Below are 72,089 nucleotides of genomic sequence, written 5' to 3'. Positions count from 1 at the left end.
GTATAATAATAATAAATATAGCTGGAAGCAGCGATGCGGGTTCCTCCGCAAAATGTCAAAATATTTTTAAAATGTACATTATAGAAGGTCAAGAGTTGGACGACAAGAGAGCAAAACTACTTCATGTTGGGCCAACTACAACTTAACTTCAGCCAAAGTTTAAACTACTCAAATTAGTATTTTCATATTTTTGACAAACGATGATTTTGACAAACCAAGGTGAAATTGTTGATGGTACTTCGGAGTGATGTCATCTTGAACCCAATAAGGTTTGAAAACCATCAGTCAAAATGATATTTGATTTATTGACACAAAGATATTGAGGCAATGTAGCCTGACGTTGTCATACTCATAATTCTAGTCAGAATATGAGTCTGAAAACTCTCCGTTGGGCTGTGACTACGGGGCGTGTTTCAACCGAACTCGTAAAACAAATGCCTCTTCGCTCAATTGGATAGACCTACAACCAATCAGAGCAACGTAATATGTTGTTTGTTGAAAACGAATTCAACCCAAGCGCTCTTTCGTGACATTGTTGATTACGTTACTGTTGATCATCTGTCCATCATCGTATAAAGCCCGCCCTGGCAATTTCATTAGTACGCCCAGATTCTGGTTTTTTGTAGTTGTTCCCCAATGCGAGACCCTCCAGACCCAACTTCCCGACCAAATTTTTTGGTGGGCGGGGAGAAGTTGGGCTGGCAGCCGGGCTAGAGGCAATGTGGACATTTACATAAATACACCCCTTTCAGACATTTTGTATTACATTTCTCATTCCATTTCACCCTATATAAAAACACACCTGCCCGCACACTATGCCAATCCATGCCGTTTACCTCCCTCCCAGCGTAAGTCACGCCAAAGCAGAAATGCTGTAGCGGACACATGATGTTTAGATGTCGACAGGTCTACAGGCAGTCAGGGCAGGCCAGCTGGATGAAGCTGTCCTGGGGTCAGGGCTGAAGAAAAGCTGTCCAGCTAGAGCGGGGTAGTCCAGCAAGGCATTTGTTTTTCTCTCAGCATCCTCTGTTGAACTCCAGACCTATAAAAGTGAAGAAAGGATCCATGTCAGTTGTGAAAAATGAAGCTTTTTACATCTACACTTGACATAAACTACAGTTTTGACTGTGAAATGCAATGGCTCTATTCCAGGCTCTGGCAAGAGTATTTAGCTCTAAACTGGTCAATATACACAGCTGACCAAAGACCAACTCGACCTTTGCCTGTAAACAGTGATTCTGACTGTCAGAGACCTTTAAATGTGCTGACCGAGTGAAACTACCCTGGCTAACGTAGGTCGCTTACTCAGGAACATGACACATGAAATAGGCTTGTTTTGAAAGATCCTATAGACTGGCTATCTTCAGCAGACTCTTGTCCACAAAAAGCAGCCCTCCCTGACGTTTTAGGAGTAAAATGACGTTTTTTGACATGCCGCACTGCATGCTGGGTACCCAAGAGCGCTGACGCTAATTATCTAGCTGTGCTCCGACTGCGTGATATGACGAGATGCTAGTGACGCGCTAAGGTCCTGGAGTCTCCTGAAATGGAACGCGTCTTTCTGCCTTGAAGCTGCGTGCGCATCATCGTCAAGACCCCATGTATATGTCAAGATAACATCCAAGCTAACAATTTAACCAAATCTGACTGCAGCTTTGTATATCATATGTACTATGTGATGGTTGTTTGAGTTAAACAACTTGCTTAATGAATTAAATGGCTGTTAAATGTCCAATCCAACTATAAATTTATAAAAGAGAGAGTTCCAATCAAATCTGAATTCTTTTTAAACCTAGAGGTTTAAAAGACAACCTTTGCCTAAACTGACATGCACCAACTCAGAGAACTGAGTTTCAACATCTATTTACATCCACATTTAGTCTCAATTTTTTACTCTACTCTTAAGGCATACTGTAACTATGTTTAACTTAATGTCTGCACCTCTCTGTCACCAACTGTCTCTGGAGTGGGGGGTGGGGGCTTCACAGGGTGTCTACAGATGTAAACAAGTTAAATTTAAGAAATTTTAAGACCTTTAATACCACTTCCAATTGAAATTAAAGACCAAATTTACGATGGAAATACAAATCAAAAGAAATATAAAAAATAAAAATTACACAATGGTGGAGCAGAAACTAGCAATTCCATGAATCCCATGGAAAAAAGGCAAATGTGTGAGATGAACTGATGTGGAGCACAAATCATCCAAGAAGCAGTACTTCTCTTGAGTGGTTTTTATTCAGATGACTAATCATTGGATTCAGGTCAAAAGTCTATAACTTGAACTGGTTTCATTACTTAAGACACTAAAAGTCAGCAGCTTGGCATGCTGGGACATGGAAAGGCTTAAACATTTAGACTGTCATCAAAGTAAAAAATGCTAGTTTTTCCTTTTTAATCAATGTCCTCAAAAAAGCAGTCTGCAGAGCTACTGTGTCTGTGGGGTGACTGCCTGTTTCTGGAGGGCTGACAGGCAGGGGCAAGCAGGGCCTACAGGCAGTCAGGGCAGGCCAGCTGGATGAAGCTGTCCTGGGGTCAGGGCTGAAGAAAAGCTGTCCAGCTAGAGCGGGGTAGTCCAGCAAGGGATCTGTTTTTCTCTCAGCATCCTCTGTTGAACTCCAGACCTATAAATTGCCTCCATCAATCAAAACACATTGATCGTAACACTGCTTCCAACATTTCTCTAAGATGGCTTGAAGACCGTTTTCCAGAACCACAGTTGATTTACAATCAAGAATAGCCTCCTGGGCAAAGGTGTATGGCACAGCCCATGATCAACTCATTGCAAACATTAATGTACAATGGCCGACTCTCACTTCCCTTTAAACCACACAACATGCACTCTTAGGGTGACCAACATTATTTAACTAACAAACAACAATATTACAAACATCTAACTGAACGAACGCAACAACTGAAATCCCTTGCATAGCTGTTGTAACCAAACTATTTTCCTCAAGTCTTGGCGTTTTTTTGACATGCCGCACTGCATGCTGGGTACCCAAGAGCGCTGACGCTGATTATCTAGCTGTGCTCCGACTGCGTGATATGACGAGATGCTAGTGACGCGCTAAGGTCCTGGAGTCTCCTGAAATGGAACGCGTCTTTCTGCCTTGAAGCTGCGTGCGCATCATCGTCAAGACCCCATGTATATGTCAAGATAACATCCAAGCTAACAATTTAACCAAATCTGACTGCAGCTTTGTATATCATATGTACTATGTAATGGTTGTTTGAGTTAAACAACTTGCTTAATGAATTAAATGGCTGTTAAATGTCCAATCCAACTATAAATTAATAAAAGAGAGAGTTCCAATCAAATCTGAATTCTTTTTAAACCTAGAGGTTTAAAAGACAACCTTTGCCTAAACTGACATGCACCAACTCAGAGAACTGAGTTTCAACATCTATTTACATCCACATTTAGTCTCAATTTTTTACTCTACTCTTAAGGCATACTGTAACTATGTTTAACTTAATGTCTGCACCTCTCTGTCACCAACTGTCTCTGGAGTGGGGGGTGGGGCTTCACAGGGTGTCTACAGATGTAAACAAGTTAAATTTAAGAAATTTTAAGACCTTTTAATACCACTTCCAATTGAAATTAAAGACCAAATTTACGATGGAAATACAAATCAAAAGAAATATAAAAAATAAAAATAAAAATTACACAATGGTGGAGCAGAAACTAGCAATTCCATGAATCCCATGGAAAAAAAGGCAAATGTGTGAGATGAACTGATGTGGAGCACAAATCATCCAAGAAGCAGTACTTCTCTTGAGTGGTTTTTATTCAGATGACTAATCATTGGATTCAGGTCAAAAGTCTATAACTTGAACTGGTTTCATTACTTAAGACACTAAAAGTCAGCAGCTTGGCATGCTGGGACATGGAAAGGCTTAAACATTTAGACTGTCATCAAAGTAAAAAATGCTGGTTTTTCCTTTTTAATCAATGTCCTCAAAAAAGCAGTCTGCAGAGCTACTGTGTCTGTGGGGTGACTGTCTGTTTCTGGAGGGCTGACAGGCAGGGGCAAGCAGGGCCTACAGGCAGTCAGGGCAGGCCAGCTGGATGAAGCTGTCCTGGGGTCAGGGCTGAAGAAAAGCTGTCCAGCTAGAGCGGGGTAGTCCAGCAAGGCATCTGTTTTTCTCTCAGCATCCTCTGTTGAACTCCAGACCTATAAAAGTGAAGAAAGGATCCATGTCAGTTGTGAAAAATGAAGCTTTTTACATCTACACTTGACATAAACTACAGTTTTGACTGTGAAATGCAATGGCTCTATTCCAGGCTCTGGCAAGAGTATTTAGCTCTAAACTGGTCAATATACACAGCTGACCAAAGACCAACTCGACCTTTGCCTGTAAACAGTGATTCTGACTGTCAGAGACCTTTAAATGTGCTGACCGAGTGAAACTACCCTGGCTAACGTAGGTCGCTTACTCAGGAAAATGACACATGAAATAGGCTTGTTTTGAAAGATCCTATAGACTGGCTATCTTCAGCAGACTCTTGTCCACAAAAAGCAGCCCTCCCTGACGTTTTAGGAGTAAAATGGAGTGAACTACAAGATCGTTTACACACTGCCAGTGAATGAGCGAGCCGAGTCTGTCACTGAGGCTGAAGTTGAAACAATGTACCCCTGGGACGCAGTCTCACTCCACTTGCAAGTTTTCCACAAATCACAAAAATAATCGGAGCATCTGGCTAAAAGCACAATTCCCACATCTCCTAAAGGCTGCCCTCCTCGAGATTTTTGGTGTCGACCGAACTGTGAAATGGTGAACTTATGAACATGACGCGACCAAAAATGGCTGCCGCCTAAGCCTATGCGGTCTCCCTAGCGCATAGGCTTATTACAAAGACTTTCTCGACCCAAATCAAAATTATGAGCCGACAGGTCTGTGGGGAATTGCTTGTTCTCCTAAAAGCTGCCCTCCTCTACCTTTTTGATGAATTCGCCGAGATGCTACATGATTCAGTAATTACACAGAGGGAAAAAGCTAGCTACTTTACGAGTTTGGTTTTCCGTCACTTCAAATTCACGATCTAAAGGTCTCAAACTGCTCAAACCTTCACCATAAATCAAGAGTAGTGTACTTACATTTACATTACATTTAGTCATTTAGCAGACGCTCTTATCCAGAGCGACTTAAAGTACAGGGACATTCCCCCCGAGGCAAGTAGGGTGAAGTGCCTTGCCCAAGGACTGACTCCGTACTTTCACGAACCCAATCATTGATTCTAGCTTAAAATGTGTAAAAATAGGACTTACCGAACGTGGCTGCCTCCAGCACGGCTTTCAGGTGATTCCAGTTGAAAACAACAATGGCCGCAAATTTTTTTTTTATATTCGTAAGGAAAAGCTTTTTTTCGTGTCTCCTACAATCTTTGTCGAATCTTTTTCAAAATCGCCACAGATGATCTTCAGACCAAGCCTTACAAAAGTTATCGTATTGACATACCAAGGTGAAATTGTTTATGGTACTAGAGATTGATGTCGTCTTGAACCCTATTAGGTTTGAAAAACAATCAGTCAACATTTTATTTTATTTATTAACCAAAGAAATATTGAGGCAATTTGTACATTTACATAAATACACTTCTTTCAGCCATTTTGTATTGCATTTCTTATTCCATGTCACCCTATGTAAAGACATGTATTCTACACATCTGGAACTAATTTCAAGTCGATTGGGTCTATGGTTTATGAGTAGAAGGGTTTTGAAGGTTGTACCAAATATGGACAGTACAGCAAAATCTATCATGGCGGACCTTATGGGTTCTTGAGGCTTTTTTGTTCCCCGTGAGAAATAAGGCAAATATACCAATTTTCAGGCATTTTGGAGTAATGGGGCGCTGGGGAAATCACGTAGACTTTGGGCGTGGTTTATAGCACCACCTATGGGCGCACATGGGCCCCTAGCCGTCTGGGAGTAATGAGTGTTCCTCCGGTAGGAGGAAACCTATTGTTTTTGTTAGTATTCTTCTTCTTCTTATTATTATTATTATATTTCTCCGCTTAATGACCCAATAGCTCAAAAAGTCCTGGACCCGATTTTTTCCAATTTGGCCCAATGATTCAACAGGTCACTCATTACTCCCAGACGGCTAGTGGCCCATGTGCGCCCATAGGTGGCGCTATAAAACACGCCCAAAGTCTACATGATTTCCCCAGCGCCCCATTACTCCAAAATGCCTGAAAATTGGTATACATGCTTTATTTCTCATGGGGAACAAAAAAGCCCAAGGACCCATATTGTCAGACTTTTCTTGTACTGTCCAAATTTGGTACAACCTTCAAAACCCTTCTACTCATAAACCATAGACCCAATCAACTTGAAATTAGTTACAGATGTGTAAAATACATGTGTTTACATGGGGTGACATGGAATAAGAAATGCAATACAAAATGGCTGAAAGAAGTGTATTTATGTAAATGTACAAATTGCCTCAATATTTATTTTGTTAATAAATCAAATATAATTTTGACTGATTGTTTTTCAAACCTAATAGGGTTCAAGACGACATCAATCTCTAGTACCATAAACAATTTCACCTTGGTATGTCAATATATGATTCAATTTAATTGCTCCAAATTCTCACAGACTCATCCTGCCCCTTGACACTACGGTGACCACCTGTCCCGCTTTGCGTTGTGTCGCACAGCATTTTCACCCCACCCCAGCATTTTCCGCACGTCGCATTTGAAAATAGTGTGCTATACAGCGCAAAGAGGAACAGGTGGTCAACCTACTGACACACGCGCGAGCTTGGTGAGACGCACACACATCCTTTCTGGAAATGGTGTGCTGACCAAGCCCCACCCTCACCCTCATTTTGCTTCCAATCGCAGCTCGCCGTTACGAATATAATTTTTTTTTTGGCGGCAATTGTTGTTTTCAACTGGAATCACCTGAAAGCCGTGTTGGAGGCAGCCACGTTCGGTAAGTCCTATTTTTACAAATTTTAAGCTAGAATCAATTATTGGGTTCGTGAAAGTACACTACTCTTGAATGATGGTGAAAGTTTGAGCACTTTGAGACCTTTAGATTGTGAGTTTGAAGTGACGGAAAACCGAACTCGAAAAGTAGCTAGCTTTTCTCTGTAATAATTACTGAATCATGTAGCATCTCGAATTCATCAAAAAGGTAGAGGAGGGCAGCTTTTAGGAGAACAAACAATTCCCCACAGACCTGTCGGCTCAGAATGTTGATTTGGGTCGAGAAAGTCTTTGTAATAAGCCTATGAGCCAGGGAGACCGCATAGGCTTAGGCGGCAGCCATGTTTTGGTCGCGTCATGTTCATAAGTTCACCATTTCACAGTTCGGTCGACACCAAAAATCTCGAGGAGGGCAGCCTTTAGGAGATGTGGGAATTGTGCTTTTAGCCAGATGCTCCGATTATTTTTGTGATTTGTGGAAAACTTGCAAGTGGAGTGAGACTGCGTCCCAGGGGTACATCGTTTTGACTTAGCCTCAGTGACAGACTCGGCTCGCTCACTCACTGGCAGTGTGTAAACGATCTTGTAGTTCACTCAATTTTACTCCTAAAACGTCAGGGAGGGCTGCTGTTTGTTGACAAGAGTCTGCTGAAGATAGCCAGTATATAAGATCTTTCAAAACAAGCCTATTTCATTTGTCATTTTCCTGAGTAAGCGACCTACGTTAGCCAGGCTAGTTTCACTCAGTCAGCGTATTTAAAGGTCTCTGGCAGTCAGAATCACTGTTTACAGACAAAGGTCGAGTTGGTCTTTGGTCAAATGTGTATATTGACAAGTTTAGAGCTAAATACTCTTGCTAGAGCCTGTGTTTTGAGTGACTTTGCATGGGTTTCCAACACATTTGGATTCAAGTATTGCCGCTGCATTTCACAGTCAAAACTGAAGTCTGTGTCAAGTGTAGATGGGAAAAGCTTTATTTTCCACCACTGACCCTTTTTTCACTTTTACAGGTCATGCAGAGGCCTGCTCAACAGAGTGCAACAGAGCATAATGAGAGCAACAAAACAGGATGCTGAGTGTAACAGAGGATGCAATAGAGAATGCTGAGGGCAACACAGACCCCTTGATGGACTACCCCTCTCTACCTGGACAGCTTCTCTTTAGCCTGCCCCCAAGACAGCTTCATCCAGCTGGCCTGCCCTGCCTGCCTGCCCCTGCCTTGATATTGTTGGGCCTTTTTTGGGCCTATGTAGGGTGAGGTGGTACGTGCAGGGAGTAGCACAGGACAGAGGTCAGCTAAGGCTGAGAAACAGCCCCAGTAAGGAAATAGTTTAAAGTTGAGACATTGTTGTTGTCCCATATTCAGTCATGGGACAAAAACTACTTTGTGGTTCACTCACCCCTCCCGTCGTCCGAATGTTCTTACCAGCAGGAAGTCAGGTCAGGATGACCTGATAGCGTGTTCCCCTAGTTAGAACGACCCTGGTATCATAGGAACCCAACAAATAGAGTGGATACATCTGTTTATCTTGAACAAGCATGTGTTGTCTGAATGGTGCCAAGATAATTGTGTGACGTAGGTAGGACTGTATAAAAGTACTTGTCTATTGATTACATGGCACGACTTCTCTGGCTAGAGAAGTTCCGCGTGTGTTCCCAAAGAGCCTATGCAATAAAGACGAAAGCATTTATAATCAACTTCCTCGACTCCTAAGCCTGTTATTCTTACAACACTAAGAACCACTTTTGAGCCTCCAACAATATCTCAGAAGATCACAGAATTACAGCTGTTTAAACTTCAGCCAAATCTAATTAAGCTGGCCACAGAACAAATAGCTTACTTTTCTATACAGTAACTGACCACAAGGGTTCTCAATACTGAGAATAGCTCAGTAGGCTAAGACAGTGTACTGCAAGGAGCAAGGTCACAGGTTCAAATCCAGCTGCAGTCTTTTGGCCAGTCATAATTTTGATTATCTGTTTAGTTAAACAGGATGACATCATTCTGATATACCATGTTCAATTTCACCTTGAAATGTCAACCGTTTTTTAACCTTTGTCCCAAAGCTGACCAAAGCTAATACTCAAATCACAGTTGGAGCACAGCAAGATAAACAGCGTCAGCGCCCCTTGGGTACCCAGCATGCAGTGCGGTATGTCAAATAGGCAAAGACTTGTGGAAAATAGTGAGGTTACAACAGCCGTATGAGGGATTTCAATTGTTGTGTTTGTTCAGTTAGATGTTTGTAATATTATTGTTTATCAGTTAATATAATCTTGTTGGTCACCCTGATTGTGCATGTTGTGTATTTTAATCGCACCAGAGAGTTGGCTACTGCACTACCATAGGCTAATCTCACAAAGAGCTGAGCATGAGCTCGGATGTAGCCCGGACGCGTACATGGCTAATGTTAAATGTGCGATGATTGAGATTCTGGAAAGAAATAAACTCAAGAAGAGTTACAGTATCTGCTGTTTATCATTTATCTTGGGAAAAATGTGTCAATTGTGGGAGGCATCTCTCCCTTGGCATGACCTGTGCTGGGAGAGAGGGAAACAGCATGGATGGAAGTGGTGTGTGGGCAGATGTGTCTTTGTATAGGGTGAAATGGAATATGAAATGCAATACAAAATGGCTGAACGGGTTGTATTTAAGTAAATGTACACATTGCCTCATTATCTTTGTGTCAATAAATACAACATCATTTGACTGATGGTTTTCAAATCTTATTGGGTTCGAGATAACATGACTCTGAAGTACCATCAACAATTTCACCTTGGTATGTAAAAATATGATTGAATTTGAGTAGTTTAAACTTTGGCTGAATCTAACAACTCTTACCACAGAAGAAACAGCTTACTTTTTTATACAGTAACTGAACATGACAATATTCAACGCTTAAAATAACTCAATAGACTGAGACAGTGACCTGCAAGGTATAAGGTTGTAGGTTTGAATCCAGCTGCTGTCTTAAATTTGAATATCTGTTTTGACAAACAGGATGACATCATTATGAAAAAACATGCGCAATTTCACGCAATTCCACTTTGAAATGTCAACCGTTTATTAACCTTTGTCCCAAAGCTGACCAAAGCTAATACTCTGCCCTTTCTACTCATGCATTCTCAACAGTTGGTGTGTAGCAGAGAGGATAGAGAATCTGCCTTGTAACCTTATGCTCATGAGTTCAAATCCCCATTCAGCCTATTGTAGTTGGCCCAACATGAAGTAGTTTTGCTCTCTTGTTGTCCAACTCTTGACCTTCTACAATGTACATTTTTATAATATTTTGCCAATTTGCAGAGGAACCCGCATCGCTGCTTGCAGCTATATTTAAAAGTATTGTTTGAAGATGGTCACACAAAAGACAGTTGACCATTTGACTGGTCAACTCCTGTGGCTTTATTATCTACTGCCCTGGAGAGAGATGCCACATCAAAGAACTTTGGGACTCTTGGTATTGTTTCAAATTGTCACTAAGTTGAGTTAGCCAATCACAGCGTTTGCTGCATTGATTGATTGACCTTATAGAATGCCATTTGATCTAAAGTTTATATAAGGAAGTGCATGTGTGATAGCTCTCTATCACTCTTACGAACGATCTGTGTGGATGGCACCTCCTTCGTTAATGACTGATCAGTAAAGCTTTGTTTAATCATATGTAATTGTATAGTCTAAATAAATTGTATTGAAACCATATCCCTTGACTATTCAGATCTACACAGTGCCACTTGAATTCTTCCATATCATCTTACCAGTTCTTTGGTGTTTAAAAACCTTGGAAAGATCTGTAGTATATCAGCGGTCTGGTTTGGGTCATGGACAAGTCAATGTCTATGCTGAAAAGTTTCTTTCATTTTTTGGAAGATCTGTGCTTCATCTGAAGAATGGGTAAGACAGGCAATGGCCTCCTTTACAGCATCTTCATCAAGCTCTTCGGGATAGGTACATCTATTTAAGGAAGGTCCAAAGCCAGTTCTCTCCCCCTTAGGGATGCTGGCATCCAGGCTTGTTCGGGTACGATGGGATATACTTCTCTGCACAGTTTTAAGGCGCCATGCAATGTAGCCAGTTCTGCCATCAGGATCGTAGAAGTGCTCCTACAGAAATAAAAGCGAACATTTGCAAGACACAATCAATGAGGTATTAAATGTTTTGGTGTTGCACAAAAGCAGATATACTAAATAGAGCCATCAAGTGTTGTAAAAAGGACTACTGGCATGACACTGAACCCAGGCAAGATGGTAGTCAGTAGGAGACCTTATTGGTTGTTGGAGAAAACTGGAAATGTGTAAGATGCTCTTTGGTTATGGGAAGACTGTACTTTTTATAAATGCAGTGAAACATGTTAGTTAAGTACTTACATAGCCCTTCTTTAAAAAAAGATCTTTGAACGATGGGAACAGTGTTAAATTCCAAGAGCATATTGCTCTTTCTGCTTCTTTGTGGGGATTCTCCTTAAACGGGAACAAAGAAAACCCCACACACCCTTAGAAATTAGACATATCCAGTCATGTTTGCCACACATACTAGTACCTTAAAACAATTTGAAACATTCCTTAAGATTCGTGGTTTACCAAATTATGTCCAGCTCTGTTAATTTTTAAGATCATGTTTTACATTAATCCGTTTCTTAAATTGAGGAATTTTACTTGAGAGCCACATTGGTTCCTGTAAAAAAAAGAAAAAAAAAAAAAGTACCCATCGAATCAAATCAAATGTGTTTGTATAGGCCTTTTTACACGCAAGCATGTCACAGAGGGCTTCACATGCGCCCATAGAACTGCCCCTCAACCAACCTAAACCCTCAAGCAGGACAAGGAAAAACTCCCAGAAAAACTCCCAACGGGAGAAAAAATTGAAGAAACCTTGGGAGGAGCAATTCAGAGAGGGATCCCCTCCTCCAGAGACGGTTGGTAAGGAGAGAAGAGCAGAACACAAGCTAAACATAGTCATACAGTGTCAATGGGTTTTGAAACACCAAAATCCATTGTTCGGCTTTATAGATGTTGGATGGGACTGGGAAACTCATTCATCCCATGCATAAAAGGCTGTAATTTCAGCCCTCGCCCGCAGCAAATATCCATATCCTTACATTGCCACCAACCCCCTGACATCCCTGGCCCACCCCTATATGCACATAGAGTAAAATGACATTCTGAAGATCAAAATACACCAACACTTATTTGTAATATTCGATTTCATTTTTTTATTCCGATATATAAACTCTTATTAAACTATCTAGCACTTCTTCTGGTTTTACTCCTTCTTCCTCTTCTTCCTGATTTCTCTGCAAGGGAAGCTCGGCTTCCCCCTAAAATGTCTGGTCAAATATTTACTATTGTGTTAACTGTGTTGAATGTGTTAGAACACGTTCATCTCGAAGACAAGTTCGTTCAGAATCAGATACATTATAGTAGCAGGTCGACTGACTCGATTTCCTTCTCATACTTTCCCATAGCGTCACAGTGCATTTCTCTGTTGAAGCCCAGCGTCCAGGGACTTGAATGGCTTTGAACAGCTTTTTGTTGGGCTTCGAAACTATACGGTCATTGGATAAATGCTGCGATTATGTCCCCCCACGGACGCAAGGAAGATGATGCAAGACGCTCATATGATACAGACACAGAGACAGACAGGGAGGATCAGGAAAGATGTTGCCCTCTTTGGGCTAGTAGTAGCACGTAGGTTTTATTTAGTACCAGGGTAGGGGTTATCTATGTTATATTTATCTGTTATGTTTAAGATTAGAAGTGATGCCATGAAATAAATCCAAAGTTTGATGAGTTCCAACAGCTCTCCCAGCTGAACGTACTCGACTTTACCTGCAGTTAGATCATAGACTTCCTGTCTGACAGGAAGCAATACGCTAAGCTAGGAACACGTCTCTGACTCTTGGTTCATCAGCACCAGATCTCCTCAGAGCTGCGTCCTTTCCCCTCTGCTCTTATCCTTGAACACCAACAGCTGCACCTCCTGTCATCTGTCTGTCAAACTTCTGAAGTTTTCGGACGACACCACCCTTACAAAAAAGAAGTATACTTCAAGTTTATTTAAGTTTTTAAAGTATTTTTTTTTTTTTTTTTAAGTATTTTTTAAGTATACTTAGTATAAAAAGTATACTATTATCATGTTACTTAAAGTATACTAGCAGTGTACTTATTTATATACTATTTTTGTACTACGTAAACTAAATTGGCCCACTTTTTAGGTCATTTAGTGCACTTTAAAGTACACTTACAGTGTATTTTAAGGTTTACTTTTGAATACTGTAAAGTAACCTGTGTAGTGCACTTTCAGTTCATCAAGTTTACTTCCTAAAGTACTTCAAAGTACACTTTGGAATACTCTAAAGTAACCTGTGTAGTGCACTTTCAGTTCATAAAGTATACTTCCTAAAGTACTTAAAAGTATACCTTGGAATACTCTAAAGTAACCTGTGTAGTGCACTTTCAGTTCATGAAGTACACTTCCTAAAGAGCCTCAAAGTATACTTTGCAATACTTTCAAGTGCACTTTCAATTAATGTAAGTACCTCAAGAAGTAAACTTTATAAATATAATTTTACTATGACTTACTATTAAATAAAAATGTTTAGGGCCCCTTCAGACGCCTCAGATCTTTCATCACATGGCGAGAACGGGGGCCCTCACAAAATCAAACTGCAGATTCTGAAAGAAGCTACTTACTACACAGACATCGATCGCCGAATCCAGCTCTTCTCATGAAACGTAACAGTCATTTAACTCATGGTTACAATGGTAAACCAGCACAACAATGACAATTACCACACAACAAAACACGACATTCTAAGCAGACACATTTAAAAAACGAAATTCATGAATTTACATTTGTATTTCGAACAAACTGCAAACTTATCAGCAATTTTTTACACTATTTACTGCCTTGCATCATGGGAATTGACTAGCCAATGAGCCACACTATCTTCATTATTTCACGTTGTTATTTCGTTCTTTAGTCAGTTTGGCAGTATAACCTTCAAATTCTCAAGTAGCTTTTTCATTTTTTTCCCATTAATACTCCAATTGATAATTATTAGTATAAGAGTATGGGGCTTCAGAATGTTTTGGAAATAATTAAGGTTACAGCTTCAGTAACAAAAAAAGATTCAATGTGCAATGCATAATAGATTTTCATAGACATGAATAATTAGAATGAAATGGATCAAAAAAATTTAACCTGTAATGTACTTTAAAATTACTGGGGTGTGCTTGCCTCGGCAAGCACAAACCATTGTTATCTCACATATACATTTATTATTTTTATTTTTGCCCCCCTAAGGCTCAGTCAATATTTGGACTACATAGACAACGTCGATGTCAAAAGGTTCGTCTTGGTCTCGATTGCGTTGCTTGTATTTTGATTTATTGTCTAGTTTGTCTAACATTGTCTTTCAATTTAAATAAGGTTGCTCAACTTGTAATTTTGGCAATTCGCAGAATTTTATTGTTACATGTTAGTCTGTAACATGAAGGCAAAACTGATTCAACCATTAAAACCATATATCCTCTGAAAGCTTATACCCTGTAGGATGTTATCTAATGAGACAAGAGACACGTCCATCTCTCCATATTAGTATGCTGCCCATGCATAAATAAATTTAACCTGTAATGTACTTTAAAATTATTGGGGTGTGCTTGCCTCGGCAAGCACAAACCATTGTTATCTCAAATATACATTTATTATTTTTATTTTTATTTTTGCCCCCCTAAGGCTCAGTCAATATTTGGACTACATAGACAACGTCGATGTCAAAAGGTTCGTCTTGGTCTCGATTGCGTTGCTTGTATTTTGATTTATGTTCCGTTGCACAGTTTAGGAGGTTACAACGTTTTTGTGGCAACAAAGTGCCTTTAGTCATCAAAGGGTAATCTGTGCTAGCTACGTCACCACGTCAACAGACGTCAGCAACGACGCATGGCTACAACGTGATAGAGACGTTCTAGCACGCAAATTGGAGCTTGGATTACAAGTGAAAAATACCACCCCCAAAAAATCCCAACCATTTGGCTCTGTTGAGAAAGCAATTTCAAGTGGAACTGCCATCTCGGATTTTTGATTTAGGTCGTGAAAGTCTTTGTAATTTGAACGAGTGCGGGTTGCCCGTGAGACCGCCTAGTATTTTAGGTGGCAGCCTTGCTAGAAAGCGTCATAGTAGCTAGTATTTTCGTAATTTTATAGTTCAATTTTACACGAAAAAACTGAAAGAGGGACATTTTATGACGATATGACTATTGTGAAGACAGCCAGCTGGTGAGATTTTAATGTAGGTTGCTGTAAAAACGTTGATTTGTTTGCTACGTGAGAGCCTCCAGTCAGCCTCCATTGACGATTTCCGGCAGCAACAACAGTGTTGTCGACGAGTGTTCGACATCACTGTTGTCGATCTGCGTCTGATGAGTATTTTCTTAATTTTGTACCAGGGTCAATTCTACATCCAAATGGAGAGCAGTGTTTTAAAGATATGGCGATTGTGAAGACAGCCAGCGGCAGCATATTTTTGTTATTTGTGTAAAACTTGGAATTTGAGTGAGACTGTTCGAGTTTGAGTGCACGACTGGCCTACTAGTCCAGCGATTTTTCCATTGCTTCACAATCAAATCCGTTCCACTTTATCAGTAGGGAGAATACCCATATAGAATTCCACTCCACGTTTTCTAGAAAAACAGCATCACGCACGCAGATTAACTCCCATATTCTTTGATCGACGCATCGCGCTTGTAGCTAGCACTTCAGACATGACTGTTCCACAGACGAGATGGACATAAGGAGGGTTTTTTCGACGAAGAGGAAAGTAAGTAAAAGTTGCCCAGTTTTCCCTTCAGTGGCCAAAGCACCTAGCCTGACGTTGTCATACTCATAATTCTAGTCAGAATATGAGTCTGAGAACTCTCCGTTGGGCTTTGACTACAGGGCGTGTTTCAAACGAGCCTGGAAAACAAATGCCTCTTCGCTCAATTGGATAGATCTACAACCAATCAGAGCAACAGAGTATGTGACGTATGTTAAGCACCGCATAGTTGTTGTCAACAGAACTAAACTACAAGCAGACTTGAAGTATGCTTGAAGAATGAATACAAACGATTTTTGCCGGTGTTGTAAAATTAATTTAAGGGTAGGGAGAGTACTTGTTCACACGGTCAACCTTTTTGAGCGAAACAATAAAGGGCAATGCATATACGAAGTTCTCCGTTTAGGATTACAACTCCATCGGGGCCAGCTGATAAATTAAACTTTTACCGAATCCCGTAGGAAGGACGGCAAAAACATATTTTCCATCGACAAATGCCTTGATTGCGTCTCTCTGTTCCTCTTTCAAAATTAATGCGCTGTCGATGTCTTCTAAAACAGACTCGATGGCAGAATCACAACATCCCAGATCTCCAGCGGTAGCCATGTTTGTTCAAAACGAATTCAACATAAGCGCTCTTTTGTGACGTGGGTGATTACGTTACTGTTGATCATCTGTCCATCATCGTATAAAGCCCGCCCTGGCAATTTCATTGGTTCGCCCAGATTCTGGTTTTCTGTAGTTGGTCCCCAATACGAGACCCTCCAGACCCAATTTCCCGAACAAATTTCTTTTGGGGCGGGGAGAAGTTGGGCTGGCAGCCAGGCTACAAAGCACCCTTATGAGACATTCTCTGACTATAATAGCGTAAGTTAAGTCACAAAGATCCTTCTGCAAACATTATGATTATTGCTAACTAGATAAGCAAGCTTTTTACCTACATCTAGCACTAGGCTATACCATACTTTATTTACCCATTACAAGTGGAACAGTATTTGTTGATTTCTTAATCTGGGTCTGAAATGTGTTGTGCTTTTGGCCGTGTTCAGATTTAGGCGTCTGTTTCAGGCAGAAAGAGATGACAAAGATGTTTTTTCCAAGTAGTTACAAAATAAATTGCTGGTGTTTTTTTTATTGCCACAACAACCGTGAGCTAATCTGGAGTTAACCTTAGCTAATATGCTAGTTTGTCCAGTTTGTCTAACATTGTCTTCCAATTTAAATAAGGTTGCTCAACTTGTAATTTTGGCAATTCGCAGAATTTTATTGTTACATGTTAGTTTGTAACATGAAGGCAAAACTGATTCAACCATTAAAACCATATATCCTCTGAAAGCTTATACCCTGTAAGATGTTATCTAATGAGACAAGAGACACGTCCATCTCTCCATATTAGTATGCTGCCCATGCATAATAAATTTGGTATTGGTAAATGGAGTAGGCTATATGGCTGATACTTTTTTGGGCTGTGCCATTTAGGGAAACTGATTCAACCACCTAAACCATGTATTTTCTGAAAGCTTACATCCTAAGGATGTGATCTGTGGAAAAAACTACAGGTTTGAACACAAATTTGATCATTTCTGAACTGTCCAGTCATGCTTTAGGGAGATGCTTTTTTTTATGTAGCCTACATAATTATTAGGCTACTAAACCTATACCAATTCTGAATTGTATATGCTGATAACATGATTTACATCTCAGAAATCTTCATATGAAAAATCTACATTAAGTTTATTATTATCAATATGAAAGAATGCTCAATGCATCTCCATGTCTCCTGATATAGGTGGTAGAGATTGAGAGTGAGTCAGAGGCAGGGGCAGCATGCAGGGGCAGTGGAGACAGCTCTGTTGCTGAGGTGAGTGCTGAAAGGTGACAGGTAGTTGAAGATGTCCCATTGCTTATTGGGAAGTTTAGTTTTCAAAATATTTTAATGTCCAGCCCCTCAGTATATGTATTACAACTATGGTAAATTGTTGTGGTAAATGCACCAGAATGCAGGAAATCGCATCTACATCTTTAAAACAATTATAGGTGACAAATCCCCAGACCCCCCGCATAATGTGTCCCCCCCACTCTCAAAATGCTGCTGATGCCCATGGCTACAGTACTGTCTTCAATGCCACACATTGCCACAGCTATGGCTTTATTATGTCTATGGCTGTTCTTTAATGCTGCAGAATGCTCCATTTACTTGAATGGGGCATCCCAACGTTCTGCGGTGAACAATTTTCTCATATTTAACCGTTGCTATGCACATTTGACCGCTGTCAAGGGAAGTGGCCTTTTTGCCTCGGATGGTGAACAATTTCTCTGCTGATCAACAATACGAATGGTAACAAATACATTGTAAAAAGACAAACTGTGTTAAGTTATTTTTATTGGCAAGTAGCCGTGTAATAAGCGGGATAATGCATAGAACGCCGGTCATTATTGGGAAAATAAGCCCCTTCAGGGCGAAACAAAACCCCTCCACTTCTCGTCGAGGTGCTGTTTGCTCTGTCGGGGCTTATTTTCCCGATAATGACCGGCGTTCTATACATTATCCCTTACAAAAGAAACTTTCTCATTTCCGGCGCTTTCAAACAATCAGTGAAGTGTGGATAGCAACAGCAGCTAGCTTGCCTCTAGCAAACTGCTTTTGAATTAGCCATGTCCCCCTAAATTAATATCGAACTCATTTACGTTTTGGGGGGCTTATTTTCAGTTAGCAGACGGTACTATTTGAATCGCAATTCCATCTGAAATACTGCCAGTGACAACGTTGTTACAGTAGCTTGTTTCAAAGGGGGTTCCTTGTTTCAAAGGGTGTTCTTAATGAATATGCAATATGAGTAGGCTAAATGCTTGAAAATATCACTAGAAGGGAAAACGGACCCACCTGCAACCGGCGCAAGTAAGCACACCCTACAATTTCCCCAGAAATTGTACCCTCTCTAGTTTTGACTGCTTTTGCTGTATAATAATAAAAAACGTACATCTACTCCAGAAGAAATGTATACCATTTTCTGTTTCTAAGCATACTTCCTAAAAGTATATCAAAAGTGAACTATTTTCTAAGTATACTCCTTAAAAGTATATCAAAAGTGAACTATTTTCAGAGCATACTTAAAAGTATATCAAAAGTGAACTAAAAGTGTACTATCCATATTTTAGTATACTTATAGTATACTTTAATATACTTCTTTTTTGTAAGGGCACCCTCATTGGGCTCATCTCTGACGGGGACGAGTCTGATTATAGGTGGGAAGCTGACAACCTGGTGTAGCTAGAACAACTTAGAGCTCAATGTTCTTAAGACAGTGTCGATGATTGTGGACTTCAGGAAGAATACAGCCCCACTCACCCCCATCACCCTGTGCGACTCCCCAGTCAACACTGTGGAGTCCTTCCGTTTCCTGGGCACTATCCTCTCCCAGGACCTCAAGTGGGAACTGCACATTAGCTCCCTCACCAAGAAAGCACAACAGAGGATCTACTTCCTATGGTAGCTGAAGAAATTAAACCTGCCAAAGACAATGATGGTGCACTTGTATACAGTGTGGTATCATGAGAGGCTTTACCACTGAGCTGGGTGTAGGGCAGTGCGTAATCAACAGGACAGAGCAGGCAAAAGTGCTTTTAAACCAACACAAAGTATTTCAGAAAGCAAACAATAAAGTTCTTCAAAGGCAAAACATAGGCTTCATAAAGTTGCTTCCAACTTAAGTCCTACCAACTGTGGTTGCAATCTCAAAGCTTGTCCGTCCAGGTCCTTCCCGGCTTGGGGCTAGCCTTCCCCCTTCCGGATGGGCTTAAGCAAGCGCTTCAGCAAGCGCCTCAACAAAGGCTTCACCCGCACGTCAAGTGCTATCTGTTCTCCCTCCTGGCTCTCTCCGCTCTCATAGCTCACTCCTTCCCAACAGGCACCACCTGTCTTAAATGCTTCTTCCATCAGGTGCCTTAAGCACCTACACCTGGTTGGGTGCTGCTACATTCTGGGAGATGTAGTGCAACTGGCAACCATCTCGTGGCACTACACCCCTCTGCCAGCTGGCCCATCGTGATGCCACAACAGCCATCATGAAGTCCATCCTCACCTCCTCCATCACCATCTGGTATGCTGCTGCCACTGCCAAGGACAAGAGCAGACTGCAGCGTATTATCCGCACTGCTGAGAAGGAGATTGGCTGCAATCTGCCTACCCTTGAGGACCTGCACACCTCGAAAACCCTGAGGCAAGCGAGGAAAAGATTGTGCCGACTCCTCCCACCCTGGACAAAAGTATTTGTTTAGTTCCTTCATCCAAGCCTCTGCACAACCAGTATCTTAATTTTATTTTCGCTGGAAATGCGCCGACACAACTTCCCAAAGTTTTGTATGTCTGCGCCAAACATTTCAGCCACTTCTGTTTCCTCAACTTGAGCCAATACAAAGCTGGCCTTGCTGAAATTAAATTCTGGATCATTACTAACTGTCCTTGGTCAAGCTACAAACCTTGGACAAGTAAGTTAACTAGCGCTATATCATTTTGTTGCTTTACTGTATATTGTTACCTAGCTTGCTACCCATAGAATGTGGCTGTAACATTGGCTCTGAAGCTAACAGCTGAGTTACTGTTGCTAATGTAAAGGTAGATGGCATCAAGTGTGTGTGTGAATACAAACGCTGTAACGCCAGTACAGTACACTTCTTTGTTATTTGGATAACCGTTATGCTGTTGTTGTTATGGCACGCACGATATCCGCCTTTCCTGTCATTGAAATGACTATGAGTGTGCACCTCTGCAAACCAGGGTGATCAGATGAGAATGGCTGAATTCGAGGCATCTTACAGCAACGGGGGCTACGAGTCATTGCGATACATCCGTTGTAAACATTAGCGCATGTTGCCGCCCCTCTCCTCCTCATTAGCATTTAAAGCTACAGAAACAGCGTGTTTTGAGGAAAGCTCATTGTGGGACTGCTCATAGTGGCTGTAGTTATGCACCAAGGCTGAATTTCGGGAAAGATACTTCAGATACAGTAATAGGGAACCACTAAGGCTATATAAAAGCATCAAAAAACAGCATATCATGTGACCTGTAACGTAATTAAGATGGCGCTGCGCTGGTGTGTCTTTCTTTTCTGAACGTGCTGCAGAGAAGTGGCGAAAATTTTGCTCTCAGAGAAAACTAAAGACTAAACTAAATATCCTGAATAGTGTTTGATTTTGTATTTTCTTTTGATTTTGTGGTGTCACAAAACCTATAGTTTTGTATTGCTATAGTGTGCCTGTGCAGTGTTGGGGGGGGGGGGGGTTGTCAGACCGGGGGGGGGGGGGGAGTCGTAATAATTCCTTCGCTAATAATTCGTTACACAGTTAATTTGTTAATAATTTGTTACATTAAATATTAATCCTAAATGATTCACACCTTCACAAAATTAACAACAACTAACATATCATTTCTGCATTATGCATGTAGCCACGCTAGTGCTAAACAACTATTTAACTGGTTGGCTCCAGGACGCCGGGTAAGTAGCTAGCTCCTGAGACTTCTCACCAATAAAACGAAGGGGAATCTTCGAGTAAGGTACCTAGCGAAAAGTAGCCTCAACTTTCCTCGACTTTTAGCTACGGCACTAATGCTGAAAGCTCGCTGATAAAGCTGTCGGTCTTACTAGAACGGCGTATGTATGCATTGTTGCTAACGTGTGCTGACGTTGTGACTGTGTGCATATGTGAGAAAGACGCATGAGTGACAGAGAGACGGAGGCAGGGGAAAGGAAATGCAGCTGAACGAATGCGTGTTTTAACCTAAATAGCGATAAAAAAAAATGTTTCACGAAACGCAATGTGTGGCGGGCGGTGTTGATTCTGTGGCGCACCGCCACAAATTAGTCTATGTGTGGGAAACACTGGCCTGTGTGTTGGACTGTGAGAGAGATGGTGCGTGGATGCGACGGAGGTGTGTTCCAGTTGGCCAGCGGTGTGGGGAGAGAGAGCGTGGTGGACAGCGGACTGGATTCTGAACTTCAGGCCTGAGTTCAGATTTCCACTTCATTGTTTCACCAGTGAGGTCTTTCCTTTCTGTGGATTTGGTGGATCGTCGGATACATGTTTGTTATTTTTTGTATAGACTGAGCTCAAAACAGGTACTGGGTTGTGCACAACTAAATCAAATTGACTACTGCTGCAGCAAAACGTTAAACATTTTTCTGGACAGAATATATTTTATTTCTTTATGTGTTTTGAGAACTGAAATGTAACATGCCTTGTTAAACAATTTCAAAAATACAAATGTTCTCTTGAAGAGAGATACCATGTGTTTTATGTTTTCATTCTCTGTGTGAAGTCAATCATCTACAGCCAAAGACAAATTAGTTATTAAATATATTTGATGTCTATTTTATCTTTATCCATCGAACCAGGAAATTACTAAAGGTATTTAAGTAGTGATCCCAGACCTTGAGATATTTTTGCAAGTAATTTATGGAGGCTGATTAGAACCTAGTTACATAAGCACTATAAAAAGGCAACAGGTCAGTGTACCTGTCCTCATCAAAAATGGAAGGCAATGTTGCAGGAAGAGGAAAAGGGAGAGGTAGACCTGGAGGCTGTGGAAGAATAGGGCCAAATTTACAGTATCTAATGAAATTCTAGCAACATTGGACCATGTTGTGAACCATGGGGCAATATTGAGAGGCTGGACAGAGAGTTCAGCCCAACTTCAGCAGATATACTGTTACATTACATTTACATTTATTAATTTAGCAGACGCTTTTATCCAAAGCGACTTCCAAGAGAGAGTTTTACAAAAGTGCATAGGTCACTGATCGTAACAACAAGATAGCCCCCAAAATATAGCAGATATACTGTTACATCAGTAATTTTGTCATTTTGACAAGAGCACAGGTGAAAACTACTATTCTCTACAGTTTACAGGCAATTAGTTTCTGATGTAGTGCACATAGTAGGCTACATTTTACTGAACAGTAAACAGTAGAGAAAAGTAGTTGTCACCTGTGCTCTTGACGAAATGTCCAAATTACTGTTGCAACAGTTTATCTGCTGAAGTTGGGCAGAACTCTGTCCAGCCTCTCTCAATGTTGCCCCATGGTTCCGACATGGTCAACCAATGTTGTTCGATTTTCATTAGATACTGTAAATTTGGCCCTATTCTTCCACGGCCTCCAGGCCTTCCATTTTTGATTAGGACAGGTACTGAAGTGGAATAACATAACACTGTTGTAATTATGAAGAAGAAGAATGAGTATGGATTATATGATTGAAAAATGCCTCTTAATCACTTTTATACTTTTGCACCTTAATATGTTATACTACTGAAAAGCCTGATGCAAAGCTGTTGACTGTTTAGCATTACCACTAATATGTAGAAGAAATCAAGCCCAAAATGTTAATCTGGATGATTGGGGCTGGGTGTGAGAGAAGGCTATGTGAGCAGGCTCCTACCATAGAAAACTACAAAGCCCAGCAGTAATGAGGCAAATTTACGACCCGTATGTTTACAATTAAGCACTTTAGTGCTTGTACACCTGACGCCCGTGTTTGATCCATTCGTTCACATATGTAGCATTTTTGCAAGGCAGTGTCTTGAAAAGGCAATTAAGTGACATAATCTCATATTTCTGTGTCTAATGTAGAAAAGTGTGTTTAGTGTTTTACAAAACACTGTGGCCCTCATGACGTACATTTGTAAACATAGCGTTAAAAGCGCCATGGTGGCCACCTGCTTTTAAGAGGCGTTTTCACAGGCGTTTTTTGTACATACTGCAAAATACATAATTTGGCGCACTTTACACATCCCCTCCCATCTCTTTATGGGAAACTCCCACTTTCCTCTAGCCTGGTCCTAACCAGACTCTTGTGCATTTAATTTGTACACAGTCCGGGCTCGCTCCATTGATGTAAGGCAGATTTTCTGTGTACATGTACAGCCTAAGTATCTGTAAGGTCAAGAGGTCCTTGACCTGGAAGTACGTAGGAGGGCAAAGCCAGGCTAACTTTCCCCTTGACCCTCCCGTGAATGCATATGCTGACACGGAAAAGCGCAATTTGCCATTTTCAGTTCCCGCGACAGGCAGTCTGAGCTTTTACCTCAGTGCGACATGTTTGTACATACCTCGCCATGCTTTTACGCGCACGTTGCGAAACGAATAAGCCTGAAGTGGGCGCAAAAGAGTCAGTCGCAGAGCCAGAGGGGTGGCCGGGGCGGCACTGGACCCCGCTGATATCGGACTGGCCACCCCAAAATGTCATTCGCTATCCCTGGCAATTGGATGCTGATTGATATATTAAATTCATCTTGTTCAAAAAAGTTTATTTTGACATCTACTACGCCAGCGTCTGATACAGCGCCAGCGACGGAAGACAAGAGCATCATATTACAGTTATTATTTTAAGGTTTAGCAATGGGGTTGAGGCTTCCTGAACAACATTTTATGAAAGTTGAGTTGCTGGGCTGCAGAGCCATAGAAAGATGCATATTGGCAATTTGGTTTAGAACAGATTCAGATGAGAGAAATGTCTCTGTTTTTGTTTAGCACTTAGCACTACCATAGTAGCTAACAGCGCAGCTGTCGTACTATGTTGATTCAATTTCGTTCACTTTTAAAACAACAACAGTTTCATTTAGCAATTTGAAATCTATTGTAATGACTAGGTTAGAAAGGAACAATCGTCCAGGCATAAGATGAAGTTCCCAAATTGACGTTTATTAACCACACGGTACACAGGCTAGTAAGCCAAACGTCTGTTTGGCCCTTGCCCACGCCAAATAAAAGAAAGGTAGCTCACAAAACAATAGTGACCGTCTCTTGTAAAACCCAGACGTAACAGACGCTAAACCTGGTCTTACCAGAGAATGTCTAATATAGAAAGAACTGCCACTCTCGAGAAACCTCTGGGTTCTGAACTGGTTGCAGTTCCACTCAAGTTCCATATGAGGGCGCTAATGGTCGAGTGCAGAATGAATGGAGGTCTATGGAGCTATACCCCTCAAAATCCACTTTTCTCAGGATATAATTTTTTGTCTAGTAATTTGGATTCTGAATTCGAAAGGGGAGGCAAAACAAATACACACCGCTGGGTATTAAACATTTTTAAAGTCACCTTTCTGTTCTAAAAAGCCTTTGAAAATGTAATTGACGTCATACACATCGTACGACCAGAGCTATTGCTTGACGGCAAGCTCTGGTTACTTCCACTTTTCTCTCGAGGCATGGACAACACAGCTGACAGGTTAGGCTTTCCCTGTCAATACACATGCTAGAAAGAGTTTTGGCTTGCTAATGTTGTTGCTAATGTTGCTAATGCTCTGACATTCTGGTTCTGCTTTGGATGCCATCAAGCCGGATCTCTGGTCGTAGTCAGTCCTTCATTAACCAATTAGCATTCGTTAGCAGAAAGCTAGCGTGTTATGGGCAACAACGACTTACCCTGTAAGAAATCGAAAGGACATAAGTACTCATTCATTCAACTTTTGACCTGTAATCCATGTTGAACATGCAAAAACTACAATCAAATCTGAGATTTCTCAACGACAATCAGGCGAAAGAGACAGATTTAGCCGTTTAGCTCCATAGACTCCCATTCATTTTGCACTCGACCGCGATCACTCCCAGTGGAACTCTGGTTGAACTGCAACAAAATTCGGTACAATGGGGCTTAATAGGGAGTGGCAAGGCTCTCCTTAAAAAGGCTCTGGTCTTACTTTCGAAAGCTCCATCCCTATGGGGGGCGTAAAGGGACATTCCTAGGCTTACCAGTATGGGGGGTTTCAAGTGCCCTCACACACCCGAACAACATACAATGTACACTAGCTTTGCCCACAATGTGCGTGTCGTCTCAGCCTTTTTAACACTGGCTCCCAATGGGGGTAATGGCGGTGAAGTGGCAACGTAGTACGTGAGGGAACTTTTATAGCGGCGACGTTACCGTTGTAAACATTGCATTAGTGCATGTGTATGGGGTGCGGAAAGGGACATTCCTAGGCTTACCAGGAGAAGGATAAGGAGCAGCCTAACCATACGTCGCCGCGACTTGACGGCGACGCCATGTAAGGAACGTCTACCGGCGGCGACGCATGTTCGAAAGTATAAAAAGACCTTACGCCAACTAAGCACGTCTTAGCATTGAGTGAAATCAAGTCGTGCATGAGGCTGCATGTTTCATATGTTAAAATGTCTTTATTGACAACTATTGTAGACAACTGTGCACAGCCTGTAGCTTAGAGGATTTTACTGCAGGTGCATGGAGTGGTTTTGCACCCCCAACTTTTGATATGAAAACATTACATTTTCAAATGTATATAAAAAACGAAGAAATGTTTTTAGAACAGTTTAAAGTGATGTCAGAGTTGTATGTTCTATCATGGTTTGTTGTACTATAATTATTAATTATACATTTTAAGATCTAGTATTAGTGTACCGTTGAACAACTGCAAACAAAAAAACTTGTGCAATTTATTTGTCACTAAAAGAGCGGAAAAAAAGTGTAAAAACCATAAGCTGAGTATCTTATTTTTCGGACTTAGGCTAAGCAAAAATGTTCAGGTTGCTTAACAAAGAATGTTTAAACAACCTATAACGTTTAAATAACATCCCGACCCACAACATATTAGTTTTAATCACAAGCCACCCCGTAAATGGTTAGTTTTTCCCTTAACCAGAGAAATCATATTTTAGAGCGACACGCCTGTAAATCTCTGTGATTCTGTAGAACCGAAACTTACAACATAGAAAAATAGGCTGACATATTTCCATAACCTATAACGTTTAAATAACATCCCCGACCCGCAAAATATTAGTTTTAATCACAAACCGCCCCGTAAATAGAAATAGTTGTTCCCTTCACCCGAAGAAGTGTATTTTGGAGAGAAACACCTGTAAATCTCTGGAGTCAAGTCCGTTCGGCTTGAAAAAAGAACAGACCGCTACCCATTGGGGCACTCACGAGACAGAGTCGGGCTGTCGGGGAGAGAAGTCTGAAAGATCTGTAAAAAGACCCGCTTTCTCTGCCCCAGACAGAAAATCACAAGGTTATAGACAAAGTCAAGGAATAGTTTTGTGTGAGCTTACGGAAAGCTCAATTCCAATGTTTCATTCGTTTCGTGGGTCCCAAATTGTGAGGCATAGGCTATACAAGTCTAAAGCCTTTCGGTGGGTGATTGAACAAAACTCGGGCTGGGAGCAGAGACAGCTTGTGTGGGGAGGTTGTATGAGCTCAGTTTCTCTCTGCCAACTTTTCTCTATTCTCTCTCGGACCCCTCCCCACTCACTCTATCTCGCTCACTCACTCGCTGAGCCACGCCCAACTCACTCTCCCTAGCGAGTTGAGTCTTCCCCCTCCTCTTTCCCTTCTCTCTTTTCCCTTCACCCTGCTCCTCTCTCCTATCTCCAACTCCTTTCTCCTCACTCCTATACACGCACACACCTACACACACCTCACACACACACACACCCACCATATCCCTCCCATTCACACATTCACACACACCCCTCACACATCCACACACACCCATCACACACACAACGCACACACCCTCTCCCTCTCTCCCCACACACACACACACTCACACCATCTCTCTCTTATTTTAAACAAATCAAAGACCTGAGAGATCCAGTTTAAAGACAGTGTGACATTACAATAAATTTAAATACTAGATAATAGTGATAAAGTTCTACTTCTCCCTCCCTCACACATACACACACACCTCCCTCACACCACCTCTTCCACACACACTCACAACACACAAACACACACTCACAACACACAAACACGCACACACACACACTCACTACACACAAACACGCACATTCCCTCTCTGTGGCTCTCTAGCTCTCGTTTTCTAGTTTTTACTAAAGTTGTAGCTAATTTATTGGGCTGCAATAGATAAAAGAACAAGGACCTTTTATAACAAGCTGAGAAAAGAGACGCTAGAAACTGTGCTTGCATTTTTAAATGCTTATTAAATTGTTGTCTTATGAACTTAGAAGTGTGCTCAGGTTTAAACATTGTGTCTCACACAGGGTGTGGGAAACAGGCTGTATTTTGTGTCGTTATCTCTCCATTTGAGAAGCAACCTTGAAACCGGGCTGAGACAGCACCCAAGCAGGTGGGATGCGTGGGGAAGAACAAACTTCCTGATGCACGAGAGAACAAGCTCAACCCTTTTTTTAATATTTCTGTTTCAATTGCACTGTATAATATATGCTGGGGCAGGGACAGATAGCCAGTTGGACTTGGTGAACCAGCCCAAACTCTGTTGCGGGTAGGGAAACGTAGACAACCCCAGAGCTCTGTACTTGTTGATTTCCAACTGCTGCATTAAACCTGATATTATCGGACCTCTGCGACTCCAGACCACTCTTTCTAGAACACATATGTGTCATTGATTACCATCATTACATATTGGATTAGACACAAAGATGATTTTCAGTCCTTCAAATGGTGACCCCGACGCTGAAAAGAGGGAGTCCAGAGGGTTCCGGCCCGACTGACAGATCGGGAGAGAGACCCATACACCGGTACGAGGAGGCAGACGTAATTGTCAGGCGCGCCTCAACATAAAATAAGGTAAGCAGACACCTGTTTATTCAAAGTACTGCTATTCGGAACTCAGAACCAAATTTAGACGATTACTATGTTTCATCGTACCTAGTCAAACCAACAGTAGTGGGAAATCAACAGTTTTTATGATTCAAAATAGTTAGTGCTTGAGGTTAAGGGTCCTCAAAATAGTTAGTGCTTGAGGTTAAGTGTCCTCAAAATAGTTAGTGCTTGAGGTTAAGTGTCCTCAAAATAGTTAGTGCTTGAGGTTAAGTGTCCTCAAAATAGTTAGTGCTTGAGGTTAAGTGTCCTCAAAATAGTTAGTGCTTGAGGTTAAGTGTCCTCAAAATAGTTAGTGCTTGAGGTTGTGTCCTCAAAATAGTTAATGCTTGAGGTTAAGTGTCCTCAAAATAGTTAATGCTTGAGGTTAAGTGTCCTCAAAATAGTTAATGCTTGAGGTTAAGTGTCCTCAAAATAGTTAGTGCTTGAGGTTAAGTGTCCTCAAAATAGTTAATGCTTGAGGTTAAGTGTCCTCAAAATAGTTAGTGCTTGAGGTTAAGTGTCCTCAAAATAGTTAATGCTTGAGGTTAAGTGTCCTCAAAATAGTCAGTGCTTGAGGTTAAGTGTCCTCAAAATAGTTAGTGCTTGAGGTTAAGTGTCCTCAAAATAGTTAATGCTTGAGGTTAAGTGTCCTCAAAATAGTTAGTGCTTGAGGTTAAGTGTCCTCAAAATAGTCAGTGCTTGAGGTTAAGTGTCCTCAAAATAGTCAGTGCTTGAGGTTAAGTGTCATCAAAATAGTCAGTGCTTGAGGTTACGTGTCCTCAAAATAGTTAGTGCTTCAGGTTGTGTCCTCAAAATTGTTAGTCCCTAAACAATATTTGTGTGGAGTCTGATTGTGTTCAATAAAAATAGAGAGGAGTGTGGGGTGTATTTTCTTTTCTTTGTCCTCTCCGGTACAAGAGGGTTACAGTCCTTGAACGAGTCATATTTGAGTGGATTCAGATTGTGTCGAATAAAAATAGAGAGGAGTGTGGAGTGTTTTTTTCTTTGACCAAGAAGTTAAAGAAATCCTGGGGAGGGATGGAGAAAGGTGGGGGCTAAAAGAGTCTTACTTACTTACTTACTTACTTCAGATCTTACAAAGGTGATCCCAGAGGGTATAGTTATGCATGATTATGTGAGTATTAATGCTGAGAGATGTGTTTGTTTAGATGAATTCCAAGTTTGGTAGTTAACAAATGCTTGATCAACATTTGTTATAATTCCAAGCCAAACAGGGAGGTTTTTTGAAACCTTTCCGACCAGAACTTGTATTTATAATCGGAGAATCTGTGATGTGTAATGGTATTCAGTAAAAATGCAGAAATTAAACCCCCGGTTATTAAATTGGTTCCAATACAACTGGAAGAGTTGTATTAGAGCAAAATTAAGTGAATAGACGGTTTAAGCGTTTAAACGCTTAACAGCTGTGTTGTTGAAAGAAAAAGTTGTGCCAGCGCGCTTGGTTTGTTTGTTTCTAGTTTGAGACGCGCGCTGATAGATAGGCTATTGTCTATTTGAGAGTCATTGAGAAAGTGAGAAGAGTATTACATTCAATCATATACTAACAACAAAATATGAAAATGAAATATTTTCATTAGCGATCTACTGGTCCGCAAATGTCAATTTGAGATCCGCGCATTACGCATGCAGAGGGCGTAATACTGGCAAATAATAGTCATATATTCAAAGGAGTATTCTATATTACATGTTTTGATAAGACTTTTGAGAAGTTAAAGAGTACGGGTTTGTGTCTTACGGGTTACATTGTTAAATTGCGGGTTTGAAAAAAAAAGGGGAGCATTTTGAGTTATAATTTATTTTTGTCTTGAGGGCATTGTTTGGCTAACATGATTACAGAACGTAATACTGACATGAGTGACGTAGGTCTGGGAGCAGTTTTATCCTATCTGAACATGAAACAAAGTGATGATATAGATAGTGCTAAGCAAATTCAAAAAAGCAAACGTTATTTTATTTTGGTTTGAGGAAATGTGAAAAATTATGAGAAAGAAATTGGAAAGTTACATAAAAGATTGGTTTAGAGAGGATCATGGAAGGTTTTAAAATGAAACAGGAACGTTTTGTGAATGTGAATAGATGATTGGTTTAAACACTGATGTTTTGAAGAGGAAACTATGCATATACTTTGAAAGTATAGGGGCAAACACTAAGTCAATATAGTCAAATCTAGAGTTTTTAAGAGTTTTGATAAAGGTATTAGATGCATTGTGGTTAAAAATGAGAAAGAGAAAGTATTTACAATGTACTTTTATTTGATGTTTCATCGTAATTTAGTTGTAAGTTTTATTTAAGAGTTTTTTTTAGAGCTTGGCATACTGTTTGGGATAAACAGTTAGGCTGTGATAATGTTGTATTAATAAATGGTATTAGTGCATGAAGAGGGTTATTATAACATTCACTTCTGAAATAATTTGGGAAGACTCAGCAAGTCTGAAACATTGTGGTTATGATGGTTTGAGCTGATTGGCTTGTTTTGAACTGCAGCAAAAGGAGTTATGAAGTTCTACCTATCTGACCTTTGTAAAACTTACATTTAAAAGAAAGAAAACCTTTTTTGAAATGAAAGAAACAATACTAACTGTTGATTTTGTTTAAATAAGGAAACAAAGAAACAGATTGTAAATTGTGGTAGGTTATGTAAATTCACAGGAGGAACTTATGATGAGGAACTAAGGAATCTGTTTCGTTATGTGCTGATTTGAGCCATGGGATGAATCATGTCTCAAACAGGAGGGATAGAGATAACGAAAGAGTGTTTATAGCATATGGATTTCTATTCAAGGAAACTTTAAGATATATTGTTTTAGCATACCCTATTTGTGCAAACATGATATGCATGAACTTTATTGAACTAAAGAAATGTGAACAGGAAAATACTGCCTGGTAATTATAGATGCAGTATGTTTCCTATGTGAATTGAGGCCTTTCCCAGTCCTATACCAGATGCTTGACACCATTTGAATTGATTTATTGGAGATCATATGTACTACCACAACTTAAACCTTTCACATAGCATGATGAAGAGGTGAATCAAATGGTTAACCGATTTTATAAAAATGCTAACTAGAAAAGAGATATTTTCTGCTAAATTCTGTTCCAGGTTAAGCTGTAACCCAAAGAGTGGAGGAGTTAAACCAGGAAATTGGTTTGACAGTTACATTTTGAATTACATTCATTTTGATAATTTCTTTAATTTTTTCTATATTACAATTCTAAAAAGCTTGGCTAAAGTTGTATGTATGTGGTGAAGGGGGCCTGTGAGAATGTCCAGGTCTGCCGTGGATACATGGATGTCGAATGTCCACTCTGCGGAGTGATGGTGGGTTTTCCCCTGTAACATCATTAGGGTTTTCCCACTGTGTCCAGTGTGTCCTCACCATTTGGCCTTAATGCTGCATAGTCTCATAATTATTGTTGAATTGTATGTTAACATTGTATAATCAGTAATGGGATATTTTTTAATGTGTGTTTTTTGTCACACCCTAAAAATATCCATTTTGAATCCTCAAATTGCTTCTTGATTTCAAATCCGTGTTTAATCATTGGTGTTCGACTGTTCGCATCTCATTTGACTCAGTTACTGCTTGATCATGGGAGATAAGGTGATGCTGTGACTGTAACTCTTTTCTGCTTCAGGACGAGTCAGAGTGGCGGGTCTGACTATCTTTGGATCTACAACCCCTGTTCTAAGGCCCCACTCCCCTGGAGACCCTGTTCCCCCCCCTTTCTCTCTGGATGATCTACCCCTTCCCCTTGGAGACCCTGCCCCATCTGCCCTTATGCCTCATCAGACATAGGAGTGGTCTGCCCTCCCCTCCTTCCCCTTGAAGACCCTGCCCCACCTGCCCCAATACATCATCAGATGTTCGGGAAAGCCTGTTGTACATTTATGGACAGGACCATTCCAGGTCATAGAGAGAACCTCGCACGCCCTACGGGTGCTGGGGAAAGGGTGTATGTGGTATGTGGTTTTCAGTCCTTCAAAACCTATTCTAATTCTGATTCTAAAAAAACTGATGCAGCACCCCCAATGCAACAATCAACAGATCGCTCATTAAGGGAACGCCCAAAACAAAAAAGCAGAGAGCGATCGCTGGAAGAGTGGGACAACATAAATCAAAAATGCCAAAACTGGGGGGAGTTATTGCAAAGGATGCAGTATGAACTAAACAACCTGACGACAAAATTACGAAACCGCTGTGACAAGAGCAACACAGGAGGAGAAATGAGACTGGGAGTGCCTGGAACACAAACAACACCACACAGAGACTGTTTATGCTGATGGTAATGAAGGCAATACTTCAAAATGTACAAAAGTGTCTAGACGGTGTGGTAGGCCTGATGAGAATGGACTGGCCATTGCTCCAAGGACACATGGTCCATCACGTCAATAACTGCAGAGAAAAAAAACTGGAAGCGGAGGCCCAGGATCCCGACAACCCGACACCCCAGGCCCCAGTGATGTTCCAGCCACAACCCCAACCTCCTGCTCCACCAGGACCAGTGCAGGCAGCACCAGTCAACCCCCAGATACCACCCTGCCACTAATCCAAGTGCATGATGGCACTTGGACTCAGATGACAACTATCAATCCTGGAAGGGAAGAGGTGGACCTATGCAACGTAGAGTGAGACCCCGTGGGGGAGGAGGACGAGGCCCACCCCAACAGCAGGACAGACGAGCACAATCCAACCCCAATCCGACTGACAATCAGCACGCATGGGGGTGCTGGGGATGTGGACAACAAGGACATATAAGAAGAAACTGTCAAAAATTCCGTATTTGGTGCCAGCTGCAGGCTGGCAGTAGAGGTTTCCAGAGGAGCCTGAGAGGGAAAAGATGTCACCATAAATCTCATTACCACCAAAAAAGTAAAAAAGGGTGACGAAAAGGCTTCAATCTCCCCCTCTCAGGTACATCCACCCAAACTGTAGGCTTTTCTGGGAAAACAAGAGTGATACCCCCTACGGAGCCACTCACAATGCAAACTGAATGAAAAACTATTGTAGAGCCTCTACTTAGCACACTCTCCCATCAATCTATTAAGAAAAGACATTCTCTGCATATTAAAAGACAATATTGTGTGTACCCAAAGCGGCCTGCCAGGGGAGTTTCATGAAAATCCCTCAGCAAACCAGATCCATTCATGAATGCAACAGCAGAAAGACCCCCACAGCCAGGTATGGGAATGGGAAGAGTGGGAGCCGTGGGTCCAAGCATTAGTAGGGAAACCAAGACCACAACAGATACTGCTCCACTGCACTCTTCTATGTTTACATTTACATTACATTTATTCATTTAGCAGACGCTTTTATCCAAAGCGACTTCCAAGATAGAGCTTTACAAAGTGCATAGGTCACTGATAATAACAACAAGATAGCCCCAAAGCATTGCGGGTAGCCAAAAACAAGAAGTACACATTGTGAACAACCAAAAAATAAGTGCTAAAGGGAAGAAACCATAAGAGCATGTAGTTAAGCAAATTACAATTAAACAACATGAATCTCTAAGTGCAAGTGTACCTGTAGGAAAGCAAAAAATAAAATATATAGGATTAACTAAAATAGAATACAACAGTTTAAATCAGCTACCACTAACCAACAAGAGCAACAGTCTAAGCAAGAGTCATTGTGATCCTTGAGGAAACTAGCATTGGGTTCAGCAAACCATGCCTAAGTACCGTTGTACTCCCGGAACAAGTGCGTCTTGAGCCTTCTCTTGAAGGTGGAGAGACAGTCTGTGTCTCTGATGGAGAAGAGCTTGTGTTGGGACCGGGCGGTCTTGAGTGGTGGGACCACCAGTTGTCTGAAGAAGACCGTAGGTGGCGGGTGGGGGTGTAAGGCTGCAGGAGAGACTTGATGTAGTCGGGTGCAGTACCGTTCACTGCTCGGAAGGTCAGTACTAGGGTCTTGAATCTGATGCGGGCCGTTATGGGTAGCCAGTGGAGGGAGATGAGGAGCGGGGTACAGGGGGCGTCTGGGTAGATTGTAGACCAGGCGGGCCGCTGCGTTCTGAATCCTCTGAAGAGGGCGGGTTGCGCATGCTGGGAGACCGGCGAGCAGCGAGTTGCAGTAGTCCAACTTGGAGAGGACAAGTGCTTGGACCAGCAGCTGGGTGGAGTGCTCAGACAGGTATCTCCTGATCTTCCGGATGTTGTAGAGGGTGAATCTACACGACCGGGAGACCGCAGCAATGTGGGCCGTGAGGGAGAGCTCGTCAACTATGGTAACCCCAAGGTTCCTGGCAGAGGATGAGGGGGTCACCGTCGCAGATCCCAGGGTGATTGAGAGGTCGTGGGAGATGGAGGGTTCGGCCGGGATGATGAGGAGTTCTGTTTTGGCGAGGTTCAGCTGGAGGTGTTGCTCGGTCATCTAGGCGGAGATGTCTGCGAGGCAGGCCTCGATCCTAGCTGAGATCCCCGGATCGGTCGGGGGGAACGACAGGTACAGCTGCGTGTCGTCAGTGTAGCAGTGGTAGGAGAAGCCATGGGAGGTGATGATTGGTTCAAGTGAGGTGGTGTACAGAGAGAAGAGGAGGGCTCCAAGGACGGAGCCCTGTGGGACACCCATGGAGAGCTGGCGAGGGTCTGACAGTTTGCCTCCCCAGGAGACCTGGTAGGATCTTCCCGACAGGTAGGATGAGATCCACTGGAGTGCGGTGCCAGTGATGCCCATCTCAAAAAGTTTGGAGAGCAGGATCTGGTGGTAAACCGTATCAAACGCTGCAGAAAGGTCCAGCAGAATGATGACGGATGACCTCGAAGCCGCTCTGGCAATGCTGAGGTAACAAAAGTGAGAACGATACTGCAATCCCCCGACCCTGTAGGGGGGTCCGGTAGAACATTTTTTTAAATGTAAAGTTAAACGCATCAATCTAGTGCACTTTGAGAGCAAAATTAAGAGGCTAGATCAATGTAGAATCTGTGCCTTTCTAAACAATATCATTTTATTTTAACCAGCCCCTGATTGGCTGTGAGGTTTAGGCATTAGGTGAGGAGTTTGCATGCATGCAACATATTATTGATATTTAGTAGCCTATAGCAATAGTCCATATTTCATTTCAATTTCGCAAAACAAAGAAGACATTCTCAATTTAAAAATGAAATATAACGTAACTCATTTGAACCAGACCAGCAATATTTACCTTCATAAATTCTTCTTCACGTCCTCTGCCTCGGTAGAGCTAGTCGCCTGGCTAGAACTAGCTGTTGCTAGTGCCATATTTTCTGATTCTAAATCTGCATCTAATACGTCCGGTAGTAGCCTATAATTTAATTTAACGTCTTTAATTGTAAGAGACCGCGGCGCACAGGGATGGGTAAGGAGCGTTGTTTAAGATCAAAATTACAATGCAACATACTGCAGACACCTTAGATATGAGAGACCCCCTCAGATTTTTGACTTTGTTGCTTTCATGGGAGCCAGTCCTCACTCTATGGGAGCTCGGCTCCCTCTGGCCACCACGTAATTCGAGCACTGAATGAAAAGGAGCGAGCCAAACAATACAATTTAAGCAGCCAAAAGAACGGGCCTACTAACGTCATCTCCATGACAACCAGGAAGACGCCAAGCCTAAAAGCACAAACCCCGGCTCCAAAAATACTTTAAAATAAGCATAATACACTTTTTCTTTTCAAGTGTTGTAGTACTTTTGTGTGGCCAACGTTACACACGCTAACATCGCCTAATCAGTTATAACTGATACTTGTCGCCTTACGTAGGGAGAGTGGTGGGGACGGATCGGGGTCGCTAGGAATCCGTTCCCAGTGCCATCTGCGCGCATGCATCAGGGTCCCCAGAGTTAAAGGCGATAGTGCGGGCTCTCAGCTTGGCCCGGACCGCGGCATCAACCCAGGGCTTCTGATTTGGGAAAGACCGGACAACGTCATCAATGCAGTGTTGGATGTAGCTGGAAACAGTGTCCGTGTATTCGTTAATGTCCCCATCTGCTGCCTCCTTGAACATCAGCCAGTCAGTGGTGTCAAAGCAGTTCTGGAGGGTGGCCACACACTCGTCACTCCAAAGGTGAACTGACCTTTCAACTGGTCTGACCTGTTTTAGCTTTTGTTCATATGCGGGGAGGAGAAGAATGGAGGTGTGATCAGCCTTCCCAAAAGCAGGGCGGGGGAGGGGTTTGTAACTGCCCCTGAATGCTGTATAACAATGGTCAAGGATCTGGTCTTCACGTGTGAAGAAGTCAATGTGCTGATAGTACTTGGGCAGGACTTTCTTCATGTTGGCTCTGTTGAAATCACCAACAACAATGAAGGCTGCCTCTGGTACCCCCTTTCCACCAAAGTGAACTGGGAGCTAGTTCGGAGCTGGTGCTAGAGCCAGTTCGTAGCTGGTTCAAGAACGGAGCTTACTAAGAACCGGTTTGCTTTTCCACGGGCGAGAGCCACCACAGAGCCACATCATTACGTCACTGTATACGTCTCATATTTCCCAGCAACGCTAGCGCCAAACACAACATCAACAATGGCAGACATTTCGTTGCTGTTGTTGCTCATGGTTTTGCGAACCTACATCGGCATCCAAACACGGCGCATCCGACGTGTTTGTTCAACTCGCCATTTGTATAGACCAATTATCACCCTACGTCACACAACTGTCAAGCAGTCTCAAATGCGCATGTCGGTTGTAAAACACGAACTTCTCCCCGGTCTATTACACTTGGAGTGTCTATCAGGTCATCATATATCTCTGGCCACTGGATTGCAGGGCTTGATATTAACTTTTTGAGGCTCTTGGCCTTTGGACAAATACATTTACGTTTCACTTGTCTATGCACAAAATTCACATGACCCCGATACCCTTAAATAGCCTGACCAAGTGATCGGCCAAAGCTAGCCTGGCTAACGGAGGTCGCATTCTCAGGCAAATGACGAATTAAACAGGCTTGGTTAAAGAAATCCGAGATGCTGGCTATCTTCATCAGGCTCGTATCTACATTAGGCAGTCCTCCCTGACGTTTCTGGTGTAAAATTGAGTGAATCACAACATTGTGCACACTGCCAGTGAGCGAGTCTGACTGAGGCTAACGTCAAAACAATGGGGACGCAGTCTCACTCAGATTGCCAGTTTGAACAAATCAGAAAAACAATCGCACCAGCTGGCTAAAAGCAGAATTCCCATATCTCTTGAAAGCTGTCCTTGTCGACTTTTAAATGTAAAATTGACTGTAAAATTATGAACTTAGTGACATGACGAAGACATGGTTGCCGTTCGACTATGCGGTCTGTACCGGGCGACATTCTCACTAAAATGTCAAGACTTTCGTGACCCAAATCAAAATTCTGATGCGACAGATCAATGGGTAATCGCTTTCTATTTTAAATGCTGTCCTCCCCGACCTTTTCGGTCTTTTCAAATCTAACTATTTGTATTATCCGTGTGGTCGTTTTGCCATTAAAAATGCTATCCTTTCCCGGTTTTCTGCAGCCACGTTGCGCGCGCATCCTGAATGTTTACATTACAATCGAGAATAATAAAAGTCGGAGCAAATTTACAAATGAGCAGTTTCATCAATAAAATAAGCACATTTTCAGCAACTACACTGCCCCCTTCTCGATACATTTCATTCAGATTCTGATTTACAAGTACCGTTTAGCTGAAATATGAATTGTAAAACTTAGAGCAATGGCGGCCAAAGCGTTTTGTTGGTCACGGTAACCCCGCCCCAAGCAGTTCTTTGTTGGTCCGTAAACTAGACCAGCTCCGAAGTGATGCTCGTTGCGAACCACGTACAAACCACTTTTCCGGTTCCCAGTCTGTCGAAAGAGGAAGAACTGGTTCGCGATTAGGCACCGGCTCCGAACCGGCACCCAAAATGCGTTGGTGGAAAAGGGGTATGGGTGCACATTTTCCAGACCATTGATAAGCCCATACAGTTCATCCAAAGCAGCGGCCTTGTCTGCCTGGGGGGGGGGGGATGTAGACTGCACTCATGACGACCGAAGTTAATTCCATTTTAAGATGGAGGAGAAACTAATCGCCTGTGGTTGCATATCCAGTCCTGTACGAGCCATCTGTATTTGTACAAAGACATTATTCAAAAGAAAGAGTCCTGGCGCAGGTTTGACGACGTTGTCGGTGCTCCTGATGTTTTTTTTGTACTTTCAAATTCAGTTTCTCGTCACATTACGTAAATTTGTTCTGGTAGCTAGTTACAGTAGTAGCCCGACTGGAACCCCCTGGTCGTATCGACAGATTAGCAAAGACTTTGAGTAATATCATAAAACGTTTTAACCAGGGGCGTATCTAGGTTCCCACTTTAGGGGGGGCTAAGCCCCTAGATAAAACCTAGAATTTTTCCTGTGACCCAGCAAAAGTAGGGGGGTCTGGGGGCATGTTCCCCCAGATTTTTTTGGTGAAATATCCTTTTAACCCTTGTGCTACCTTCGGGTCATTGTGACCCACCGTCGTGTAGGTAAATAATTTGACCTAACCCTTGTGCTACCTTCGGGTCATTGTGACCCACCGTCGTGTAGGTAAATAATTTTACCTAACCCTTGTGCTACCTTCGGGTCATTGTGACCCACCGTCGTGTAGGTTAATCATTTTACCTAACCCTTGTGCTACCTTCGGGTCATTGTGACCCCCAAAGTGAATATACCACGTTATATCACTAGTTAACACTAGGTGGCTAGAGAGAGAGAGAGAGAGAGAGAGAGAGAGAGAGAGAGAGAGAGAGAGAGAGAGAGAGAGATAGGCAAGTGCTACTAACACACATTCGTTGGGGGTCAGGACAGCCGTTGTCTAGGGTCACGCAGCTATGGCTCGGGATTTCAGTGCCCTGCAAGTTCTACAACAGATGTTTGCAAACATCGAGCAAAGTGAGTCCGAAGAGGAGACAGAGGATGTGTCAGAAATAGAAGACGGCGAAGAGTGCGTGGAGCATGTGGCTGAAGAGCAGGAAGAAGAAGAAGAAGAAGAAGAAGAAGAAAAAGACGACGGGCAAGAGTACGCGGAGCATGTGTCGGAACAAGCAGACGGGCAAGAGTATAATGCGGTCGACGACAACTCAGCAGCGGCCGCCGCCGCCCGAGCCCCTGAAATCGACAGAGATACTTTCTTGTCGAAAGATGGCAAAATTGAATGGCGTTCGGTTGCGTATCTGAGGAATCCGAGGCTGCTGTCGCAACGTGACAGCCGTGAGAGGACCCCCAGAGGACCCACAGCGTACGCCGTTTCCCACGCTCTCGACATCGTCTCTGCGTTTTTACTCTTTGTCACGCCACAAATCGAAACAGTGATCTTGGACGAGACAAATCGGGAAGGCTATCTGAAACGCGGAGAGGAGTGGAAAGCAATGGACGCCTCTGACCTACGTGCCTACATAGGGCTGCTAATCCTGGCAGGGGTGTACAAGTCCCGAGGCGAAGCGGCCGCCAGTCTGTGGGACGCGCAGAGCGGCAGAGCGATTTTCCGCGCTACCATGCAGCTGAAAGTCTTCTACACCTATTCGACGTCGATACGATTTGACGACCGTGGGACGCGAGCGGCGAGACGCGCCACGGACAAGTTGGCGGCGATACGAGAGGTCTGGGATATGTGGGTAGAGAGATTACCCCGCCTCTACGACCCAGGGCCCGAAGTGACCGTGGATGAACAACTGATCGCGTTCAGAGGACGGTGTCCTTTCAGGCAGTACATGCCGAGCAAACCGGCAAAGTATGGGATCAAGTCGTGGGTCACGTGCGACGCAAAATCCAGCTACGCTTGGAAGATGCAAGTTTACACCGGGAAGTCGAGCGACGGAGCCCCGGAGAGGAGCCAGGGGATGCGCGTCGTGCTCGATATGACAGACGGCCTGAAGGATCGCAATGTCACGTGTGACAATTTCTTCACATCCTACGACCTCGGACGAGAGCTCATGGCGACGAGAAACATGACCATGGTTGGCACCGTGCGAAAGAACAGGTCCGAGCTCCCGTCCGAGCTGCTGACGACGACGAACAGGCGACGGGTGCTGTCGTCGCTGTTCGCCTTCACTCCCACCACCACTCTGGTTTCCTACCTCGCAAAGAAAAATAAGAACGTTTTACTCATGAGCACACGCCACACAAACGACGAAATCAGCGACAGAAACGACGGCAAACCGACCATCGTCTTAGACTACAACCGCAACAAAGGAGGTGTAGACAATCTGGACAAGGTCATCGCGGCCTACAGCTGTAAAAGGAAGACGGCCCGGTGGCCCCTCGTCATCTTCAGCAACATCGTTGACGTTTCCTCCTACAACGCCTTTGTGATATGGAGAGAGGTCAACCCCAACTGGATGCCGCGTAAGCACAACAAGAGGAGGTTTTTCCTCGAGCAGCTCGGAAGGGCCCTCGTGACTCCGCTGATCGAGAGGAGACGATGTCTGCCCCGCGCGGAAGCTGCTGCCGCGGTTGTGAAAGATCTACGGATGGCCAGCTGTCGCGATCCACCTCCTCGACGACAACCCGAAGAGGATGGCGCAGCAGCAGCCACCGCCTCCTCATCGGCAGGACCGACCTCGCCGGTCCCTGCCAGTAAGAGGAAGAGATGTCAAGTCTGCCCGGTGAAGAAGGACCGTAAAACGTTCACTGTTTGTCGCGGTTGTAAGAGGCATGTCTGCAAATCCTGTTCGCGTGTATACTGCCCCACATGCCCCACCGAGCTGGGCTTCGGCCAAGGAGAGGTTCCCGTTGACCCCGGACGACCTGCGGGAGTGTGTGCAGGAGACTGAACAACTCAGTCGAGTGCAGAAGATGGGCTTTGCTCAAGTCAAAGCACAGTGCCGCCGCCGCCGCCGCCGCCGCCGCCGCCGCCGCCGCCGCCGCCGCCGCCGCCACCACCACCGCCACCACCACCACCACCACTACATGCATGGGATGAATAGATGATGTATCAGGACGGCAGGCTGGAGGTCTATCCATAGTGCTGTCTGAGTGTCATTGTGATGCACGGTGTCATGCACGGTGTGACAACTTTTCATGGTACAAAAATAAATAAAGTGAAACATTTGATTTTATTCCTCGCGTTGTCTGCCTAGTCTATGACGCCACTCTCGTGCCGTTTCGGGGTCGTGGTGAGTCAAACTGACATTGTGACAACTTTTTCACAGCCAAAAATAAATAAATAAAGTGAAACTTTTTATTTCTAGCCTTGTCTACATGCCTATTATTACACTCTCGCGCTGTATCCTAGTCTGCGCTGTGACTCACCATACCTAGTCTGTTACGCCACTCTCGTGTTGACGACCTGAATGAAGTGAAACATTATCTGTCTACATAAAAAAATAAAAATAATTCATATTTTCCCTGGCCGGGGAGCAATCCAGGGCTGTGGAGTTGACAGCCTCGCAGCCTTGCCACTAGACCACAAGGGGAGTTGCTTGTTCTTTGTGCTGTCTCTGCCTGTTTACATATATTTTTTTTTTCTTTTACACTGCAACGTCTATGTCGTCTATTACGCGACCCCGCACTGTCTCCGGTTCCTTGTGACCCACAGCGGTCTTCTGACAACTTCTCATAATACAAAAATAAATAAAAATAAAGTGAAACCTTTATATTCCCCCAGTGTGGGTCACAATGACCCCGAGACAGCGCGAAGGTGGCGTAATAGACGGAGCTGTGGGTCACAACGACCCGGAGACAGCGCGAGGGATAAATGCAAGCTGCATAGACAATGAGGAGAGCGTGAGGGTTAACGGCTCCTCCGTGTGGTAGCTAGTGGTAGACTGTGATTCAAAACGAAAATGTTAAGTCCTGAGGTGTGTGTGGTCTGTTTTTTGTGAGGACGGACTATTTCCCCGGATTACAGCCAGTGTAAATTCCAATAGTGGGTTTAATGAAGACATTTTAGAGTCAACATTCTAGCACCAGAGGAGGGGTGTTCATGAACCCTTGTGCTACCTTTGGGGAAACGTTATTTAAGTGTTAGAAACATCATTAATCTGCAACCATGTCTACAGATGTGAGAGGTTTAAGCTACGCTATTCACTGGTGATGCAACACTCCTAGTCGATATTATACTGTCCGAAATACCAACCTTCCTGTCCCTGCTGTCACGTCGAAAGCGGTTAATGAGCAGCATGATTACATTGTTGCCTCTATGTCTCTAGTGGTAACCGCCTATCAGTATTCTACATTGCCCTTATGACTGGGAATGTAACTTAATATAATAAAACATTCTTTATACCAGAGTTTATCTGGTACGTTCGATTAAGACCTGTGTGATTGTTCAACTATTTTGTTTAATACCACTTGAAGACAGTGAACAAATCTGTACACCTACATACACTTTCTAACAACCCAGGGGCACCGCACCATGGACAGCGTTCCAGTAGAAACCACCGGCACCTTGGAGAGCGGCACGACAAGCCCGGATCGAGGCCATGAGGGGGAGGCCGCCACAGCAGGAGACAACGAGCAAAACAGGTGCGGCTCATGAGTTGGATGGAGGATGGCAAGACCATGAAAGGTGGGTCAGGCCTGCCGCAACAGGCCTACATACGGTTTGTAAGCTGACCAACTCCTCCTGTGTGTGTTTCTTTTTTTTTCAGTAAGGAGTGTGAGGTAGAGACGAGACCGGCCTGAACAGTCAAGACCGTAAGCTCGATCGACAAAGAAGCTGAGTTATTTGTGTTAGTTTTTGTGATTTGTTTGGTGTTTGGTTAAATAAATGCCTGGTATTTTCAACCAACCAACCATGTTTTTCAGAAGTGCTGTGCTGTTCGGTCCTGCCTACGGCCCTTGGTGGCTACAACTTTTATACACATTAAACCAATAAAACATGCTTCACAAGTTTATAAGGTACATTCAACAATTTTGTTTAATAAAGCAACATCGTTTCAACAGAGATATGCTGTCTTAATTCACATACATTAGAAATGTCATTAAGTGTTGAAAGCTTGCCCTTGTTACCTAGTACTTAGTTCACCCATAGTAGAAGTCGTACCAATCCTTTAAGGGCATGTGATTTTTCAACATGAAATTCAACCGGGTTCTCCTAATCAACACATCTGTGCTCAACTGTGTGAAAGTGGCATGACTGCAGATTTCCTCTTCATCGACTTCTTCCTCACGACGCAGACCGTTGGTGAATTTGGTAAAAATGTCCGAAAGGGTTAATCCGTAGATTAGTGTAAGGGACAAACAACCGGTGATTTCACCTATATCCTCGGAGGGACTTTCGATTAATACTTTGATATGAGATATATTTTCGTCTAGGATGGCGATGGTGTCAGCGTACTGACTCATTGTCTGGTAAAACGAAGTGATGTATTTCATCAACACATACGGGATTACGATACCCCCCGTGTACATATGTCTAGGAGGAAAATGTGCACAGTTGAGGTCCTCAAAGCCTCTATTGGAGGCCTTTTCCAGAGTGAAAAGTTTGAAAATGTCAAGGTTGTCATGGGAAGCGGATCTTAACAGTGCTAGGATATTTCTGAGAGCGTCGTCATCCTTGCCAATGTCGGGTTGTGGTGAAGGTATGCAAACATAGCTGTCGGCACACTGTGGGAAATTGAACGACTGTGACCCACTTGGTCCCTTCACAACGCACGCGTGTCTGATTCCTGAACACATGTCACACGTGAATTCAAACTCCCCTCGGGTAGAGGCGATTAGGATGTCAAAAGCACCCTTGGCTCTGTCTGAGGCCCAGAGGCTGTTTGACATCATGAAAGCCAAGACGTTGGCAACAGCCTGTCTATTTTTGTCGTCGTAAAAAGATGGGTTGCGTTTGAAAGGTATAATATCGGTGCCTGCTATCTTCATATAGGATCCACCGTTAATGTTGACATGCCACTCTGAAGAAAGTTTACACGGGTCGTTGGTCAGGACCCTTTTTGTGTTATCGTTGACGACAGTAAAGACGACTGGTATCGGTTCCAAGCCACCTTGCTTGTAGGCATTAATCCGCATGTTATCAATGACAAAAAGAGTACTGCATTCACCAAAGGGTATGATGTCACGCAAGTTAAGTTTAAACATTGCAGGCTGATGAGCCTGACCAAGTTTGTTCATTGTATGGGAGAATACGTAGTCCTTTTGACTGAAAGACATCTCGGACAATGGGACATAGAACAGGGTAAAAGAACGTCTTTCACTAGAGTTTCATCCAATGTAAGAACACAGACGTATACGTATATATGGTATGTTTCACCTCAATTCAAGTTTGACAAACTGCAATGGCATAAGAGTAATGTACAATTTAACAACTCAAATCTATGATTGCGACAGCCACCGGCTATCGCTGATACACTGCCCCATCTTTCTCCTCTTGTCTTGGTCATAGACGTAGTCCAGAATACCATCAGGCGAGACATTGTCAGATTTAAGAAGTCTGTAGAAATGTTTACAGCCTGTACAATGATAGCTAACCCTCCTGTAGTCCTCTGTTGACCGTTTCCTCTTGCCGAGCTTGGCTTTGATTCGTTTGAGCCAATTCTTTTCGCTGAATGTCTCAAGCCACCTTTGCATTAGATTTACATCCTCACAAGAGTAAGGCATGATACAAAGAAGAGACTCGGGATACATGACGGGCACCGAATCAAACACATTGGGAGTGTGTATTTGCAACATGATTACAGCCTGACACAGAAGACCAGCCAAGTCAACTAAACGTCTCTCACATAGTTGGCCTCTTGCTATAGAAAGTCTACCAGTAGAGGATTTTATCCCAGCATCTGTCAAGATGACACTTGGCAACGAAATTGAAATGTAGCTGTCCGAGCAGGGAGGGATGGACGAGTCGTCTCTAAGGGAGACAATACCTTCGGAGATGGCTTCACTGAGCTTTTTTCCAAGTAAGACACTTAGCGTCTTGTACACATGGCTGGGTCGCAGGGACATGTCCTCAACGATTACCTTGCGACAGACTTCGAGTTTGTCACCGGGCATACGTGTCACAGTCTCTCGGTTTGTCTTCAAGTGATCAAACTCCCGAATCCCACAGGCCGGTATCATATGTTCAGGGCAATTATACATTACGGTGTTGAAAGCAACGGTTGCTCTCTTCGACCTCTCTCTGACAGAGGATATTGTGGTCAGCAGATGCTGTTCACAATCCTCTAGACAGTGTTGCCCCAACGCAGGGCTGTACATGTGGCAAGGTAGGCAGTAGTCTATAATACAGTGAGCCAGAAGTTTTCCAGAGTCGTTGACCAAGTTGGAGTCTGCACAGTGAGATATTCACACTCTAGAGTTGGCAAAACATGTGTCTGGCTGGTTTGGGCGAGATACGAGCCCTGTCTGAGAAGAGTCGTCGATCAAGGGTTCGTCTTGTCTTTTGCAATCATCACCAGACCCGTCATCACCGTCCTGGCCTAACGCGCTGTAACCGTTGGACTTCTTGTTGTCTTCAGAGACGTTACCGGGTCGACGGCGGTTAGCCTCGCATTGGAGTGAGCCTCCAAACATAGCAGTGATACACCCTGTCTTAGCCTGAAGGTTCAAGGGGTATCTGTGAAAAGCAGCCTCGCAAGGGTTACATTTGTGATACTCGTAGCACTCCACAGGTGTGATGGAAAGTCCTGTGATCTGCTTTAACCACCTCTTTACAATTTCAACATAGGTCGTTTTGATACTAGCATTGGACACTTTCAACCGATCCAGTGTTTGTTGACTAAAGTGCTTGTTCTTCGAAGATTTAATGAGACTACTCCAAGGAAAGAAGCCCGCTCCCATCTTGGATGCGATGATCTCAGATGCTTTACATGCCAGTAGGTCTCTAAGAATGGATTGTTTGCGTGAAAAGATATGGTTCATACAATATTTCAGGTCTTTGTAAAGCGTTCTCACTGTAAAATTAGCACCAGACAGCGATTCGTTGTCGTGCACGGGGGTCAAAGTTGTCGACGCCGCAGAGAAACCAGAGTCCAGTTGTAACGTTGTGACATCTGCCACTCTGCAAGGGGTGAGAAAGGAGCTAGCTTGATCTACCTCTAGCCACCTACCGAGGTCATCAACAAGGGGTTCCCTAGCCAGGTAAAATATTACATCTCCTCGCTTTAGCTGGTGCCAGGGACATGTTGAAAAACATGAGACGTCGTCAGTCGCCAGTTTGATGCAGTCTCCCCTCATGACACACGCTATAAAAGTGTCGGTCACAGCGGAATCACAAGGTGTGCGTATGCTTTTGAAAGCTGACAACCCCCTGACCTTGACGGAGACTGACAAAAGACTCCCTTTGTCGTCTAGGTTATGAGTGAGAGCAACGTATGTCTTCTTAGCTACGTGGCAATATATGGAGCTGCTGTTCTCATATTCCAGCTTAACTCTCCTGTCTCTAACGAAGGGTCCGGTGACATCTACAAAGTCTTCAGAGCCTGGGACTTTAGCGCCGTAGACGGGATATCCTTCCTTGGTGAATCTCCCACTTGGGTCTCTGACTATATTTTGGTGTTTGTTAGCACTACCTATCAAATACATCCTCTTGAGAGTGTCCTCCACCAAGGCTGTGTGTACGTAGTTCAGAAACTCAGGCACCTGTGCGCCAGCCTGTTCAAACTTGTCAGCCAAAGCCTTTCTGGCCTTGTAGGCGAAGCTCTCGAGGCGTTCGTTTTCAGGTCCAGGGTCAGCTGTGTCTTTTTTGTGGAAGTCTACATCGCTAACATCGTTTTCAGGACGCTGCCCGGGTGTGTAACCAACTGACACCATGACACTGTCAGTGTCTCCGTAGACTACAGGGGATCCATGTCTGTAAAAAGTAGACACGCAGCTATTCACCACCGATATTTGTTGTCTACCGTGACCAGATATAAGAGGCCCGCAGGGGTGAGGAGCTGTCCCATAGAAGGAGTTGGCTAGGATTTTACACTCACCCTCTTGCGTAGTGCAGTATACCCGCTCAACCTCACTGATGTCAGGGTTTTTAAGTGTCCTTTTAAACTCAGCTCGTTGATTAAGATAGTATTCGACGGAGGAAGATAATACGGCCGGTAGACGAACAAAGGCTCCTTGGGCCTGGTCGTACTTGAGAATGAGGGATGCGTATTCAAACCCCTCCGCTGCCCAGTTGTAACACACCCACCCGGACAGATCGTGAGGAAAGTTCACAGGAGGCCAGGGGATGATCGTCTCAGGTGAGATATTGAGAGCACACATGATGGATGGATACATGCCAGAGAAGTCAAACGAAAGCTCCAACCCCATACCGGGTCCAGAGTAGTGTAGGCCGGTGATGGGATCAAAGACAGCACCTCCTTCCCACTCAGGGTTGTACTGGGGCTGCCATCGCTGACGACTGTTTAGTTCCATACCCACAGGTCCAGCTTTGACTCTGAGGGTATCAAGTCTAAACTTTAGCTGTGGGATTTGAACGGAATGGATACTCTGCACGAAACCTCCAAAGTTATCTCCTCTTCCGTGTACGACAACGTCTATATTGAGAGTCGTCCTACATCGATGGAAAAGAGACGATACGGGGTTCAGCACTTTAGCCAACCTGGCGCAAAGTTGAGAATCGACCAAGTTATAGATGAGCACGGCAAAGAGACTTTTCCCCCCCATTGTAATCATCTCGTCCATTTTAGAGTAACTGACATCTGCCACCTTGTACAGTTTTCTGGCGTCCTTTGGAGGTTTTTTGTGCAGCTCTCTAACCTTTGCAATAACAAAAGGTGCCACGTCGTTCAGCTTCATGCTAGTGCATGCAAACTTAATCTCTTTAGTTCCCGCCATCCTATAGAGATCTATGATGTTCATGCCACAGCTGTTCATCTTGAAGTGTCCCAATTTAGCCTTCCCTCTGTTGAACTTGTCAATGTGGTTAGATATCAGCTGGAGTTTGTACTCGGTTAATAAGGTTGCGCTCTGTAACACCGAACCTAAGCTATTGAGCATGTCCTTGTACATTTCCAGGTAACGGACGTTTTCGAATTGGAAGAAAGGTAACACATCATCTGCCATGGCCCTGGTTACAAAGAGTCCATGCCAGGCTCGTAATAGTGAGGAGCATCGTTTTTGGGTAGAACTGTCACAGCGTTTGGCGTAATCCGAGTCAGCGTAGAAATGAACACGCTGTTCAATTACCCTCACGTCAAATTCTGCATTGAACACATAGAGAAGTTCTACACCGTGGTCATACAAGAGTCGGATAGTTGTCTCCAGGAGTCTGAGCTCTCCAGAACAGGGGTAAAATGAAATCCGTTTGACATCTTCAATACCGACTCCCTTCGCCAATTCGTAATCAGCTTCTAGGTTATGTTTTTGTGTGACCTTACATTTGTTATAGAGAACAATCAGGGCCTTTCTGTGGTGGTCGGCTGACATCTTGGCTATATGAGAGTTGAGAATTACGAGAGACACGCACGTTATCTCGTGTTGCTGGCCTGGCATATCGGGTGACAAAGTAGGGATGGTGACATTTTTCTTCTGTTTTGGCAATTGCTTCCGGCCGACGTTTAGCCTCTGAACCAGCATGGCTCTATATTCTGTCATGTTCGCAACCCTACTCTGGGTGCAGTAGGGGAACTTGTAGGCAAACGATTCGCATATTAGAGACGTATCCCGGTGGTATTTGTCAAAGACGGTCTCAATGTCCAGACACGCTGCCTTGTAGAAATATGGCATATGTTCACTGTCAAACAGCTTAGTCTCAACCACCGACTTGTCGTGATCGTAGATCAGTTCAGAGGCTGACAGGGTGCCGTTCAGCTTGTTTGTTGGTAGGAAATACATCCTGCCAAACATAACATTGGAGCATAAAGCAGGCGTGTTACCATCTCTATACATGTAATATCCCTTATCGGGACAAAAGTCTCCGAAAGTCAGCGCGCCTCTTACAGTTTCCACATACGTTTTGGCCAAAGAAATGCATTTGAGTGGAAAGACTTGTGCATTTACCTGTCGTTTAATGTCATCGTGAAAGACGTGGATGTTCACTGGATCGCCAGCAAAATGTTTAGACCACTTTTTCTGTACAACTTCCCACATCTCTTCCTCTCCGTCTTGGTCTAGAATCAGGTCTAAGTCGTAACCCACAACAGGAGTTATGTCAGTAACTTTTAAATGTACCGTCGTGTAGATGTTAGCATGTTGGCCCCGTACCACCAACCCTCTACACAAGAGAGCCTCTTCTTGCTTGTGAAATACGATAGATTTTAATATCACCCCGACAAGATTATGTTCAACCTCAGGTTTGACGACTCTGCGCTGAGGGTATATATTAGGAAAGAAGTCTACAAATGGCACTGCTTTCTGCATGATTCCGAATCTGGATACCTCTTGACTTTATCTAAAATGTTTGCATATCAAATATACACCCTTGTATGTGCAGCAAAAACATCCAAGCCTGAAGCAGATTCAACTGGATGGACATGTCCCAGTCAAGTGAAGAATCTACGTGTATTTATACATCCTCAACAGGATCCTTTCCCACCTCCGAAGTCTCCAACCTCGGAGGTGTCCAGCTGTCATATAAAGGTCTAGCCTCAAACCCGCTCTGTCGAGTAATGACATTCAGTCTTACATACATGTCTAGGTGTTAGGCATGAATTACACTGTGATCATTTTCCAAGAACGAAGAATCCCCACTTGCTAGTCATGACAAATAAGAAAGGAAAGACTGTCTTAGTAGAGTTTAACACCTTGCCTCATAGAGAAGAAGACACAGCTGTCTTACAAACAATAAGATTACCATCCAATAGAAGAGCTTTATTCCTTGCAGTTGGAACAGATGTATTGTATGACAATCTGTCTGAAGACTTGTCCTTCAGCGCGTTGTCGCCAAACGACAGGGCAACGTTTCAATTTCTCCTATACCTGACATATTGCTGCAAAGGGGTGTTTCTCCAAGTGACCTTGGAGAATCCAGATTTCCGTAGCATGTCACCTCCTATCAGAGAGGACTTCGCTCACGGGCGTCTATTCTGTTTCGTTCTGGACATGAGTAGTGACAAGTCAGTTGACATGAATGACCTAGCATCTAGCCACGCTTTACAAACCAGACCGCCTACATACTCCCATGACGGTGTGTCAAATAGCCAGCTGCTCAGTCTCATAAACATGAGTGTCAACATGGACGTATTTAGAGGAGACGACTCGGAGGGTGAAGACAGCACAGCCACACACCCGTCGACAGATGTTACAAGGATTGAACTACTGGAGGAGGCTTTCAATGCCTTTATGCGTCTACAATTGGTTAGACAAAAGGCAACATCCCTAAATCACGCAATGATCGTCATGCGAGACAATAAGGGAGAGCTGTCTTCTATCTTCGATTGGGTGGACATCCACAACGACACACTTAATTCCAATAACCTGGATAAGAAGAAGGCCAAGGACCTAGGGGGTTCCATGTATACACCAGCCTGTCAGTCGGGGAAGAAAGTGGTCATCTTACCAGATACTATAATGGATATTAATCTCAAGGTTCTGGAAAACTCCATAGGTAGGCTGACGGACAGTGTTGGCCATGGAGAATGCAAGCCACTGTTCATATCAGTCCTCTCCAAACTCACAAGTGCCGAATGTGTGAAGCAGAAAGTCATTCAAACTGGATATGACGTGACCATGTTGGACGATAATCAATTTCTGGACAAGCTGAAGGCTTTCACAAAAGATCTTGACGATTGCTCACACCTTGTTGATGTGAACGTTAGAGGGCTGTTGGTATTCAGATACTCTCTCGAGAAACTCATCGACAGAGACAACCCTGACATGTTCGTTAAATCGCTGATCCACAAACACGTGCCTATCACAAAGGGTCGGATTGATAAGGTGCTGTGTGACATAAAGAGGAAACGTAGGACACGGGGTATAGCGTCTTTGCTGGAGAACGGACAGTGTTATTGCAAACGGAAGATCATAAATTATGGATCTGTTGCATGCGGCGGACAGTGTCAGACTGCGTACTCGTGTTTTTACAACTCGTCCCGACTGCACCCCTTCATCGTGAGTAAAGACGAGCACGTCTATTACTTTGAACCCCTCTTTCCTCATCTGGGTAGGCTGGAGCGTCTGAGCAAAGAGATGAAAGTCAAGGCCAGGTCAACACGCAGGCAATTCGAGAGTATAGCAGATATGGTCTTTAACATCCTGATCAGGTATCAATTCTGTGGAAATGGAGCACTTTACGAGGGTCTTAGCAATCTTATGGACAACGATCTCAGCAACTCCAGCTTGTCTCTCGGTTGTCACCTTTCGGAGATCCACGAATCGTTTTACCTCTCACCAAGTGATCAATGTGACTACTCGGAAAACGCTACAGTTCTCAATCCAGTGAAATTGTACGACTTTGCGGTGGTGAGATACTTGTTTTGTGACAGTCTTCAAGTTGGCAGATTGTTCCAGGCATCCACTACGTTCAATTACATCATTGTCAACACTGCGCCCAGGTACACCATTGAGCGTATTATGCTCTTCAAAGTCACAGGTCCCGGAGAAGGCAAGAGTTACGCTAACAACGTGTTGAACTATCAGTTCAGGAGGGTAAAGGGTTGTGTAGAAACACTGACGTCTTTCACCCCGCAAGCTTTCAAGTACAAGCACAATAGGAATTCTGGTGTGGTCATGATAGACGATGCTCATATAACCCACGAGAAGACCATGAAGAGCGTCGATAAGGAGTCTAATGTGATACCCAATACTTTTAAAAACATGTTGGACACTTCCATTCTTGAAAGTGATGTGGTGACAAAAGACGTAAGCACCGGTAAAGTGGAAACCAAAAAGTTTTACACAGTACAGAATTGTGGATTTGCTTGGAACACCAACACTATGGTCTTTGTCAGTGGTGCGTGGGCCAACAGAAGTGTGATTATGCAATCTGAGTTCCCTGACCATGTGACACGCACACGTAGTACCAAGCAGGTACAGGACACGGTAGAGAAACTGAAAATGGATCAAATTGCTGCAATTTGTCTGTACAGACAAAACCTTATACAGTCTGCTACAATGATTGCCGAGTCTGATGTCATGCAATTCAGTGTGAGTTTTGACATTGCTAGAGAAGCTTGTGTAGCTGCCCTAAATGCCAGTCACATTGTGTGCCCAGGAGCCGTCAGCCGCAGGGTTTCCTTGTGCATCAACCAGCTGGTGTTTGCTGAGGCCATGAAGTTGGCCTGTCACTTTGTCTTTGACATATGGATCCCTCCCTGGACCGAGATCCCGGATGAGAAGGCTTGTCCTGACTTGAGGGTTTACATGAAGCAAATGGATGAGAATAGACTGACGGCTCTCAACAAATTGTCATTCGGTGAGATCTGCTTGGAGACTAACGCTGTATACAAACTTTGCACAGCAGCCTGTCTACCTGACATTTGTCCTCGGGTGGTTGACACGCAGGGGCGCTTTGCGTGCAAGGTGTTAGGCTACATCTTGACCCAGATACACGAGCAATATCTTAAGACCAGTTTGAAAAACGGAAACTTGTGCATTTCAGGTGTAGATGTTATGTTTTTCTCACCAAAAGAGATCAAGGGTGGACACGCTGCGGCCAACGAGATGTTATTGTTGTGCTCAGCATGTACAGTCCCGCCTCGTGCTGGTAAGATAGAGACCTACAATCTGTGCACTTACAGGTACGCCACTAACACTAACACGCCTCATAACAGGAGACTACAATCGAATCATTACAAGAAAATAGGATCTGTCGTCATTCCACTTGAAGCTGTCTATGACATGCTGGCCCTTTATGCGCCAACGTCACACTCTGGCTTTTGGGAGAAGATCACAGTCTCGATGACAGAGGCTTACAAGAATGGAAATTTTTAACAAGTCAATGCATTTGGACAATGTTCCATTGACAGCAGCACTGAGCAGCAGCTTATATTGAGATTCACACTGGACTTCAACGCTGACCCAATTTGCTCTGTGATATTAGAAGCGACATCGGTCATCAAACCTCTTAACGAACTCACTTTCAACAAGTGTCCCCTGGGAGGGGAGACGTTTCAATGTTCTGCACCTTTGTATTACGGGGGGGTTATTAGAAGGACGATGTCTCAAAATGCCCCTAAGGAAGCGTATGACAAAGGTCACCTGAAAGAATCCAGACTCGGTCCAAAAGGCACCTTCCACGGTCCCAGATTGAGTGTTTATTCAACAGACTACTCTGGTGTACCAGTGAAAAACGTTAGCTCATTTTGTAATACGCGGACCGTCTATCATCAAGACAAGATATTTTTAAGAGTCAACCGTGCTGACCATGGTCACTTACTTGAACTAGAGGAGGATTGGGAGTGGAAGGACGCTGTTGGGGTGTTCAACAACGTTCACGGCGTAGACACGTTTTCCGTGGTTATGTTGAAACGTGACTATGCTACTACCATGATGGCCGTAAAGGGAGAGTTGATAACTAAAAGGCCTCGACGGTCAACAAAACTCATGGCCATGATAAAGGCTTTACGCGATTCCGACGGGCGCGCAGCCCTTGCTATGAGAAAGGGTATAGAGACACAAGATCGAAGGACTCAACCTTTCACTACAAGTAGTCAGCAACCTAAAAGGAATGCCACTCAACATTACTCGGGGGATGAGCTTGTGGCGAAAAGGAGAAAGGTGGCCAGGGTGGAAGATACAGAAAACTGATGTAGCTCTGCAAGAAATAAAATTCTCCATAGGCACTGCTAGCTGGTTCCTCCAACCCAGTAGCCTTCTTCAAACCAACCGAACAGTCAAACATGAATATAATGTCCCATACTTAAGGCTTGTTCCTCAAGTGAAAATAACTCTCTGTCACACCATTGTGTCTAGAAGACTAGAATTGAGATCATAAGTTTAGAATGTCGGATAGAGTGTGCAATTCGTCATGGTGGGAAGGAGCTTGTGGACATGGCAGCCATAAATCATTGACAAAAGCAATTCAACCGTTTTTAAGTTTTCCCAAGCCTGATAATGCTCATGTTGAGCGTTTGGATTTTTGGAAGACAGTATCAGTTGTAGTTGGCAATATTCTCAAAGGCACAAGCCTGCGTTTGGATCACGGCAGTAGTTGTCTGTCAGATTTGATAACAAAGATGTCATTGCTGACCTTGCCTCAAATTAATGAAATTTTGGCAGTAGGAAGCGGGACTGGCCTAGCGGAAGCCTACATTGGATATACAGCACTCAAAGCGAAGGTAGTTCACATAACTGACATCGAACCTCCTCATGATATGGTCGAAAAGTTATCTTGCCACGAATCGATTGACAAGTACACTCAAGCAGACGCTTTGATGTTTATATATCCTTTTGCAGGAGCTTCAGGTTACGAAGGAGACATAGGAAAATTCAAAGGAGACTACATTGTAATGATCGGAGAAGTTACTACCCTTGGACACCCTAATCGGTCAAAATGTATGAGGCAAATAAGTCTAGATTTTGAAGAACGTTTAAAAGTGAAAATGGGCACTTGTACGGCTTTTTGCTGTAATAAGCACATGTTTCTATACAGCAGAAAATGCAAGGAAGGCAACAACACGATCAACGGTCCTACAAGTTAAAAATTGGATTGATGAAATGATACAGTGTCATCATTACACCATTTTTTATTATTATTAATTAATAGTACATGTATAATTGCACCAAATTGAATGAATAATGGTGTAAACACTGTCTTGTATCTAATAAATAACATTTTACACACAGTCCTCTTTTTCAATTTATTTTCAGTTCAAATGCACATTGTTATTGACAGCACGGTATCCATGACGGGTCCGCATATAATGCCTATTCAACAAATGTTTAGAATACATTTGACCCTTTATTCTATATCTGTGACACATAGTTGGTCGCAGATATAGAATAAAGGGTCACATTTATGCACAGATGTGAGGTATGAGATGGATTTGAGGTGTTATTATTTCCGAACATTAGATGGCAGCAACGACTAGGGCAGGGTAATTGTCTGTTTTTTTTTTTTAACATGTTGTTATCCAAAGCTATTTACAGTAAATATGTGTCAGGGAAGTTTGTCCTACAAGTTAAAGATGGATACAAAAATTGTATAATGTCAAATTGAAGACTGGATTTATTAAATTATATGTAACGTTTCAACATTAGACCATCTTTAACTTGAAACCCCCATCCAAGGTCGTTCGTTCCTCCAACTCACACCAACCCGTGAAAGCCAATCAACCGAGACTTGAACAGTCCAACGTGTAGCCCATATAATGTCACATACGCAAGGCTCGTTCCTCAAATGAAAAGCCCCGGAGCCCACAATTCAATCATGGCAACACCAAGAGGAGATTATGATCACTATTCCGTTGATTATGTTGACTGATAAGTTGTCTGTTTTAGGAAAGAGATAACCCTTTGCAGGTGTTCCATGGTGTTTTGCTGAACAATCTGGGTTATTTTGGCAAATGTATTTAAAGGTTTGAGAATGTTCTCTTTTTTCTCGAGAGATGAGCCAAAGCAATCGAGAAGGAACTTTTCATTTTGGGGGCATTGACTATTTATATGAGAAAATGATTTGGTTTTGAAGCATGAGTTAACTGTTTTGGGTGAGATATGACCTTTTGAAGGTGATCTATGTAGTTGTGCTGAACCATATAGGCTATTTTGCTAAATGCACGTGGAGCTTTGAGAATGTAATTTCTGTTTCAAGAATTGAGCCAAACCAATGGAGAAAAACTGTAATAGCACAACCCAGTATCACATAATTTCGTGAACCAGTCACGAAAAAGAATCTAATATTTCGTGACAGGTTCACGAAATTGGCACTTTTTTCGTGACTATGTCACGTTTTTTCAACCAGTGCATTTCAATGGAGAGAATATTTCGTGACCTCGGCACGTTTTAATTAACCAATTCATTTCAATGGAGCAACACAATGGGCAAGTGTTTTCGTGTTCATTTAAGGTTTCATTCTAATTTTTAAGCGATCTAATTTTTAAGCGATAAAAAACTGGTTCATAAAATAACTTGCCGTGTTCTTTTTTTTTAAGGGGTAGGTGAAATAGGCAACGTAGCCTATAGTTAAATATTATGAACTCCACGCCACTACATCTCGGAGATTTGCCTAATCCTGACAGTTTTCCACTCCCTCACACCTTACTTGAATCAGGAATCAGAATCAGAAAGGAGAAAGGGTTTTAATCGCCATGAAAGTTGCACAGACAAGGAATTCGCTTAGGCACGAAGGTGCATACATTCAACATAGGAATCTTAAAAATGTATAGGCTATATGAGATCTAACTATAGTAGGCCTAAAGGTACATAGACTAGCAATGCTTTGAAAATAAAATATGCACAAACATATAAAGTTGCCCTAATTTACAGTAGGCCTATAAAAATACAAGTAGGCCTATTACAAAAAAAATACCAAAAAAATATTAGGCTCCATTTATTATAATAACATGCTAGCCTTACCTATTAAAGCCTACTACTTAACTGATCGGTGCTTTTACGTATCCTTTACCACCCGTATTTAACCGATCTTCCCATTTATAACCAAGAAAGGACTTAACAATAACCGAGAAAAGATAGAAGATGTCAACTATGTCATTCATAATGGAACGAGGCCTGGACAAGGAGAGCACGCGACCTGGCACGTGACCTGGCTGGTTTCCCTGGCTACAATCTACCGCGCAATTTTTACCTTCAGTGCGACTTCATCCCCTTCCTGGTAAGTAGCATATAAATGAACCTATTCGATTTCTCATGTGAAGTTTACGTTTGATGAAGTTGCTAGCCATAATTCCTCTGTTTATCAACAAAACATAGAAGCCCAACTGTATTGCAATTTTTGTAAATGTAAAAAAAAAAAAAAGAACGGCAGTATAAACATTTAAGAACAGGAGGCATATTAGCTAGCTATAGCTAGCATTGTACAGTGCATGCGTTGGCCAGCCTGTCAGATTTGAGCGGGCTTAGCTAGTAAATGTAGCTAGTGTCCGATTTTCTGCTTGCAGGACTCGAAATTTAGCAAGATGAGTACCAGTAGTAGTCTGTAATATCAGGCAGAATAGTTGACATAATTTCAGATGGGCTGGTTAGACTAAGAAAATCAATGTCTTCTATAACTACTTTTATATGCTCTTGTTCACTTCTTTTTTTAACCTTCTGTTGCAGCTCCATTAAACCCGTTTGCCCTTCTCCAAAACCCACCACCTGTTTGATACCAAACCAACCCAAAGGCTCTTTTAAGAACCACATCTTTCTTTCCTGCTCTATTGCTCTCTCTATCTCTCTCTCACACCATTTGCCCTTCTCCACAACCTACTACCTGTTTGTTATCGAAACCAACCCAAAGGCTCTTTTAAGAACCACATCTTTCTTTATTCTATTGCTCTATCTATCTCTCTCTCATTCTTATTCTCTCCTCTCTGACTGTCAGTTTTCAGCATTTTAAATGGCAGGAGGATCTATAAAAAAGAGCTGCCATTTTTGCAAAGCTTCAATGTTTTGTGCTCAAAAAATATGTGGAGGCTGTAAGCAGCCACAACCAACAAAAAAGATTTTGCAAAAAAGGCTTTCAAAATTTGATTCCCGAAGAGAAGTGTGGGCGGCTGGTGTGAAGATCAACCACAACGTTGCAGCCTTGCACAATGATGCCATTTTATTGGTAAGTTGGCTTTCTAAGAAGGTTCGAGATATTAATATTTGCTGTATTTCATGATATCTGTAGTTAAGTCTGGATGTACCTAACGAAAAAAATCCCTACTTAAAAAGTAGCTTAATGGTGAGATATTTCTATGTGCAGCGAATGTTAACCTACTGTAGATGACTGAAGCCCCACCCGCAATCTATGATTGATGAAAGTGAAGCAAAATCATCAAAAACAGACTGCTGGGAGACTCTGCTTTGTAATTTCCTCAAATGGTTCTCACAGTGTCATACTGTTGTCATTTCAGCTCGAGAAACTCCAGGCTGTAGGGTACAAACCCACTCTCCTGCTTGCCAAAGGCCACAAGAAGCCTTTTAAATGTGAAGCTTTAACCCCGCGTTCCATCCTGAATGAATGCTCAAAGGACTGCATGAGCAATATAAAGGAGGTTTATGCAGTCTTGTGTGAAGGTAAAACCTATTTTAATTAATCTAATAATCAGTGAACCAACAGCAGTTGATGTTGCATTGTTCCCCTGGTATCAGCAGGCCAGATATGACAAAGAAAAATCTAGACTATAAAAAGAAATGAACGTAAATTTGAACGCATCTCCCGATCCATTTAAATGTTTTGTGTAAAGCTCCCATGTGTGCTCGAGTATGTAAGTAAGTTTAGTTACATTTCACCTTGAAATAAGTACCAAAAAAAGCAGAGGTGAACAATTACAACTGCAGAGAGCTTATTTAACATAATTACTGGGTAATGTTTTCAGTGACTAAAACTAATGCTTGTTCTTTTTATACAGGGTGGACTGAGGATTCACAGGACACACAGAGTCCTCTGACCTCAGACCTCTGTGCAAATCCTGAACAGGGACCAGTTTTCACCCTGACACTGGTCCCTGTCAACCCCCAGGAGACGTCGACTAGCCTGACCGCCGCTCCCAGGGTCGAGACGTCGACTAGCCTGACCGCCGCTCCCAGGGTCGAGACGTCGACTAGCCTGACCGCCGCTCCCAGGGTCGAGACGTCGACTAGCCTGACCCCCTCTCCCAGGGTCGAGACGTCGACTAGCCTGACCCCCGCTCCCAGGGTCGAGACGTTGAAAAAAAAGAGGCAAAGAAAGCCAGACAGCCGGACTCAACAAAAGAAACAAAAGAAAGGTAGATTGACTGTACATTACATACTGTATAATCATATAGTGGGCAGTGACAAAGCATACCTGTATCTCTACATTTGCTTCATAGTTTCTGAGTAGACACTCACACACTCAATTCTAAAGTAAGCATTCATTTTCAGTGATGATTATTACCAACAACGTTTCTACTTTTCAAAATATTTGAACATATGTCTTTTATATTTTCAGAGTGCTTGTATCACACAAGCCTGAAGGTTTTCCCCATCAGGAGTGTGATCAAGGAGAGAGTCAGAAAGGTTGTATAGGCAAAAGAAAGACAAGGATATGAGGATTAGGAAAGCTGTATACAAAATTAACATCCAATTCTAGACTCTGAAAAGCACACATGGCTGTTTCACATTCAGTCATGAATAGCAAGTTTTAGATTCCTAGATAGAATGTATGAACTTTATGACAGTCACACACAGTACAAACATGAAACTCACACGAATATTCTTCAAATTAAATAAAGTATTTTTTCCTCCTCATAGGGCATATCGGAGATTTTTGTGGACTGGCAGCCTTGCCCAGTGTGGTATGTACTCATTTTAGATCATTCTTTGTATCATACGTGATGCTTGATCTAAGTCTTTAAGTAATGAGAAGTTTGGATCATTTTACTGACTCGGTTCTTTGAATCTCAACCCTGAGGACAGGGTTAAAAACCACTGTCTTAGTGCATCTAAACCAGCATAGATTACACATTAGTGTGGCAGATACAATTTTTTAAGAAACTACTGCATCATTTTGTGACACAGTTTGTATGATTTAAAATTGTCATTTATTATCACATGAGCATTTAATTATCTCGGCAAACAATTACACTGCACTGAACTGTAAGTAAAGTACAACAAATTTCACACAAAAAAAACTTGTGAACAAATATCTTTTTTTCTGTTTCTTCTTCTTAGCCTACACAGGTCACGTGAAAAATGACTTCAGCATATTTACATGTTTTACTTTATTTTCAGTGGAGAGGAGTGGCCCAAGTCCTGGCAACCAAAGGCGACCATACAACCTGTCACATCAATATAAATAAATAAAAATCCATTCTTTCTCCTTGTATTCATCTTAGCTACAATATGTTGAATAGGATTTGTGCAGGGTTGTTTTTTTTCAGTAGGTTTATTGGTGCCAACAAAGTCTTATCAGGAACAGGAGCCGAGTGCCCCAGCTGGGCGTAAAAAAGTTGGTCTTAACTCTTACTTCGGTCTTAGCTACGTCCGACTTTGTGATTTGAATTTATACCAAGTGCACCAAGCTTGAAAGACCAAGGTTGTAGCTACGTCTGGTCTTAAGATGCGCGTCCTTGTGAAAATGCGAAAGCGTCGATCGTTGCCAAGCAACACATTTAAGAGCCTATCAGAGCCAGTCTACGGGCTTATTAGACATTCTCTGAGCCTATCCGAAGCGCACTTTATAGCTAGCCTATCTCCCTTCTAAACAAGCCATGGATAAAGAAAAACTAAAGAAAAGGAAAATACATTTTACTGATAGAGAAATTAGAAAACATATAAAGTTTGTATACTGAGAACAGAAGCGTGTTCACGGTGAAATGTATAATAATATCAACACAAACAAACAGAAACACTCAGCTTGGAAATCGATCAACAATAAGTGGATTTCTGCTACCACGGACGACTCTTCTCGCCTTAACGCCCTTTCCATGTTGCCTATTAACAAGACGCGCTGCATGTGCGATCAAACTGTTAGCCCTAATTAGGCTACCATGGATTTTGGTCCGATTTTCCAACTTACGCCTGCTCCCCACTAGGCGTAAAATGTACACCCAGGTGCAGCACATAAAGGGCTTAAATCTAACTGGTGCACAAGTCGTAACTTTAAGTTTTGTCTTAACTTTCAGTTCTACGTCGGACGTAGCGTACGTCCAGGCGTACGCCTAGCTGGTGCACTCGGCTCTGATGATGACGTAAAATGATAAGCGTCGATACAAACAGGTGTGTTCGACATGGACTGCGTGACTTCATGCAGCGCCGCAGGTGGCTGCAGCCGGCTGTCTTGAATCTGAGAATGCCATTGGCTGCTTCAAGTCTGCGGCGCTGCATGATGCCAGTCCAAGTCGAACGCACCTAATGAATGGGAAGTTGCACACAAATGGGGAACCTTGAGTTAGCTGAAAGCTAATGATAGCTAACTGTCGTTCTTTAAACAAACGAGATTCCAAACAAAACGAAGTAATCGGATAGTTTCTAATAATATGTGTTTAATTATGCGAAATTACACATGATGACAAACCAAACTGGTTAAATATAGCTACGAACTAATCTTGCCATACAGTACACCATGATATGAGTAGGCCAAGCCTACACAAAAAAATAAAGTCATGAATGGGCCATGATGTTTGTTCATGTATCTTTGCGGTAAATTTGGACATTTGCTTAAAAAATGTAAAGTAAAGTAGGCCTAACTAGTAGCGAAGTTACTTTTCAAATGCAGAAACTAGTAAAGTAAAGTCGTTAGAATTTTCAGAAGTAACTTGTTACTTTTTCTGAGTAGCTATCCCAACATTGCACTCCACTTAACTAAAATGATTACCATAGTTAATTTACATGGACTACAAATATGGCGCATATAGCAGTAAAACACATTGGCGGGGTCCTGGGAAATGTAGTTTTATTTTCCTTTCTATTTAAAAACTCATTTTTGGAGAAGATCTTTGTCCTCAGTTACATTTAAATCACTCAATATGACAAATATACATTCATTGGTCTTTTATGAAAGACAAAATGTATCAGTACTCGAAAAGTCAACATTTGACTGTATTTATATTTACTTAACATTATTTTCATCATAATCTTCGAACATGGTTCCAGTATGATATAAAGGGGGTCAATATTGGTCTAAATACAAAATCGCAGGCTGATCCTAGCCTCAGCTAAAAAAATACGAATTGAATTGAATTTCAGGAAATTACCTTTTGTAGGTGGCGCTGTTGATCCCCTGTAGGGGCTAGAATTATGAAATTGAAAGACACTGTTTATCTAACCCCAGTTATTAACTGTACCAAGCCAGGACTATGTGCCATGAAAGGAACCTTAACCCTAATTACCCCAATTAGGGTTATAGGGCTTTAAAGGTGACCCTGACATGGGTTCAAAGGTCAATATATCAGATAAGGGTTGACAGGAATGTGTCAAACTTACATAAATGAACTTACAAGCTAAGACCTTTCCAAAAATGGGTTTGATTTCATTGTACGACAACATCTTTTTAAAATCCAAATCTGCCATTGCAGTGAGGCTTCTTTCCAAGTAGGCTATAGATTCAAGTACCATTCATAATCTAAATAGACTACATCAGTGGTCAAAGTCTAATTATATTTTGGTGGCACATAGTCCTGGTTTAGCACAAACAATATCAGGGTACAGACCCACTTGTGCATTTGTTTATCTCCAAACTTAAAAGATGATAATTAGCTCTGCATAAGACATGGTCTAAACAGACCGCACTGTCAAATTATAGTTAGGGGTTTGTTGTCCTTGGTGGTAGCGTACAGAATCAGAAGGGATTTTATTCGCCATGAATGTTTGCACAAACAAGGAATTTACTTTGGCAGGGAGGTGCATACATTAAACATATAGGACATGTTCATAATAGACTATAATTTAATGGAGGTGTTGAAGAGGTAATCAACAGCATTACATTCCATTGTTGGCAATGGAGTAGTATTCTAAATTAGATGGGACTGGACGCATCGAGGTATTACGGTGCGTGTCCACTACAGCGGAGCGGAGCGTCGGCTTCCAATCCATTTTCAATGAAACCGGGCGTTGACGCTGGTGTAGGGCATTGTGGGAGCGTGGAAGGAAAGTAAAGGTAACTCTATTTTGTAATGTTTGGTGAGTTTCGGCACTTTTCACTTAGAATTCGCCATGTTACAGAGCTATACAAGTCTTTGCGGACGGTCCGTACATTCTCACGTCTGCTCAAAAGTTTCTGTGACGGCCCGCACATTCTCACGTCAAGTAAATCTTTATTACAAAGTGTGCGTGAAAACCAGCGTACGCAAGCTTTTTGTGCGTATGCAACGTTTATACATGAAGCCCCGGGTTTCAAAGCTTTGTCTGGACCGCTGTTTTGTGTCCTCCTTTTCGACCTATTGTCCTCCTTTTGACTCCTCCTGCCCACCGTCGCAATTTACCCCTCGTGTCAACTATCAGATGCCAAAAGGAATAGAAAAACCTCCTTCAGATCTACGTGAAGTTCAGAACTCCACTTAGTCACTAAGAACAGCAACGATCGATATCATGCCTACTTGCCTCGGGGGGATGTCCCTGTAGGCTACTTGGTGTATGCCGCTCTGGATAAGAGCGTCCGCTAAATGACTACATGTATTGTAAATGTAGTCTATTCAAATTACAAATGTTGACTCACTAAAATGATAAATGTTACTGTCTTAAATTCATACTAATGCCCCCCCCCCATCCCAGTCAACAACTCATATAATTTCAAAAAGACTCCTTTATATGGCTGAAATATTATTGGATCCAATAATATTTAATAATTAATATTGGACACTGCTAATTGTGTACGTTTGCCCACTGACAAAGAAATTACCAGTCTGTAATTTTAACTGTAAGTTTATTTGAACAGAGATAGTTCTTCTAGGGGACAGTCCATCCACATTGTCTGCTACCACCGCCCCTCATCTTTTAGCAGCTTACATCTGAAGAGAATAGAGAATAGGACAGAGATAGATGGAGAAAGAGAGAGCGTTTGAGTGATTGTGGTTTATAAAGTTATTTTTCTGAAGCTAAATCATGCAGTACCAGGATTGAGAAATTCTGCATTAAATAATACCTTCTTTAGCCTCTTCCTCCTCACTCTCTTCATCGCTGCCCACCCTGTCACATTCCTCTTCCTCTCCCACATCGCCAAGTAGAAAGGCCTGTTGACCTACAGCTGCCTTGTAGTACTGGCGAACCAGCTGCAATCTTCCCTCCACTTCTGACAGTCTTAGTTGCAGTAGACAACGTAGTCCATTATTTTCCTCCCCTAACAATTTAAAATGTAACAAGACAATATGCAGAACCTCATTTAAGTGTCTATATGTATGTCAAATTTGCAGATTTTTTTCCTAAACTTAAATTGCTCAGTATTACCCTCCTCTGCAATCTTTGTACTGAGGACAGAGGACAGGTTTTTCAGCCAGGTGCAGTGTTGGGCCATCTCACAGACCAGGATCGTCCTCTCCTCTTGCAGGCGTGTGGTCAGCATATGTTGATCATGCATCCTCTTTTTTGTTGCAATGGACACTTGTGATTCTAAATAATTTAATAATATAATAAATAAGTACATCTGTTGTTTTGTAATTTCTGTAGACTGTAGAGATACAAGTAAAAAGTTGATACCTTGAGGGACACTTCTAAAAAGACACATACCATTGCAAAGCACCTCCCATGGCCATAGCAGTGACTCTGCACTCGATCCAGCCAGCGACCCCTCTAACACAGCCACATTGATGTTGACATCTTCAGGTACCATGCTATTGTATTTTGCGACCTGCTCAAAAAGCCGCCTTTTATCCTCTGCCAACCTAGAGCGTAAGCGATGACGAAGCTTGTTGCTGTCTGTAAAACATCAGAAGAGTTCAAACTGGTGTGAGAAAATTTTATCTTTATGAAATGATCTGTAATGTAATTGGATTATGTTCTTCATAATTCGTAGATTTTTATAGCTAAATCTAAGTCTTTTTAAAGAAAAGAATGCCCACACACCATTCTGACGGTAGAGACTTTGTTTTCTAGCATGCACACTCATTTGAAGCCCTTCAATGGACTGCTGCAGAGTCTGAAGGTCAGGGTTTGTGGTACTGGTTTGCTCTACAAAAAAATAAGTATGTGATGAAAAAGCATTCGGTGTATGTTGTCTATTATCACAGTAGTAATTTAGTTTGTTGTGAACTTTTATGTGTAGTTAACCGTGAACAGTCAGTAACAAAGTGTAGTGCTGCTGCCTAGAACACAAATTATCCCTAAAAAAGGGCTCACGGGAGGGGTGCCATCCTTACCGCTTACTGCCCAATCCTGAACATCAGCAACCCACTCCAGTGCCAACTGGTCGGAGCAATGTAGCTCCACCTTGAGCTCGGACAGTTTTGCTGCCTCAACCACAGCCCTTTGACAAGTCTGTTTTATAATAATAATAATAATTGAATATTAATATTCAACTGTGGGACCACCATATAGATTTCCCTACAGAAGTGGACACATACACAAAATACAATAAGACAGCTAACATGAATACCTTCACATATCTTGTGGAGAGGGCCTGGTGAAGAGTTTCACCCTTGTACCTGTTCCACACCATAGCATGGACCGTCAGCATGTCCACACGTGCTGTTGTAAGGAAAAGGATGTGGTTATCTGGCAAATGTAAGAGCAATCTAAGAAGAGAACAGATACCCAATTAGTCGTTAAAGTAGCCAACCTGATTTGGACATGTACTTGGTTGTCAGGGCACAACGGGAGAGGAAACTGTTGACTTGCTCAACTTCTTCACCGGCGGTTGTGCCTGCTCCGCTCTGGTTCCTTCCACTCCATTTGATCTGATAGGGGTAACAATGACAATGTTGGGGAACTAAATACTATGAACATTTACATTTTGGTTGAATGTGCTAAATCTAATTCCTTTATAATGTAATGTAGCAAAATGTTAACAGATACATACCTCACACTTTGTGGCATGGGCTCTCGCATGCATGATGCTGAGGAAGGGCTTCATATCAAGGAGCCCCTGGAGAGATGACACAACACCAGCCACCTTTTCTAGGTAGGGCCAGTATTTGCAAGCAACGTCCATTGCAAAGAACCTGATATTTTCGGTGGCATGTAGCTCTTTCTGTAGATACAGTGGGTATGCAAATATCTCCCCCCTGTACATGCTGAGGCCTTTCAGCAAATATCCGTGGCGACACACAGCCACCTCAACACCTTCCTCATCCAGCTTGTTGGCCCTCCTGGAAGTCTCCCTTGCGGCTGTCCACTGTGAGGTACCACATGTGCCCCTCCCTTGAGTCTGTGAAGACAATTCATCAATAAATAAATTCAATAACAATGAAATCTAAAACTTTGTATTAGCTTAACACTTGTGTGTGGTAAAAACGTACACTTTTTACAGCACTGTGGATGAGGTCAACAAAACATGCCACCTCTCTGTCCTTTGCAAGGAACAGCCCATCAAAAAATGCAGCTTCATCAGAGCTAGAGAAAAAACAATAATGTAAATTGCGTAAACCATTTGAGTTGTAATTGAAATGTATTTTAATTAGATACCAAACTCACCTTCCTGATCGCTGAAAGCGGTAAAGCTTACGGTTACCATCCACTGACACGGCAACTGTTTGTGGTGTGCAGGCTGGACAGGTGAATGGGGTCACACAGCAGAGCTGCTCTTTCTGAAAGGAACAGTACATAAACTCCAGAAAGCTCCGCTGCAGTGCATCCCCGTTGATTTGACCAGACTGAAATATAATAAATACATAAAATTACAGCAATTCACAACAAGAAAATACAAAAACCAAACATAAAATGGCTGATATGCTTTTCTCTTTTACACTTACTCTTCCAGCACGCTGTGTGCGATGTTCAAGCAATTTTGTGAAGGCCTGCCTGGACAAGCCTGGAGAGATCCCCTTCAGCTCCTGGAATGAGCTTAGGAGGTCAACAGAGTATAGGGTCTGTGAAAGTGTTGTAGCTGGCCAATAACCACTTTTGATCAGGTCCCTGACTTCTGGGGTCCACTTTTGCATACAGATATTGCACAAATACACAGGTTTGTGCAAGTCATAACGTCCTGGTGAAAAATTAGTAAATAATGTAAACATTCTATACTTTGTGTACATACACTAACTAAAGAATGTTAAATGAGGGGAATTTCTTGCTTTACCATTCATGGTAATGAGGATTACTGCTCTTCCAGCCAACACAGTGACGTTGGCGACCTCACAGGAACACAATTTAGGAGCACGCACTGTGGGTAAAATGCAAGCTGGAAAAAAATATGTTATAAACATGTATATTCAACTACTCATGCAGACGGAACACAGAAACATACTGTACCAGGACAAGTTAAGGACATTTGCTCTTCAACTGATAATCAAAAATAACCAATTCAAAATCTTAGTATTATAACAGGGTAAAAGAAGCGTACCTTGCTCTTGGGTGGTGTAGTGCCCAGCTTCACCAATAGCTAGATAGGTGGATGGAGGAATGGCTCTGAAGAATCCATCTACCACACTGTCTCTGTTGTGGAGTGGCCATCTTTTATGAATGTGGACATCACATGCCTCACACAGCCACTCCTCAGGAAGACAATCTCTGCACCTAAGAAAGGAAAACAAGGTTTATTAGCTAGCTATTTTAGTGTTTCAGTTGTCAGACTAAAATGGAGGTGCAAAATACTTTTTACTCCCAAACACATAGCTAGAAAATGCAAACAAGTGGTCCAACCGTATGACAGCAGTCTTCTGGCAGATGTAGCACAGTTCCTGGCCAACATCCTCTGAGTCCAGAAGACATTTCAGGTGAAATGGCCGAGCTTCTTCCCAATGCTCTTGTGCTGTCAGGTGACGTGAGGGCCAAGATGAAAAGGTTTGTGGGGACTCTGTTGGCATTGCAACTGGGCAAGACTTCAGAATTTCCGAAAGTTTCTCCATGTTTCGGTCTATAGAAGAAATGGTTTGAATTAGCCATGTTGGACAAATTAAGATTAGAATCTGTAGAGACAATATTACCAAATTCTTCTTGAGTTTGGAGCTCCGGAGAGGATTCCTCTGCACTGGAAGGAGTTCCTGTGAAACAAGACATGAGAGAATAAATAAAACAGATTTTAGATGTCAGATTTTTGTATTGTATTTAGACCGAATTTAGGTTCAGTGATTCTCAAAAGGTTACGCCACAGTGTCAGACTATTATATTTCTTAAGTGTGATAAATAGAGGTAAATTCAGACTTGCTCATGAAACATTTGTATGAATAAAGAACACCAACCAGTGGTTGAGCCCTGCCTTCGCCCACCACATCTTCCCCTAGGCTTGCCTCGTGGACCAACTACACATCCCCTTTTAATCGGTGGAGAAGCCTCTCCGGATGCTCCATCACTCCGTTTCTGTGAAAAATATAGTTTGACTGTGATCATTGAAATGCTACTGTATAATGGTACTTCATAGCAACTTAAATGTAGAATTATTGTAAAAGCACTAACCCTCACTTCACTTAAAAAATGTTTTTGCTTGATGGAGAGAGCAGTGAGTCTGCCCCCTTGGTTGAAATTATCTGATGGACGTTGGGACGCCATCATTGGACAGACAGACACAGAAAGAGAGAGATAGAGAGAGCAATAGAGCAGGAAAGAAAGATGTGGTTCTTAAAAGAGCCTTTGGGTTGGTTTGGTATCAAACAGGTGGTGGGTTTTGGAGAAGGGCAAATGGGTTTAATGGAGCTGCAACAGAAGGTTAAAAAAAGAAGTGAACAAGAGCATATAAAAGTAGTTATAGAAGACATAGATTTTCTTAGTCTAACCAGCCCATCTGAAATTATGTCAACTATTCTGCCTGATATTACAGACTACTGGTGCTCATCTTGCTAAATTTCGAGTCCTGCAAGCAGGAAATCACTAGATAGGCTACACTAGACACTAGATAGGCTACATTTACTAGCTAAGCCCGCTCAAATCTGGCAGGCTGGCCAACGCATGCACTGTACAATGCTAGCTATAGCTAGCTAATATGCCTCCTGTTCTTAAATGTTTATACTGCCGTTCTTTTTTTTTTTTTACATTTACAAAAATTGCAATACAGTTGGGCTTCTATGTTTTGTTGATAAACAGAGGAATTATGGCTAGCAACTTCATCAAACGTAAACTTCACATGAGAAATCGAATAGGTTCATTTATATGCTACTTACCAGGAAGGGGATGAAGTCGCACTGAAGGTAAAAATTGCGCGGTAGATTGTAGCCAGGGAAACCAGCCAGGTCACGTGCCAGGTCGCGTGCTCTCCTTGTCCAGGCCTCGTTCCATTATGAATGACATAGTTGACATCTTCTATCTTTTCTCGGTTATTGTTAAGTCCTTTCTTGGTTATAAATGGGAAGATCGGTTAAATACGGGTGGTAAAGGATACGTAAAAGCACCGATCAGTTAAGTAGTAGGCTTTAATAGGTAAGGCTAGCATGTTATTATAATAAATGGAGCCTAATATTTTTTTGGTATTTTTTTTGTAATAGGCCTACTTGTATTTTTATAGGCCTACTGTAAATTAGGGCAACTTTATATGTTTGTGCATATTTTATTTTCAAAGCATTGCTAGTCTATGTACCTTTAGGCCTACTATAGTTAGATCTCATATAGCCTATACATTTTTAAGATTCCTATGTTGAATGTATGCACCTTCGTGCCTAAGCGAATTCCTTGTCTGTGCAACTTTCATGGCGATTAAAACCCTTTCTCCTTTCTGATTCTGATTCCTGATTCAAGTAAGGTGTGAGGGAGTGGAAAACTGTCAGGATTAGGCAAATCTCCGAGATGTAGTGGCGTGGAGTTCATAATATTTAACTATAGGCTACGTTGCCTATTTCACCTACCCCTTAAAAAAAAAGAACACGGCAAGTTATTTTATGAACCAGTTTTTTATCGCTTAAAAATTAGAACGAAACCTTAAATGAACACGAAAACACTTGCCCATTGTGTTGCTCCATTGAAATGAATTGGTTAATTAAAACGTGCCGAGGTCACGAAATATTCTCTCCATTGAAATGCACTGGTTGAAAAAACGTGACATAGTCACGAAAAAAGTGCCAATTTCGTGAACCTGTCACGAAATATTAGATTCTTTTTCGTGACTGGTTCACAAAATTATGTGATACTGGGTTGAATATTCAGAACCCATTTGATGTCTATTATCTGACTCGGGTGGGCTGGCCACGTTGGAGATTGCGGAAACAGCCAGTTCTGTCTCATTTTCGAAACATGTAGACCCACACGTTTCAGCGGCCGGCGTGTTAGGATTTGACGTAGATGGTTGCTTATGAGTGACACATATATCTGTGTGAACACTATCAGGAGATGAAGAAGAGCATGAGCGATGACTGTCCGATTTTAGATCCGAGGCACCTTCAAATAAACCTGTAGATTTTCTGTTTTCGGAGATAAGCCAGGCTCTCTTCCTACAATCTTCTCTTCCTAAAACAATAACTGGAACTTTACCTGACAACTCTGTGTCCTTCTGACTTTTAGTGTGAGCAGATAACAACATTCCTATATTTTTACCGCGGCTACGTGAAGCAGTCTTTATGTCCAAAAGGGGGACAATAACGGAGACTTCCTTAGCCGGAGGCTCTGTAGGCCTGCATGTCAAGTTGTTTTCACAACGCCGATTTATCACACTCCATCCAGAATCTTGATTACCATGGTACCAGGTTAAGATTTGGGATAAATCTTTCCCTTTCATCTTATTGTCTCTGCCGTGGCGTGAATGTTGATTTTTTTTGTCATCTGTTGTGGACACTTCCATTTGATTAGTTTGAGAATCCATCTCTTTTCTACCGCTGTTGGGTGAGGTTACATGAAGTTGCGGAGCCAAGCAGGCACCGTCCCCGGCCCGATTAGCATTATCGACAGGAGCCGATTTGACTACACCGTACGGGTTTTTATCATCAGCTTGATCACACGGATATTGATCAACCCGATCAGCTGGATGCACAGGGACATATTCGACCACACTGTAGGGGTCTTCATCAGCCTGAGCAACTGGTTGCACAGGTGCAGATTCTACCACACCGCAAGCCTCGCCAGCCTGCCTACCTTGAGATGACTCTATCTCGTCAATCCTTTTGTCTGCAATGTCTCCGTTGGTACGGCGTCTCCTGCCACTTCGCACGTGACGGTGTCTGTCACTTCGTTCATCGCGGTGTCTGTTCCAATGTCTGTCACCGGTCTTACCGTGGCGATCATCTTTCCTGTGTGGATCGATCTTATGGCGCTTGCTGTCAGACTGATCAACCGAGGATTTAGGGTTCGGAAACGACCGTTTTAACTTTTGAGTAGAAGGAGCATTATAAACGTCGGATCTCCTGTACCCTGAGATATTAGTGTCTCTGCCACCACCCGGTCGCCTTTCGCCACGCTGGTTGTTGATCGGATCATTATCACGCTGAGCATTTTGAAGTGACTGCTGTCTAAATTTTCGATTCGCACCCCTCCTCAGCTGAGATCCTCCTCTGTTGCAAAAGTTTCTTTGATAGAAGTGTTGTTGTGGTCTAAAGAGACCTTTGCATGGGCCATCACAATTCTCTTCGTAAAATCTGTCTGGCCGATCACAGTTCTCTTTGTAAAATCTATCATTCTGCACGCGTCTTTCGTTCAGAATTCTCCGCCGTATATTCTTCCAAGGCGACGGTGTACAATAACTCAGGTCTGTGTGATGTGAGTCATCATATTGGAGCGCGTTGCCCTCTACGCTGACTTGGGAAGAGATGACGGGAGGGCAAGCGTACCCCTGTGGGTCTCGTGGTCTTTGTTCACGCCAATTCGTCCGCTGTCTGTTATCACCAGTCGGAATGTCTGTATACTCTTCACTTCTTAAATATATTCTGCGTCTGTCGAAGTGATCCCGTTGTGCATGTCTTCCTTCCATCACACCTGCCGTAGTGCTCGACTAGGCTCTCTAATTAAGCTTCAAGTGTAATGATAACACTGAGCGTTGCAGTTTTATAGCCGATGGTGGGTTAGCAGAGGAGGGATCATGTAAATATCCTACTCCTTCTAATAAGAATTTTACAACTGCGTGTATTATCCAACCACAGCCATAACCTTTCAGAAGACTTGTAGAATGAGACAACAAAATTCCCACACGCACACACACACACACACACACACACACACGCACACACAAACTCTATCAAAACACTTCTACTTGTCAAGGTCTTTCTCAGACAAACTAATTTTCAAACTAACAAACAAGTCCACCGTGGGACTTATAAAGGATCATCTTATCTTTTTTTTTTTTACCAAGGACCAGGAGATAAGATGACACCTGATGGAATGCTTTCAGTCCACATAATCATTGTTTCAAACACTATAGCTTTGTTATCA

The 72,089-nt window shown here is 42.7% G+C and overlaps 2 protein-coding genes and 1 long non-coding RNA gene across 3 annotated transcripts; 2 read left to right on the top strand and 1 right to left on the bottom strand.

The window, feature by feature from the left end:
- Window positions 1-30,966: 30,966 nt before the first annotated feature.
- On the top strand, window positions 30,967-43,175 carry LOC124465391. The gene is made up of 5 exons (XR_006955791.1): window positions 30,967-31,667; window positions 31,985-33,528; window positions 42,634-42,755; window positions 42,881-42,926; window positions 43,038-43,175. It is a non-coding gene; the product is annotated as an uncharacterized LOC124465391 (long non-coding RNA).
- A 14,454-nt stretch (window positions 43,176-57,629) lies between these two features.
- On the top strand, window positions 57,630-60,202 carry LOC124465367. Its single transcript, XM_047017105.1, has 7 exons — window positions 57,630-57,819; window positions 58,109-58,271; window positions 58,607-58,749; window positions 58,822-58,963; window positions 59,167-59,234; window positions 59,469-59,512; window positions 59,949-60,202. The coding sequence occupies exons 1-7, from the start codon at window positions 57,655-57,657 to the stop codon at window positions 60,010-60,012; spliced, it is 789 nt and encodes a 262-aa protein (XP_046873061.1). The 5' UTR covers window positions 57,630-57,654; the 3' UTR covers window positions 60,013-60,202.
- Window positions 60,203-64,754: 4,552 nt separating this feature from the next.
- LOC124465354 lies at window positions 64,755-68,493 on the bottom strand. The gene is made up of 14 exons (XM_047017083.1): window positions 68,202-68,493; window positions 67,988-68,105; window positions 67,733-67,789; window positions 67,449-67,662; window positions 67,150-67,322; window positions 66,886-66,987; window positions 66,560-66,792; window positions 66,282-66,460; window positions 66,107-66,200; window positions 65,668-66,015; window positions 65,428-65,545; window positions 65,245-65,336; window positions 64,989-65,126; window positions 64,755-64,820 (listed from the first exon to the last, which is right to left on the bottom strand). Exons 1-14 carry the CDS (start codon window positions 68,295-68,297, stop codon window positions 64,755-64,757), a joined length of 2,028 nt encoding a protein of 675 aa, XP_046873039.1. The 5' UTR covers window positions 68,298-68,493.
- Between the last annotated feature and the right edge of the window lie 3,596 nt (window positions 68,494-72,089).

This window comes from Hypomesus transpacificus, unplaced genomic scaffold (assembly GCF_021917145.1).
Source record: "Hypomesus transpacificus isolate Combined female unplaced genomic scaffold, fHypTra1 scaffold_48, whole genome shotgun sequence".
In the NCBI taxonomy this organism is placed as follows: Eukaryota; Metazoa; Chordata; class Actinopteri; order Osmeriformes; family Osmeridae; genus Hypomesus; species Hypomesus transpacificus.
Note: the sequence above shows the minus strand (reverse complement) of the source record. Positions and strands in the feature narration are given on the sequence as shown.

Coding starts and splice junctions, on each gene's coding strand:
- LOC124465367 (XM_047017105.1), top strand. CDS start 57,655: ATGTTTTGTGCTCAAAAAATATGTGGAGGCTGTAAGCAGCCACAACCA. Junction 58,750..58,821: donor GCCTGACCGCCGCTCCCAGG/GTCGAGACGTCG, acceptor GCCGCTCCCAGG/GTCGAGACGTCGACTAGCCT. Junction 58,964..59,166: donor ACAAAAGAAACAAAAGAAAG/GTAGATTGACTG, acceptor TTATATTTTCAG/AGTGCTTGTATCACACAAGC.
- LOC124465354 (XM_047017083.1), bottom strand. CDS start 68,297: ATGATGGCGTCCCAACGTCCATCAGATAATTTCAACCAAGGGGGCAGA. Junction 67,790..67,987: donor AAGGCAGGGCTCAACCACTG/GTTGGTGTTCTT, acceptor CTTGTTTCACAG/GAACTCCTTCCAGTGCAGAG. Junction 65,546..65,667: donor CCCATGCCACAAAGTGTGAG/GTATGTATCTGT, acceptor TACCCCTATCAG/ATCAAATGGAGTGGAAGGAA.